Here is a 59,284-nt window from a genome sequence, read left to right on the forward strand (position 1 = left end):
GTGTATCTGGATGAGAACATCATCTGGCTGACGCCCTGATTTCGGCCTTCTGAGACACTGAGCAGAGGACCCCGCCTTGACCTCTGGCCTACAGAACATGTGCAATAATAAACGGGTGTTGTTTTAAGCCACTAAATTTGTGGTAATTTGTTATGAAGCAATAGAAAGCTAATAAAAGCAAAGGCAGATAATACCATAACCATTTCACCAACAAGGAGACTAATTCAGGAAGATGAACGGATTTGCTTAATTTTATTCTTAAAATTAGTGACAGGACTGAGATTAGTACCTCAGATCCACATTTATACCCGAGCATTCTTTCCACTGTACTATAATGCTCCACACTAATGAGTTTTACTGGTAGCTTTTCTTTACCTCTGCCCACTAACAAGGCAGAAATTGAAAGTATAATACATTGTCTTCTTGCATACAGCTCAACACAGAGTAAAGCAATGATTTTTATTAATTCTCACATCAGTTCTGTAGTATAATGAAAACAATCATCAAAATCATGTTAAATGTTAAGTTGATAATATTTTAAAAGAATCTTGAATCAAATGTCAATCTTCATCACTAAACAAACAATATTCTGAATAGTTAAGATCAGGAAATGTTATTGGTAATTCTACCCACTTTTTGTATTGTTTATTAGGTAAATTATTTTTGAAAACGACTACAAAATTCTTTATTTTGAGACAAGGCAAATCTAGGCCTTTGTGCACCATCATCGTTCCCCAAGCCTGGAAAACAAAAGAGAGAGAACAAGAGGAAAAATTAAATGCACATTCATGGACTTCCCTGGTGGCACAGTGGTTAAGAATCCACCTACCAATGCAGGACACACGGGTTCGATCCCTGGTCTCGGAAGATCCCACATGCCCTGTGAGCCAACTACTGAGCCCACGAGCCACAACTACTGAAGCCCGCGCACCTAGAGCCTGTGCTCCGCAACAAGAGAAGCCACCGCAATGAGAAGCCCGCACACTGCAACGAAGAGTAGCCCTCCCCCGTGCACAGCAACGAAGACCCAATGCAGCCAAAGATAAATATATAATTTTTTTTTAAGAAAAGCACATTCAATTAAGAATTCCTTTCGGCCAAAGTAAAATTAAGCCCACAGCAATTTACTTACTTGGCCACATTCTTTGCAGATTATCTCTCCATTTGTTTGATAGTCAGCAAACTTTGTTTGCAGTGCTTTGTTTCCTCTCACAATGTACAGTTTCCTAAAATTATCAAGGAATCAGAATCACCCCTGAGAATTCACACAGGACCAGTATGCCGCACATGGTACGCATTGCTGGGCTTGCCACTTGTCCACATGCGTGCACCAGCCAGCACCTCATCCCTTCTTCCAGATCAGCAGGTACCTCTCAAGGGGTATGTGGCCTTTTGTAGCTTCTTTCAAGTCTGCTGATTACTTTAACTAGACTTAAGTTGTTCAAGAAGTTAAGAACAAATATGAGCATTCACAAACTGATGTGCCTTGGATGAAAGTGGCTTTCACTTCTCCTTTCCTGCCCCAGTGCATATATTTGAAAACTGTACATGAAATAGGGTTTATAATTTGGGGGCTGAGAAAGGAAAGTTCTGAAAAATAATGAATCTCATTTATACTATTTTGGAAGAACATTTACAATACAACCTGCTTCATCCCTTATAAAGAAATTTAAAATTAAGTCTTCCTGGACTTACTTGAACTCTGGTGTCATATTGACATGGTGCATCTTTTCAATTACGTGGATAGCTTCTCCAGAGCAGGCTAGCACATTACAGTTTTTACAGAGAAAACTTATTAATGATGGGTTGTCCTTGAATTGCTTTGCAATACTTCTCCTGATTTTCATTTTCTTTTCCAATATACTTTGCATCTGTAATTCCAAAATCTGCATCAAGAAAAGAATATTCAATGTGGTCTTTTTCATCGTTTCACTGAAGTAAGTCTCCTGGAATTCAGAGATCTTAGACAGTTATGAAAATGTACACTTGACTCATGAAATTCTATACTTGGTCTAGAAATAGAAGTAATGAGGTGATGGCCCCCAAAGAACTTAGTATAGAATCTTCTCCTGTAATCACAGAAATATGGAATCCTCAGGTGTTCAGAACACAGCCCATTCCATTTTAGAAAAGTTCTGTTGTGAGAAAGTCTTTGGCAATATTAAAAAAAAAAAATCCCTCTAAGCCCCAGCTCCGTTAGTTTTAATTCTGTCTCATAAAATAAGTCTAATTTTTCTTCCACATGGAGTCTCTTTAAAGAACTAAACACTGTTACTTCATCACCCTTAGTCGTTTCTTATCCATGATAAGCCCCCGGTTTCTTTCATTTTTCTTCATATGTTGTAATTTCCAGACTCTTAGCTATCTTTATCTCCTCTATACATTTGTGACAGAAAATACTAGTTTCCCACTCAGCAGCCATTCTTCATAGGAACAGAACTATGATTTTATTCTGAGTGGAAATATGCCAGCTAAATGAGGACATTTCCAAGCCAGTGGCCTTTGAGACATAAGAAGATGTTGAGTGAAATTTCCAGGAAAGTTCCTTAAGTATCAGATAGTTGGCATGGGCACTGTTGCCTTTTCCATCCTCCTCTTCCTTCCTTCTTAGAGTGAACATGCAGCAGCTGAAATTCTAAAAGCTTTGACCTTGAGAATGGAAGCCAAATAATAAAAGGGCAGAGAAGAGAGAGAGAGGAGTTTTGGCTTCCTCATGACGTCATGGAGCGATTGTATGGGTCTAGATTGCCCACTGCCCACATTCTTTATATGAGAGAATAAGTCCTTAAATTTTTCTATCCCCCATTCTGTGGCTAGTAGAGAAACTTATCAATATTTCATAACAGAGAAAATATAGGTTGTGAGAGATATAAAACCTGAGGTAGGGACTGGCCATTTCTCATACCTATACAATTTCACAATAGAAAACCTAGTTCTTAAATAATCTACCTCCAAACTAAACCTCTCAGAGATGACAAATTTATATTAAGTTGTGGAGGAAGCCATTGTTTTCCTTAAGATCGAAGGAAAGTTTTCAGTAAAAGTAAACTACCAGTGCTGAGGAGCAAAGCTGAATGGCCCATCTCTTTGGCTCTCGCCTCTGTGTTTTAGACCTTGATTTGAGGCAGCCATATTTAGCACAGAAAAGAGAACAAAACCTTGCAAGTGAGCCTGCAGGCTATGACATAGTTTAATCAGACAAGTATGAAGACTAATTTCCCATGTAAATTATAACAATGTAATGAATTGAAGTATTCTGTTCTTTAAAAGTTTAATTAGGTTGTTCTTGCAAGCTATTTACAGGTCAGGGAGCTGGTGCAAAGATGATTTGGCATACAGGAACAGATACATGTGGGCAATTAAGAAACAACTATGAGCTTGACAGAAAAAAAGGCAGCAAAACCGAGGTCAGTGTTTGGAAATGTAATCAGGACACCGGAAACCAAAAGAGTAGCTCTAAACTAGTAAAGAATATGAAACAATTAGAGGGGCAAAAAGAGAAAATAAATCATAACAAATATATGGGAGGCACAGCTATGATCAAAGCCCAAATAAAATGTAAAAATGTGGCAAATGTTGTTGGGTGAAGGCCAGGGAACATGGTTAACACCTTCAACTTGCTCCCAGAAGTCTGATTTGATTGAAGAAGCTTTTGGTTATGTATAAACTCAGTATAGGACATGGAAAATAAACCTCCCCTTATGTGTCAACTCTCACCATTGATTAGTGGTTGCCTGAAAGTTGTGTTGAGGAAGTTCTTAAATCAGAAGAAAGGAGTGCTTTGACCTGGTGGCAATGGGTGCTGGGGGCTTTGTACAGAGTAGTGGTGGCATATACCCCACGCCATTGCCATCCCTTCTCTGGGGTTGTCTACCTGGAGTAGTTTTAGGAGAGTAGGTCTCTTAGCCAAAGGAGACCTAAAAATATAGTCCATTCCAGGGCCCCCAAAGGGACTGGGTCTTTTTCTAGAGATTATCTGGAAAAATGTGACTCATAAACTCCAGAGATGGTTCTAGAGTTTATACAGAACAACGGGTCTTGAAATATCAACCTTTGAAAACATCCCACTTGACTGATTTATTTAGGACTTTAAATGTAAAACAATAACTTTCCAGGGGTATTATATGGCCACAAATGTTTGATCTGACGCCACAAAATGTTTGGTTTGCCTTATATTTAAAGGGGTTTTAAAATATAAATTCATGTAGAAACCTGGCCAGGAAACCTTGGAGTTGGTTATAGCAATGCACACCAATTTGAAAGCATCCCTTTTGTGAAACTCTATTTAGGGTAGAGCCAATTCCAATGTTAAGAAACTAACATTCACACCCATATGCAAGGGTGTGAATTTTCTTCTAAATGGATTGTTTGCTATTATAGTAGTTACAGTCTTTAATTCAGTGGTATGGGGGATTTCCTGAAATATTGTAGAACTACATTCTTCCTTCACTGCATTCCTCTCACAACTCAAATGACTCCATGTTAGTAAACTGAGATGCAGATAGATGATATATGATGTATTTTCTTACCATTCAGGGCTAGCCTCAATGTCTCTCCCTCTAAGAAGCCTTTCCCAAACACCAAACCTAAAGTGCTCATCTAGAAGCTTGTTTCACATTGTCCTGTTCTAATTCTCCAGCTCTTCTTTCCATTCGATGTATAAGTTGCCTTATTTCTGTTTATTGTTTCCCCTCCGCAAATCTCACCATGTACGTACTCGAATATAAGTTTCATGCAGCAGGGGTCTATCTGCGTTGCTTGCCGCTATGTTCTGTTTCTACAATGTTGCCTGACACACAGTAGGCAGTTCACAGATATTTCTGGAATGAAAAAATTGTGCCTGTACCGATTAGACCCGACCAAAATGACCAGGTGTGGTTGAACGAGTGAGTTGCACTAGTCTTTCTGGATTAGTGACAACCTAATTTTATATTATCAAAGTTTATAGAACGGCTCCCTGACAATTTCTGCCCACCATGGATCTTGATTCTTTGTATGTGAATCTGGACTCAGCACAGCTCATCAAACTGGAATTTATAATTCAGCACAGTTTCTGTCTGGAGACTTAGCCACAGAGATATCAATGGTAACCACAGGCAGCCATTTTCAAGGGAAAACCAAAATTCAGAGCTGGCCCAAAACAATACCTTACGAGCATACTCCTCTGGTTTCATATTTTGAACACGGTCTATAGCTTTATACATCATTTTCTCTCGGAAATCATTAACTGTCTCACGTTCAATAACTCCTGAGCCTCTTTGGGCAACCAGGACGTAGGTGCTCTCGTCAGCTCTGGCTCGACCACGACTCTGAGAACAGAAAGAAAGCAAGTCAATGAAGGACTATGCCTTGCTGTGAATGCTCCCATTTTTGTCCTGGAATGATATTCACTGCTCAGTCTCCCAGTCCTCCAATGATCCCTCTATTCTCTGTAAAGTTAATTATTTTTCAGTCTTTATTAGTCGGCTATTTCAAACTCAAAATGCACCTTAATGCAGAAAAAATGTTCTAGAATGAGGGTGGTTAAGTCCCCACACCAGCCCTCAAAAGCCTCAATAACACAAGACTGTCCTGTCCCGCCTTTCTGTTCCCCGGGGCACCCCTCTCAAACCCTGTGAACCATCATCAGTGGTTTGGGCTGGGGAAGTCCCACTGCCCCCCACCTCGTAGGAGGGATGAATGGGGAGAAGGGCATCTCTGACCTTGCCACCAGAGCTGTGGAGAATGCTGCTCTGTTCCTGGCATCCTACCTTCAACGTTGAGCACGTATTTCCATGAAAACATGCTCAACATGGTGATACATTTCTATAGTCTTCTGTATAAAGTGATAATATTTAGGTACATTTTCAGTAAAAGAAAATGTTATGGCCTTGCCCAGGAACCTCATTATCAACTCTAATATCACCCTCATGAAAAATGCATTCTGAGTAGTGAGGCACTGAATAACACATGGACCCCTGAAATCCAAGTATTTCTTAATTTGGTGGCTGTCTGGTTATCTGGTTGATTTCTATTTTCGTAGGAAAACATATATTTTTAAAACTATGTGTGCTGTTTTACTAAAAGAAAACAAAACAAGAACACAAAATCAAAAATTAACATAATTGAGGTATTTGAATGTACCTGGACCATGGCTATTTCGTTAGTGACGAGACCATAACGGATAACGATATTACATTCTTTAATATCCAGACCTTCTTCTGCCACTGTGGTAGCGATAAGCAGATTTATTTTTCCCGTGCGAAATTTACTAATGACTTCTTTTTGTTCATTCTGAAGAAACATTTTAGTAAATTAAATGTTGTAACACTAAACACATTAAAATCTCCTAATTAGGAAAAGAAATATTAAATTGCAACTGGTCAGTGTAAATTAAAGGATTAAATCATACACGGATTTGCTGCCATCTGTTTTTGGCATTGAACAAAGACATGATGGTGAGACAACATTTGATTTCCAATCTGGGATTACTATACAATGACAAAAATATTTCCATCCTCCAGTCTGGAGGTGGGAAGGCCATCATTTATGCCAAGGAAATAAATTGATGGGTGACTTGGAAGGAAGAAAGGAGATGCTTTCAGTTGAGAAGAGGATACAGCAATAAGAAACTAAAATAGGCTTTGCTTTTTACTATTGATACATTAATTTCAGACTCTTTAACAGAGGATAAGATGCAGTGACAATTTTAAACATATAGTTGGATTTTGAGTCACAGAGAAAATACACACGGTATACTGCATTTGGTCATTTTAAGAGACATTCAAGCAAAAAAAAAAAAAAGAAAGAAACATTCCTGGAAGAAACTGAAAACATTGGCTGCCTCCAGTGAGGGGAGCTGGGAGACTGGAGGACAGTGGTACATCCTGTACCTTATTAATTTTGAAAGAGGTAAATATTGTACCTTATTAATTTTGAAAGAGGTAAATATATTTCTGTTCAAAAGGATATAAATAAAAATGAAAGATGTTATTAAAACCATAATTAAAACAGCTATATTTGTGGGAAAATCTGAATTTTGAAAGTTAATGTAGGTAAAGTAATCAAATATGCACTCTGGCCCTTGCATAGGAGGAATGATTGAGCATAATTCTAGCTCGACGTGGCCAGTAGAGTTTTATTTTCATAACCATTCTTATCAAAGCTGTTGGTCCAGTGGCCTTTGGTGCACATTCACCCTATCTTTTGCCCCCAAACATTAAACAAAAATACACCTGTCAGACAAACGTATGTTCTCCTATTCCCATCCCTTTCTTTTCAGAGGCAGCATGTCAGGTGTCTTTATTTGACACCTAACTGCTGGAGAATCCTGCAGAAAGATCGCTCTCCAGTCTTCTCTGATAATTTCTCCTTCTTGCACTCATATCCACTGATAAAAACTTACATGTTTTTGGATTTTAGCAGATGTTTTTGCCTTCATTCACAGGAGTAACTTTAAAAAGGAAAATTTCAGACACAGTGTCAGACCCTCAAATCATATCACATAGATGCTTAACTCCTCTTCCAATAAGTCCAGCTCAGTTCACAGGTTAGGATGTGGGGAGTGAGGAAGGGGGCATGTTCTAAATTTTGGCATGCAGCCACCAAGTCTGAAATGGATAAGGAGCAAAAACTAGCTTTGAATGCATACCTTCCATTTGTACCCCATCTCTTTTCAAAGAGGAGCTGAGGCCACATAAAATCAAAGTCTTAACACTAAAGCTAATAGAATAAAAACTTAAAAACAGGACCAAAAATGAAAGAGTATAGGTATATTACTTGCAAGGATTAACACATAGGCTGAGAAAATGAACTTCAATTTTGCCTGTGAGTTTCCTGGAAGCTAGGGCAAAAAGGGAAACATATTAAGTAAACCAGCTCTCATCATAAAAAAGGATGTAAACTCCTTACCCAACAAGGAGTTTGTTTTTTGAAAGAAAACAGTGCATTCTCTGGCATAAACTTTAGAAGCAACTTTAACATGAGTACATGTAGAGAGTATACTGAGAGTTATGGTGAACAATTTCAAGAATGACTATTTTTCAGCAAACATTAAAACAGATTTAATTTGCTCCAGTGGACCAAATGATGATGAGCATAACAGAACTGAAGTGTCCCCTTGTCCAGCAAGACTGAGGACCAATATGACTTCAGAACATTTTACTCTAACAAGCTATCCTGGTTTCACCCATGCTTATAATCTCTATGACTGTCTTTTTTCTCTCCCAAGTGTTTTTTTAATACTGTGCACAAAAGTAGTATAATGAATTGAAAACAAAACAAAACAAATCTTAAAAAGGAAAAGAAAATCTCTCATAGTCCCAAATCTCTAACACATCAAATGTCTTAATTTTTCCAAATTCCCTTAAAGATCTCATTCTATGCAAACATATTTTACATAATTCTAATTATAATGCACACATTTTTGTGGGAATTTGATTTTTCCACTTGATATTATATTGCAATTGTTTTCCCATTTTGTTACTAAGTTTAAATGTCAATCATTTTTTGCAAAGGAAACTCAATCTAGAAAGTTCCTCCAAGACTGTGGAAAAAATGATTCTTAGAACAATGGTTAGCCTATCAAATACCACAGATTGATTGCTATTAAACAATCTTCTTTCAAGAACAAGTGTTTCATTCCATTAAAGTATTGGTGGGTTGGTGGGAAGATTGATGAACAAAAGACTACAACTAAACTGGGAAGGGAAATAACGGCATAAGGAAAAAAAATCCAAAAGGATGTTTTCACCTGTGTCATGGGCTTGAACTCACTGCTGTGTCCAGCTCCAATCAGATGGTGGGCTTTGACTCCTACTTCTGCAAATTTTTCATTTTCAGTAATCCACTGGGAAAGGGCGTATGCACTTTGTCGTGTTTTTGTGAAAATTATTCCTCGTGCTGATTCCTCGGCCCTTGTATATTGTTCCATTATGGTGTTTCTCAATTTGGTAAGCTTTTCATTTTCATGTTCTGGGTTTACAGCCAGCTTTTTCAACATTTTCTTATTTTCTTTAAGAAATAATTAGTTTATTTATTTTCTTTTTTATTGACGTATACTTGATTTACAATGTTGTGTTAGTTTCGGGTGTACGGTAAAGTGATTCAGTTATATATACATAAGTATTACATATATTCTTTTTCAGATTCTTTTCCATTATGGTTTATTACAAGATATTGAATATGATATTACAAGATATTGAATATAGTTCCCTGTGCTACACTGTAGGACCTTGTCACTCATCTATTTTATAAATAGTAGTTTGTATCTGCTCATCCCAAACTCCCAATTTATCCCTCTCCCACTACCTTTCCCCTTTGGTAACCATAAGTTTGTTTTCTATGTCTGTGAGTCTGTTTCTGTTTTATAAATAAGTTCCTTTGTATCATATTTGAGATTCCACATATAAGTGGTATCACATAATTATTTGTCTTTCTGTCTGACTTACTTCACTTAGTATGATAATCTCTAGGTCCATCCATGTTGCTGCAAATGACATTTTTTCATTCTTTTTTATGGCTGAGTAGTATTCCATTATCTATATATATCTATATCTATCTATCTATCTATCTATACCACATCTTTTGTATCCATTCATCTATTGGTGGACTTTTAGGTTTCTTCCATGTCTTGGCTATTATAAATAGTGCTGCTATGATTGCAGTGTTTGCGTCTTTCACAATTAGAGTTTTCTCTGGATATATGCCCAGGAGTGGGATTGCTGGATCATATAGTAACTCTATTTTTAGATTTTTGAGGAGCTTCCATATTGTTCTCCATAGTGGCTGCACCAATTTACATTTCCACCAGCAGTGTAGGAGGACTCTCTTTTCTCCACACCCTCTCCAGCATTTACTATTTGTAGACTTTTTAATGATGGCCATTCTGACTGCGTGAGGTGATACCTCATTACAGTTTTGATTTGCAAGAAATAATTAGTTTAAATTAGTAAAATATGTGAATAACTGGAAGATTTTATATAATGAAGTACTAAGATGTTCAACTACAGTTAGTCTTGTGCCATATCTAATAATTAGGCTAGTCTTTACTATAAATTTATTGCAGTCATCTTGACAATAAAACCAGATGACCAAATGATTAATTATGATGATACAGCTCATGGCTACTTAATCCCATCAATCAGAAACAGCCCCAATATGAGGGGGATTTCTTCTTTCACAATGAAAGATTATTTTAAGAGGGACTTTTGGAGAGCTCTTGAGAAGCAGTGGGTTCATGCTAAAGAGGTAAATGCATAAGACCATGCAAAAATGTTACACTGATTCTTACCCCAAAATAAAGTCATGAGAAATCCATCTGTCTCATCCAGCTTCAAAGGTTTCTTTTCATCACCTGCATCTTCATCATCATCACCATCATCATCACTCTCATCACTGTCATCTCCTAGGACTGCAAACTTCTTTTCTTTCTCATCATTGTAGAAAGTTTCAAGGTGATTATATGCATCAATCATTCGGATTGTATCATTAATTTGTAGGGCCTCATTGTACTTCCTCAGATGTTCTGCACAAACACGATCTTTGCGATTTCCTTCTCTTGCAGCTATGAAAAATATGTTATGTGGAGTGAAATAATGATAGAACACCCCCTCAACTGTGCTGTGGACTTGAATATGTTTATGATACTGCCTCGAAAATAGGCTTCACCATGTTTTTGAAATGAGCAAATTAAGGCTCAAAACGTGCCATGAGCACTAAAAGGGGGCAAGTTTTTTGACTCCTAGACTTGCTACTTGTATTCTGCATCAGCAAGAAAACATACTTGACTCATGCTGACTCAGAGGAATGGCATGAAAAACATATTGTTTGCGTTTGCATTTGGAAACAGAGATACTAATATTTATCTTAATATTTTAAATATACAATAAGTGAAAGACTCTGGAGATAAAGAGAAAATGAATTGGTGCCTCTTTCCTTAGATAAGGAATTAGAACGTGTTTATCCCTGTCCTACTCAGAACACAGAAATTCCATTGCCTATTACACTTACTTTCGGTTTGCTTGGGAATATGTGATCTGGAATCATGGCATAAGCATGGGATAAATTGTGTTATGTCAAAACCCAAATTACCTTGTTTTTCCATTTGAATGAGCCATTGTTCATAGGGTTGAGTTCCAAAATCTGACATTGGACTAATTTGGCAAAAACTTTGAATCTTTGTCATTATTTCTAGAAGTTTATCTTTAAATGGATCCTAAAAACAAATTGTACACTTATTCTTACATGTTTATATTGCTGAATGAATAACATTATCTTTGTTAAAATAATCTCCATGTTATAACAAATTTGATTCAGAATCTTTGTCTAGACAAAGTAACAAGTCACTCTGATCACCTCTTTGTACACTGATTTTTTTATCAGCTTCTCTTCTACTTCCAGCCTCGAGCCACACCACACCAATACCAGGTATCCCTGCTGGAATTTCCAATTTAAAAGTTTACAAAAATAAAATTAATGAATGATATACACTTTGAATGCTAATAGTAATTTTTAAAATATATATTAAAGTAATGCACCAATTATTTAGAAAGCTTGTAATTTAATTTAGAAAGCATTCCTTTTTGAAGAACTGGTTTCAGTATTATTTCTACCAAAATAAAAAGTTAAAAGGTAGAGTTTTGAAAAAAGCCAGACACAGAAGAGTACATACTATAGGATTTCATTTATATAAAGTGCAAAAGCAGTCAAAAGCCATCTTTGGTGTTAGAAGTCAGAATAGTAGTTATCCCACGGCGGGTGGGTGACTGGAGGGGAGAATGCGAAGTTTTGAGCGTTGTGGCAGTGTTCTGTCTCTTGATCTGGATTTTTCTTTTTTTGGCCGCACTGCGCAGCATGTGGGATCTTAGTTCTCCAGGAATCGAACCGGAGCCCCCCCTGTATTGGAAGGGCAGAGTCTTAACTACTGGACCACCAGGGAAGTCCCTTGATCTGGATTTTGGTTATACAGGTGTGTTCAGTTTATGAAAATACAGCAATATGTACACTTACGAGTTTGAACTTTTCTATACGTGTGTTATGCTTCAATAAAAAGTATAACCAAAGTTAATTAAGTTAAAAGGTAAGATGGCAAATTCTTTTAAAATATACCCTGAGGGGACTTCCCTGGTGGTTCAGTAGGTAAGACTCTGCACTCCCAATGCAGGGGCCCCAGGTCTGATCCCTGATCGGGGAACTAGATCCCACATGCATCCCTCATGCATGCCGCAACTAAGAGTCCGCATGCTGCAACTAGGAAGTCCGCATGCCGCAAACAAGAAGTCTGCGTGCCACCACTGGGAGCTGGCACAGCCAAAATAAATAAATAAATTAATTAATTAAAAAATAAATAAATAAAATAAAATATACTCGGAGGATGTTGTGGATTTCTTTTTTAGACTGAAGGTCAAATATATTCATTATCACATACATATAAATGAGATAAACATACCAATTAAAAGGTAAAATGCTGTGAGATTTAAAACTCAGATATGTCCTACATACAAGAATCAAACATTTATAACATTCTCAAAATGAAAAAATTATATACAAGAGATAAATTATATAGAAGAGATTAATAACTATTACTTTGCTCTTTTATTGAGATATAATTGACATATGACGCTATATTAGGTTTTTTTTTACATCACTTTTTTTTTCCACACACGCACACTGTATTTTATTTTTACAAGAGATAAATAAACTGACACCAAGCGTTGTAAATGGATGACCACAGATGTTGTGGATTTTTTTTAATGATTATGATTAGAAACATGCATTTAAACTTATCACATAAAACTGAATAAGTAACAAAAAGTGAAAAAAAATAAAGTACATTCAAATGTGTTACTTCAGCTGGAATAGATAGTGCTGTTTTTCAGAATTTCCAAAAAAGAATGACCTATGGCAATTGGTTGCTAACGTTAGTTCAGTTCCTACATTTCAAACACAATGTTATCTGTTATGCATAATTCAACATCCTTATGAGGTAGATTTGCAAAGATTACACTTATTATCAAGTACACACAGCTAAAATTTATGATGCTTTTTATATTTTACAAAAGAAAGTACTGACATAATGTACTGGTTATAATGTTCAAACTGACTCTCAGTTGGTTTTTATAATCAGTGAAGGTGTTCATCACAAAAATACCATTAAATTAAATATTTCACTGCTTTACTGTAAGTATTTTCATAAGAAAGTAAATGTGTCAGGTAGGTAGGATTCCCATTATCATTGCCAACTGTAATCTGTTACCTCTCTTCAATGTCAGGAAATCAATTCTGGAATTCATCAAGAAAGTAAAAAGAATAAAAGAAACTATGGTGATCCCTCTAGTTTAGCCTTACAACCCTCCTCATCCCCTCCGCCACCCCTACCCCATAGTGGCTCATATGAAGTCAACCAACCACTGAGCTACTCTTCATATAAACTAGAAAGCTGAACGAAGAATTGAAGAGAGACTTCACAGCAGTGCTTTGTTGCCCAATATCAATAAAAAAGGAATAACACTGTAACTTTTTTGCTAAAAATTTAAAATAACATTCTTCACAGGGTCAGTATAAATAATCTTTGCATCGTTCAGTTGTGAACCATCAAATGAATATAAAAATTTAAGCACATACTTCTTTGGTGTCATCTGCGATTACGAACTTTTTACATGGCTCCTTTATTTGGTCTTTAAGTTGATCCGTATTTTCTTTCACGGTTTTAATGGTAAATGCATCAAGATTGGCACATATCTGAAAAAGAGACATTTTTCAATATTCAAATACTTTTCCCTTTCAATTGATTCAATGTAGAATTCTTTCTCATGTAAGAAGTAAGTAGCATGATTTGCTAAACATAGCATTTTAGTATTGCTTTACTGTGGATCTGACTAACCAAAAACATTTATTCTGATAGATTAAAAAAAGAACTTCTAAATCAAGTTGGTGAAAAATTCCAGAAAAAAGAAGTATTTATCTTCATTCCTTACATTCCATTTTCCAGCTGGAAAAATTGACATGAAGAGAGTACAGAAAATTGCAGAGATGGGAAGAGAATGATTATGAGCTAACCATATTACATGAGGCATTTTAAGGGTCATCTTGACATCCATGGATCATATTACCACTTTCTTCTACATATAAAAGCGGGCAGTGCAAAGAGAGGAGCAGCCAGAGCCCATGTGCCTGGATGTGGATTGGAGTTAGTCCTTAATGCTAGTAATAAATTATATGTTGGAACCAATAATTGTGCTCTTGTCTACTCTACGATTTTTACTGACCTCAACTTAAAGGGACTTAACATACAAATGCAATGCCTTGGTGCCAACATACTTTGTGAGTTACTCTGAATTCATTCAATGCTTGAGATCAACAATAGTACTTTATGTGTTGTTACCATTTGGGGGCAGCTGACAAGAAATACACCTTTAATTAAAGGTTCTCATATCTCCATTTTCCTATTTAATTTGAATTGCCCAGAATCTGAGTATCACACAGAACAAAAAAAGGCACAGAAGAAAATATACAATTTAGAAACTCAGGGAATGTGTATAAAAATTAGAAACTTTCATAGTTTATGCATATTTCTATATCAAGTAGATCATTAAGTTTAACAATGGGGTAGATATTTAAAAGAAGGTATTTCATTTGTCCCAATTTTTCACTAATTACGTTTGCTTTCCACAATTTTTGTGATATTGTTCTGTGTCAAAATTGTTTATTAAGGTACTTACTGTTTTGTAGAAGATTGAGTGTATTTACTTTGAAGTGTATAGATTTCACTTAAGTGATGATCATGGAATACCATCTTTCATGCACGCCATGGCACTTGGACTTAATCTTACCCAAGAAGCACTGTCATTTCCTTTAACTTTGGTTTTCTTGGTTACGCATAAAGTTAATGATTTACTTACTTTTAAAATGTGTTCTTCAGCTTTGGCTTGCTTTCTGGCCCCTCCAACACCTGGCGATGCTGTCAGTCCCAGTATCTGAGGTAAGGGAATCACTGGTTTGTCTTCTTTCTCAAGTCTGTTGTTTTTCAACTTCTGGTTCAAATAACGCCTCATGATGTTATTATAGACTTCTTCTTTGTTGGTGTGATGGCATTCATCAATAATGATGAGAGAAAAGTCTTAAAAGAAAATTCAAATGGTTCATTTGTCCATCTTGGCAAGGTACAGTGTAAAAGTACCTTTAAGCTAGGAAACTGAGCAGCCAAGCACCTTTCACCTTTCAAGGGGAAATGTAACTATCCTAGCCACCTGTATATACAGATGTTTGTGTATATTAATCATGAAACTATCCCTGTTAGACACTATCCCCACTTAATAGATGAGTTTTGGAAAATTTATAGATCTAAAAAGTGTTACGGGATGGACTTCAAACCCTGGCTTATTCCTCAAAACTCTCAGGATTACATTTTTGTTCTTTAAAAAATATTTAATTTTAAGTTGGTGAATTTTATTTTCATTCTATCAAATGAAAAACATGATTTAAAAAGGAGTAATTTTACCTTGTTTTAACATTGCATTTAATTATTATGATTATATATACTTCTTTCCTTACCTCTCTCCTACCTTTTCTTCCCATCCCCTACAAAATAGAAAGGATTGTATTTATTCTATGGAGAAGAAGGCATATCTTACAGGATCCACTAATATGTAAAAAGAACTTGTCGGTAATTAAAAATACGGAGTGAATGAAAAGTCCAGTAAGTGTTTGATTTAATAATTATATTCTTATGCAGAATAAAGTGATCTAATTAAAAACTTACCCAACTTTTTGTTTGCTTCCCTAAGGAAGAAGGGTTTGAATGAAAACTTAAGCAATGGAAGACAATCTAAATCAAAATTATCGAGTGGGAGGTTAGGGTTAGCAGATGTAAGCTTTTATACCTAGAATGGATAAACAACAAGATCCTACTGTACAGCACAGAGAACTATATTCAATAACCTACGATAAAAGATAATGGAAAAGAATATAAAAATGAATGTATTATATGTAGAAATGAATCATTTTGTTGTACAGCAGAAATTAATACATTGTAAATCAAGTATACATCAATTAAAAATTGACAAAAAATAATAAATCAAAATTAATCAACATTTTAAAAACTATGTAACTAATACAGCTTCTGTTACTACCTTTAGTATTACTAATTCTTTTTACAAAAATAAACATTTCAACCAACCTGACAACTGTACACCATCATCTTCGCCTTCTTCTAAGTTTAAAAGGGAGTTTTCAAGGATTTGAGCTGTACTGATAATAACATCATGAGACTTGACAACTTCTGGAAATGTTATTTTCAATTGGGTATCACCACTTAATCTAGTAACATGATACCATTTCTTCAAAAATGGTTCGAACTCTTTGCGGAAGAGCTGTTCAACTAATGGTACCTTTAAAAATGCCAAAGTTAAAAAGAGAGAAAGAGCATTGTCAAACAAAAGGAGTATTGCTCAAAGGCCTACTATGTGTCGAGCATTAACAGAGGTGTTTGCGTTATCAGTTAATTAGGTGTAACAACCTATCCATCATTCCATTCATTCACGTGTCAATAAGTATTTATTGAATGTCTATTAGGTGTAGACATTGTGTCTGGGACACAAAGATGTTTAAATTATGGTTCACAACTGTCAGGAACTCATTCTAGCTGAGCACATGGACCAAGAATCAACAAAACAAAACAAATTATCACAACACAATGTGATCATTCTCCCATGGAAACACATAGAAAGTGACAGCAAAATGGAAGAAGCAACTGACCCCTCAAAAGAGGGGTTTAGGAGGAATTTTAATCTTGTAAACCATGGGTCAGTGAAGAGATAAACTGAAACTAAGGCTGAATAAGAAATAAATTTTGAGATTGTAAAACAGGGTCAAGCTATAAAGGGCTATGAACACCAAGCAGAGTACTTGAAATTTTGTATAACAGTTCATAGGACCCTTATGAATTGTTCTGTAGAGTTATTTTTTGGGAATCAGGCCAGAGGCAACCTGCCTAAGGAATTGGAGGAAGCAGAAAACCAAAGGTGAAGAGGCAAGACGTTGCCTAAGGGAAAGGATGGCGGTGAAAGGATGGACTGCTGGACTAGCTTTGGTGGCTGAGAAAGAACAAAATAGCAGGTTCCTTAAAAAATAAAAATTCAGTAACCATATGATTCAGCAATCCCACTCCTGGGTGTATATCTGGAAAAGATGAAAACCCTAATTTGAAAAGACACATGCACCCCAGTGTTCATAGCAGCATTATTTACAATAGCCAAGACATGGAAGCAACCTAAATGTCAATCAGCAGATGAATGGATAAAAAAGATTTGGTATATATACACAATGGAATATTACTCAGCCATAAAAGAGAATTAAATAATGCCACTTGCGGCAACATGGATGGACCTGGAGATTATCCTACTAAGTGAAGTAAGTCAGACAGAGAAAGACAAATAATGATATGATATCACTTATATGAGGAATCTTTAAAAATGATACAAATGAACTTATTTACAAAATAGAAATAGACTCACAGACATAGAAAACAAACTTATGGGAGTTCCCTAGTGACCTAGTGGTTAGGATTCTGGCCTTTCACTGCCATGGCCCAGGTTCAATCCCTGGTTGGGGAACTGAGATCCCACAAGCTGCGTGGTGCAGTCAAAAAGAAAAAAAAAAGAGAAGAAAAGAAAAACAAACTTATGATTACCAAAGGGGAAAGGCGGGGGAGGCATAAATTGGGAATTTGGGATTAACAGATACACACTACTATATACAAAATAGATAAATAATAAGGACCTACTGTATAGAACAGGGAACTATGTTCAATATCTTGTAATAACCTATAGTGGAAAAGAATCTGAAAAAGAGTATATATAATATATATATATATATATATAAAAAAAAACTGAAGCACTGTGTTGTACACCTGAAACACTGTAAATCAATTATACTTCAATTAAAAAACAAAACAAAAACAAAAACACCAAATCAGTGAAAACTCTTTCAGAGAGGCTGTCCAGTGAGTGCGTTGGCACTGAGGTGACTCCCCCTGATTGTTGACTCACAGTATTTTCACATTTGCTAACAGGTCAAAGTGCAAATCTCCGTGAAGACCCTGACCTGCAGGACCATCACCCTGGAGGAGGAACCCAGCGATTTCATGGAGGATATAAGTGAAAGCTAAAATCCAGAATAAAGAAGTCATCCCCACTGGCCAGCAGAGCTCCTCTCTACAGGCAAGCAGATGGAAGATAGCCCCACTCTATCTGACTACAACTTCCAGAAAACATTGCCCTTGCACCTGCTCCTCTGTTGGAGGGGGGGCTGTCAATTCTTCAGTCTTTCATTCACAAGGCCCAAATGATGGCACTACTCTTTGTTCTACCCCAATTTACACTTAGAAATTACCAGCTTCGGTAATAGCTGGACCTGTTCAAAGTGTTAATAAAGGTTTTGTTGCATGTAGAGAAAGAAAGAGCTGACTCTCTGTATGTTGTAGTGCCTGCTGCAGGTGGCTGAGTTGACGCGGCAAGGCTACACATCACTAGTCATTCAGAATAGCTCCTATACTGGGGAAAGGAATAACCAGGCCATCTTGAAGGTCATATCCTAGGAGAATTTGTACAATGGAAGCCCAGGAGTGTACAGTGTGGCAAATAGAGTTGGCAGGAAGAGTTTCAAGGCCAAAAATCAAAGAATGTACATTATACTCCTCATAATTTAATTACCTGATAATGTGATCAGTGGTTATCTTTCCGCAAGGTATGCATTATTCTTTTTTTTTTTTTTTTTTTAACCTGAGATGAACTCCACTTATGTGAAAAATAAGGGCTGGCTGATCCTCCTGGCTGGAGAGAACCGTGTAGGAAGAACACATCTTTGTATTATTATTTAGTAGAAATGTTGAGGGCTTCTAAGAGTGAATGTGGAGGGGAGGAGGGGTTAAATGGAATCCATGAATTCCAAGGAAACAAAGTGAATCAATAACCAAGTTTGGTAAGTGAAAGAGCATAACACAGGGTAGAAAGAGAAATTTTCAGTTAGTGGTTCCCACCTACCCACCCACCTCCAACCCCAAAGTGAAGTCTCTTGTCTACTTGCCACAAAATCAATTCAGAGATTTGGAAAATACAGACTCCTGAGCCCCACCTAAGAACTACTTAATCTAGGGACCGACCATCTCTGGGGACTGAGTCTTAAAGCTTGTGCTTCTTTTTTTTTTTTTTAATTTATTTATTTATTTATTTATTTTTGGCTGCATTAGGTCTTTGTTGCTGCGCGTGGGCTTTCTCTAGTTGCCGCGAGCAGGGGCTGCTCTTCGTTGCGGTGCGCAGGCTTCTCATTGCGGTGGCTTCTCTTGTTGCAGAGCACAGTCTCTAGGCGCGCGGGCTTCAGCAGTTGTGGCTTGCGGGCTCTAGAGCACAGGCTCAGTAGTTGTGGAGCATGGCTTAGTTGCTCCGTGGCATGTGGGCTTTTCCCGGACCAGGACTCGAACCCGTGTCCCCTGTATTGGCAGGTGGATTCTTAACCACTGAGCCACCAGGGAAGCGGAAGTTTGCCCTTTTATGAAGCTTCCAATATGACATTTAGTTCTTTTTAAAATTTGAGAACCACAGCTTTTATCTTTCTTCCACAAAGTCATTTCCAATTCACTTTTCTAGAACTATTCTTTTCCTTCTACTTATACAAGAAAGAGGAAATAATCTAAGAAGGAAGTCAGCAAAAAAGATTCTGGGGAAGAGAAGGAAAATTAAATTTAGTGCAGATAGCATGCTCCAGAGGAGAGAAAGTGAGCTCTGAAAACAACTGCTCCAGCTACTTGCTTATTGTGTGACCTTGGACAAGGCTCTTAATCATCTCGATTTCCGCATTAATAAAGTCAGGAAAATATTAACCTGTGGTGGAATTGTTATGAAAATTAAATGAAATAGAGGCTGACATATTGCCAGTACTCAGAAAACTTCGCTGGTATTTCACCATCCTTTTATTCTAGCAGTGGAGAATGACAGAAGGGAGGACCAGTTCACTTCAGAAGAAAAGCATTCAAGTCTCAGCCTTGCTGCTAATTGGCTGGATGACCCCTGACAGGCCAATCAAAGCCTCAAAGCCTCTGTTTCCTGATTGGTAAAATGGAGATAATTATGGTTACTTCAAAGAATAGCTGTGTGGTTTTAATGAGATAATATAAAGTGTAATACAATATTTATTATTATATTAATACATATCTCTCATTTCCTAGACTGTAGACTCCTTGAGGGCAGGATCTGCATTTGATTTGTCTTTAAATACTCTCATGTTGTTGAATGATTTAAGAATCTCTATACTATGGAGTGGCATAAAAACCTGAGGTTCTGCCCACAAAGGGTGGGCCGAGATCTTCCAAAGAAGCCGCATCTTCTGGTCTACAGAACAAAAAGACAGTGTCACAGGTGGTAGCAGGTGTTGGAAATCCTGAGACTCACTTTGGGTGGTGTTGACTCCCTACTGAAGGACACAGAGAGAGCCAGATGCAAGCCTGACATGGCTAACTGGGAGGCATGTGAGCCTCTGGGAGCCTTTTCCTGAGGTGTGACAGAGTGCCTGCCAAGACCAATCAAACCCAACTGCTACCCACTTCTGCTGAATCATATCGGGCTGCATTATAGCATCTGAAGGAACCTGGGACTTCTCTCTCATGATGTTGAAGCCCTAGATAGGAAATAGAAAGTCTGGGAACACAGGTGGTGTTTTCATCTTTCCCTGCCTGTAAAGGTGATAGCTTTGGAAAGGATGGAGGGTGATAAAAGTAAATGGTGTTAGGAACAGGATTTCTCCTTCCTAGATCAAGGGTTATAATACCTTGCCATTGGGCCAAATACAGAATGCAGGTTATATTGACTTATTGGGTCTGAGATTACCTGACTCAATCAAAAAGAATTAAAGCTGAAATTAGTTTAAAATTCAAAGAAATGGGATAATAGAGTAAACGATTATGACATAGATGGAAGATCTAGTGGAGGGATTTCTAATAATTCTTAGGGAAAAACAACAGGGAAACAGATCAGGAATTAGACCCATGTCCTTAAATGTCTACACAACAATGCAATGAATATGAGTAACTAATGAGGATAATTTAACATTTAAACATGGCTGCAAATGTGCATTTGTAAGTATCACCTTGATCCAATGGGACGAAAGATTCGCAACCAGAATACAGCACTGAGAGGATAAGGAGTTATACAAAAAGGAAGGTGCGTGAGATGCATACAAAAACATGAGACCTGAAAAGATCAATCAAGATGAATAATATGAAAAAAATAAATGTAAGTATTTGCATTTAGGCTCAAAATTAACTACACAAAAATAACAAGAGAGGCCTAGTTTCACAGATTTTCAAATGAAAAGGAGCTGAGGATTCTTAGGTTATAGAAAACTCCAGATGAGTCTGTGGTGCCAGAACTGGCGATAAAGACAAACCCAGTCACGGATCAAATGTCACATCTCATCTCTCCTATACTCTACACTGAGACTATATCTATAGTATTTTGTCCAGCCCTAGACACTGTGTTTTAACAGGGTTTTAGATAATGTCTGGAAAAGTATGAGCTCTCAGGATGATGAAAAGTCTGGAAACCATGTTATATGAAGAACGTATAAAGCAACTGGAAGTATTTATCCCAGGAAACTAAGAGAAAAATCACTTTAGGGTCACATGATGCAAGCCTTCCTTCTCTATGTGAAGGGCTGTCATAAGGCAGAGGAATTAAGGCTCAGCTTACTCTGTATAATCACAGAGGAACGAACACTAACAAATCAGAGTGTATTCCAGAGAAACAGATTTTGATGAATGCAGGTAGGGCTTTCCAGCAGTGACAGTTGTTCAAAGAATGGATTGAGCTGTCTTGTTAGAAGGAGGACCTCCTTGATATGAGAAGTTACTCAGCAGAGGTGAGAGAACCACTCAGCAATGGATAAAAACAGGATCTCGAAGGAGTCTTTCAACTCTAATAGTCGATGATGCGGTGACCCGATAAGGGAAGAAAAGGAAGGTGATGAATCAAAAATAATTCATAGGTTTTGAGGCTATGTGCTTCGGAGGAGGTAATATAACGAACAGAGAGACAGGCAAGTAGGGAAGGAGAGCTCTTTGGGAGAGTAGATGAAGGGAATGAGCTTGAGGAAATGGCAGAATGTTCAAATGGTATCAAGAGCATCAGCTTAAGTGGTTTCAAATCCAATTAACTTTGTTCTCTTCTCTGGACCTGGCACTTAAGGCCCTGCTCACTGGTTAAGGAATTCCACTTTATTAGTTATAAAGGAAGAAGGGATGGAAGAAAGAACTAATATTTACTGAGTCACTCTTAGGCTTTAGATAGATTATCTAATTTAAACTTCCAACCCTGTATAGGGTAGTATTCTTTTATTCACTTTACAGATGAGGAAACTAAAGTAAGAGAAGTTAGTGATTTGCCCGAAATCAAATTACTGGTAGGTAGAAATTGTATTAACACCTGGATTTCTTTTATTCCAAAAGATAATATCCTTAATAAAGGAAATACATGAAAAGCTATGGAAAAAAATTCTAACGTATCACCATTACCACACACACACACACATACACAAAAACTGTTCTAATAGTGGGCATGTAAGAATAAAGGAGCAATCTTTAGGCTTAGCATGTACATACAAAGTACATTTGGAGCTACATGACATAAATCATTAAGATAGTGGATTCTGAGTATGTTTCTTTGGTACTGAAAAGCAGGTTGCAACTAAAACTTTCAGCATAATAGAAATCCAAAAAATAGAGGAAAGTTACATATATAGTCTATTACTATAATTTCTGTAAAGGAGTAAATGAGAATCTAGTTACCATAAGTAATGGGAAAAAAGACTGTTTCTGGTCATGGAAAAGTGTACTCAATTTTACTCCATAAAATGGCAAAGATTAATATCCCCAATTTGCAAATTTATAAATTAATAAACTCTGATGTATCTGAATAAAGCTCAGGTAACTAGATTTTGTTTAAAATGAAGGAGACCTATACCTGTTTATGAAGATACGCTTCAAAAATCCTAAGATATAAACACTAAAGAAAATCTCAGTTGCATTGAATGATATATGTATATATTTACGTATACAAAATATCTGAAAATTATTTATCGATTTAATTTGATATAAATCAGCCAAATAGTCACTTAATTTTCTCTTCATCTTCAAACCAAATTGCATATATTCTGAATAAAGAGACTTGCCACTTTTGACTAAGCGTCAGTGGTTAAAGAGACTCTAGAACACAATGTTTAACCCTAGATTCCAGGGATATTTTGAGGTCATTTATGTTCATATGCAGTGATAAATTAGTACCAGTTCACCTTAAAGAAAATCTGGGTAAAATACTCTTTATACCTCAGTTACAGCCATTTAACTTAATGTTCTGGCTTAAGAGAAAAAAAATCGACTTTAACAGCTAATAACTGAGATATTACATATAGCTGGAAAAGCAAAGATTTAAAATAAATTACTTATTTTGACATTTTTCCTAATTAAATTAAATGTGTGATCCATTGTTACAAATGTCACTATACAAATGCTTCAGAAAAATAAAATGAAAATAAACCATGTTCTATTTATGTGCTGTTTGAATACCTTATTGACAAGGACTATAACTTTTCCAAGTTCAGATGCTTTTTTCTTCTTGTCCAAGTGATCCTTGGCAATGTAAACGGCCACTCTGGTTTTCCCACTCCCTGTAGGGAGGCATATAATGATATTCTTCCCCTCCAAGGCTGGCTGGGCCACTTCCAGTTGGTAAGGCCTGAGATGCATTTCTGGCTCAGGGGATGCTCTTGGTACCGCATTCTCTTCATCTGAAGGAGGTGAAAAGGAAGAAAAATAAGGAAATAGGCAACACAATAACTAAGGCTAGGAGGCCTGAAACTGAACACAAATATTGTGGCTTAAATTCCCTTTCACGTGTGGTCCAAACCAAATTTCTATTTCCTGTACCAAATGCGTGTCAGCTCTCTGCAACTGCAGGATACAACCCAAGCGCTATGGAAGTGGCCTGGGGAGATGGGGGTACAGAGGGAATGAATTAACAGGATGGAGGCCTAGGAGGGGGCAACACAGAAGAGTCTTTTCACAGAGTGGGCAAAGCCAAGTGGAAATGACTGTGGTGCAGACTTGGCAGTTTATGGTTCTTAATGCATCAGACTTGCCATTTCTCTGTGGAACCATTCTGCCCCACTTTTTTCTCTTAGCCTTTCCACCAACAGATCAAGAGGAACTGGGAAAGTAGGGCTCATTAGTCCTCCTTGTTCTGTATTTCCCTTCACTTTTTATTGCAGAGAAGTATTAGAGCTGATGCTACTTTCCATTTGAAAAACTTTACCTGACAAACCAAATACCAAAGAGCACTTCTGTCTATCTATCTATCTATCTATCATCTATCTCAAGTATCTAAAAATGGTTTCCCCCAAATCCCATTTTTGCCATTTAAGACAAACAGATTAAACAGAAGCAATATTTAGGGAAAAAGAAAACCTCCCGTGCTAGCCTTTAATTTTTATGTTTTCACTGAAAGATGAAAAACGATTTTGTTGGTTTTAACTGAATTGTAACTAATTTTGCCATTTGGTTTTGAATGTGATTTTTATCACTTCTTTATAAGTATGTCTCCACGTATTCATATTTTCCTGAAACTCAAAGCACAATATATTAAAAATATTTCCAATTAACATAGATTTCTAAATTTAAAATACTGACAAAATAAGTACTAACATACATTAATTTTATAAACATTAGAATCAAATCATTATAATATATCTTGGTTTAAATATATTTTGTTTAGAAGTGACCCTATTTATCTAATCAGTCAGGGGAAAAGATCTAAAAATGTATAACTTACCATGTGGAATGCAGTAAAATAAATATTACATCAATTTAAAAGCCCATCTTATGCTTTACGTAATTACAGAAAAAATGAAATGACAGCACTTATCAATATTTCATTACACGTGAAGTAAGCGTTCTTTCTCTTATCAATGATTGCAATAAAACTAAACTAACATAATCCCATTAACTTCAAAAAAGTTGCTGATTGTTCCGTTTCAGGAACTGGATGATTCTATTTAACTGGGTTTTAACTTGTTGTTATAGCACTATCTGAACAGGTAGGAAAATTCACACCAAACACCACTTAGTAAGGGTCATCTACTAACCTGGCAGGACATTTGTCTTCTGTATGGATGAGTAAACACATGCAATACATTTACGTTATCATTGGCTCATCTGCTGATTCATTTCCTATGACTGTCAGGAAAAACTCATTCAAGATCACCAGCTTTTAAAAACATACATTGACAAGTTTTCTTTCCATGCTTGTTTTGAACTCTATAGCAATTATAATTCATCTTTATTATATTTATGTAAGATTCAAGTTGATTTAAGAATATCATTATTTCTCTAAGTGGCTTTTATAGATTATCAAAATTCTAATATTCCACCTATATTTTGAGCATTTGCCACCTAACTTTTACCAAAGAGCCAGAATGTTTGCAAAGGAAGATGTACTTTAAATTGTGTTTTAACACCAAGATCCAGGAATTTACTTTTGCTAAATTGCCATTTGAGGCAGGAAATTTATTAAAAGATATAAGCAAATTCTATTTAATTTCACTCTAGGTACATTTTTTCATAGATTTAAGAAAATAATAAAATTCAGCTTCCCTCAAAATAGTTGCATGTACTTTTTAAATAATCATTTTCCCCTTTTCTTTTTCATGCTTACTACTATATCCTTGGGTAACAAAAATTAAAAAGAGAAACTGAGACCAATTTTCTAAGTCTCTTTTCCAGGAATCTAAAATGATGTCAAATGAGTAAGACATCAATATCCCTCATATATATTAGATATTTGTTGTACTAATACGCTTAAGAAGAGTTAAGAGCTATCGTGCTCAAAATTTAATTCTTGAACCAAATGCATGACGTTTACTGTTACTTATCTAGTCATGTACCACTAATTCATTCCGAAGTAAACATTTACTGGGTGCCTACTAAATGCCAGGCACTCCCAAGAACACAGTCCTTGTTTTCAAGGACTTCAGAGGCTAGGGCACTCCACTACTGCCATTGAAAATATCTGGCTAGTGGACAGCTCAATATCTTTCATATTTTTTTGAGTCAAGTCCAGGAAACTTGATGGGTGCCCCCAAGTTTAAAAGAGAGGCACAGAGTGAATATGGAAAAATTAGAGCTGGATTCATTGTGAGGATAGCATCCAAAGAAAAAGAGCTGGGTGAGTGCTAAATATTCAGCCTGATTCTTGCCTTATCACATCCTCTGACATAGGGATGGAAGAATGTATCCACATAAGCAACGAAAAGAGAATTTTCTCTTCTCTGCCACCAGAAGGAGAGAATTGGGCTGGTATCAAGAAGCCAGGAGCCAATTTCCTTTATAAAAAAAAAAAAATGTTTGGGTTTTGTTTGTTTGTTGTTTTTGGCTCTCTTTGAAAAGCAAAATCAATTAAATGCAACAACGAAAATGGTATTTAAAATATGCACAGTCTTTGAATAACACTGTGCCCATCCTCTACGACAAATATTAATCAAAGATCTTAAAGTTACACTATACCATACAAATGGTCAAAAAATGAAATCAAATAGGGCTTAAATAATAACATTCTATTGGAACTACACCATGTGGCAAATTTCATTCTCACATTGATTTTGACAGCTGAGTTATTCTTGGAGAGAAAAGGTCTGTCACTGCATGTGTTTGAAATCGACAAAGTATTCCTTTACCTATAGTATGTAACCTCAGAAAAATACACCATTCCAGCTGGAGAAATATTAACAGATATTACCTCGAAATAGTAAGGAAACACTTTTTATATATCAGGCCAATGTGCACTGCCAAAAATATTGCCACTTTGAGAGAAGCAGTATATCTCTCTGAGAATGAGAAACAGAAAAACAAAAAAGCCTCCCATAGTATAATTAGAATATTTAAACTTTAAAAGTGCCACTAATTATGCTTTACTTGGGCATAATAATATTTCTAAGAAGGAACTTAATGTCACATCCATGATCCTTATGGCCCATCATGTAACCTCTGAAGATGGACAAAGGGCATGTGGAATAGGGTCCGTTTGATGTCAACCTCAGAAGTTAAAACATAATCCCAAACACTGCAATGCTTTCAGTGATTCAATATGTGTTTAATAATTCACAGTTTACATAAACCTGTTTTTGAATTGATTTCCACTTCAGCCTATATCATGCACCTGAGGGAAAGGAATTTCAGAATTTTATAATTTCAGAATTTTGCTACCCACTATGCAATTTTATACCCACTAGTCTTTGTTCCTAAACACTGACCATCCAGAGCTTCAATGAGTGCCCTTTAAAAATGTGTTTGTCTTCAAATGTATTTGCCTTTGAAAATGTATTTGCTTTTTAAATGTAGGCTGCATTCAGATTTATCATGTCTTTCATGCCACATTGAAGACTGAAAATCAGTAAATAGTTACATTTGCTAACAGCTCTAAACTGACAAAATTCCCAGCACATAGAGAATATCCATTAAATATTTATTAAATGAATGAATATTGTTGAAAAGCCCTTACTTAGACAAACAAAAATTAGGATGAGGTTCAGAAGCTTAAAGCAACCATAAAGATGTTAAATATTAGCTAGAGTATATTTTGAGTTCTAGCATCAATAGCATTTAATAAAAATGTTAAATATTAAATTTAACAGTTGTATAACAAGCATAGAAAAAACAAATACAATCTACAGATATATGCACATGGCAAGAACTTAATAAACACTGACTAAATTGAACAGAAAATTAATTAACCCTTTTTAATTAACATTAAAGTTATGACTGACATTTGGTGAATTGTGTTTCCTCAAACCAACTTGTTCTAAGAGATTCAGTGGTGTTACTAAGAGAAAAGGGCATTTAAATAAAAGAGGTGATACATTCCAATTGGGAAAGCTTTTAGGGCAGATGGCCATCTTTATGTAAACTGTTTTGCCCCTTTAGGCCTATTGTAGATGTAAATTTCTAGAATCCTTCTGACAATGCAGGATAATCTAAAGTACACAATATTTTCTCCGTGTTTTCTACAACTCAATCACAGAATGAATGAAGAATGAAGTAATTTGTTCTTAATTTGCCATTTTGCTGCTGCCTCTTAGCTGGCCACATTGCAAAACATTGTTTTTTGTTTGTGCTAATTTGTTAAGTTTAATTATAAAATATTTCAAACATATAGCCAAATATTAGAAAGTAGTGTAACAGACATCCAAGGACCCATCATCCATTCTTAAAAGATGTTAACATTTTACCTCAGTAATAATAATGGAAGTGCACATTCAAAGAACAGAAAGAAGAGATTTGAAATCGATCAGACGGACAAAAGTTGGGGAGTCTGATAACAGGAAGTCTTGCTAAAGTGTGGGGATTGGGAAGAGGCACTCTTATTTATTGCTGGCGGGATATTCAACTGATATGAGGAACAATTTGGGAAATACCTAGTAAATTTCTCATTTAGTGATGAAAATATTTTGCAAACTCAATTAAAGAGGTGTTCATACAAATTGAAATTATTTTAACTATATGTGTAAATTCTAGCTCTTATTTTAAGAAGGACTCATTATATGCCATTAACTACAGTCATACTCATCTTATTGATAGTATTTTTTATTTATAATGTATTTTAATTTTTAAAAATTAGGGGTTGGAAATAAATGTACAAAATTGAGTACATAATTTGTACAAAATTGAGTACATAATTTGAAAGCAGTCAGATTAATTGAAACAGATCACATAAATAACATAGATTACATGATTCTATGGAACGTGGCATATGCCAGACCAATAAGCTATGTGCTGGATCAAAATTAGAGAGCTTGATTCTAAGACTTTTGTAAGTTGTACTTTTAAAGAAAGTGAATGGCAAAGTTCCAAAACTACTTCAACTGTAGAAAAGAATTGCTTTAATTGCATAAATACATTAGGGAGGGTATGAACAGCCCCCATGCTTTCCACTATATGGTGTCTTATTTCACACTTTTTAAGGTTTACACAACAGTTAGGCAGTACCTGAATCATTTCCCATGGTGCCTGAATCACTGCCCATGTTGCTGTTATGTCCAAGACTTTCATCTAAGCAGCTGACACTTCCTTCTGCCAAACTTGTGTCTGATTCTGCAAAGGAAAACATTTTAAAATATTTTTAAAATATTTCTGAGAATAAACGTATTTTAACTGCACACCTCTACAGCACACAGTACATACGGTTCAATGCAAGTGGAGAAGGCACACCCAGACGACTATGAATAAAAGGTAAGAGTTTCTGGCAAGCGACGTTAAAAAACTCCACCATGGATGAGCAGCTGTCGGGGACTGAATCAAATACATATATCTACCTACTTAAAGTACCATTCATCCAATATGAGAGGTCATGCAAATTTGTAAGCGTTTATGACTTTTGTCGTCCCCCTATGTGTACATTTTGTCCAAAAAGAGAAGATCTAGGCCTGATAATGTCATTTAAACAAAAGTACGATATAGAAACCATTGAGTCATTTTCACGTAAAATGGTAGAGAATTAATAAATTATAGAAAAAAATAATGAATTAATGAAGTACATGGTTCTACTGATAGGTTATGAAAACAGCAGTTCAGTGATACACATAAAATCTCACAAAGAATTTACTCAGGAAGAATATCATGAAAGCCTGGCATTGCAGTGGCACTAGGAGCTTACGTGAAGTTGGAAATAATTTTTTTTCTTTACTGTACATAAACTAAGCTTCCATCAAAGAATTACAATTAATATGAGGGTCAAGGGTACATCTTTCACTTATTAATCCTGATTTTTTCTTTTCAGCACTCAGTATCAATTCCTTTTGAAAACCTTCCTTCCGTCAAGGGAAAACTTCCCTCCTTACAGTTTATTTCCAAGGATTTATGCAATCCCACCCGCAAGGATCAGAACTATTGCTAAACTGGTAAAAATAAATGAAGGATGGTTACAGATGTTGGTTTTGGAATTAGAAAGACTTGTGAAATTTTCTGTTGGCAATGCTGTGAGCCTAACTTCCTTCCCCTTATTTAAAATGGGGCCAGTAGAGGCACAGGCTATTATAAAATAGCTTATTACAAAATAAGCTACAGGATGTATTGTACAACACAGGGAATACAGCCAATAGTTTACAATAACTATAAACAGTATAACCTTTAAAAATTGTGTAGTCCTGTAACCTATATAAATATTGTGCATCAACTATACTTCAATAAAATAACTATAAATGAATAAAAGAAAAACTAAAATGGAGCTAGCACAATTTATCTCACAGGATTTGACAGCCATGAGTAATATTAGGTACAACAAGCTCTTTGCACTTTAATTACTGGTGATTGGAAAATGAAATTAAATTCAAGTAGTTGGTGGATTACTAGGGCAAGATGTCATTTAAAAATCTCTTGGGAATTCCCTGGCTGTCCAGTGGTTAGGACTCCGTGCTTTCACTGCTGGGGCCTGGGTTCAATCCCTGGTTGGGGTACTAAGATCCTGCAAGCCATGCGGTGCAGCTTAAATAAATAAATAAATATATATATAAAATATCTTTACAATTAATAATATTTCATAATATTTATATGTGTTAGATAATTATTATTTTATGCTAAATCTTCAAAATGCACTAAATAAATTATATTAAAGAAGGCTTAAGCTCTGTAAAACTAGTCTGAGTGTCACATATTTAAACTGGAAATAGAAACGGGTGAAAAACAGACAGATAGTATGTTATCAATAAAATGTCTCTGGAAAGGGACAACATACAACTCCTTAAAACTACAAGTATCTTCTTTTTCTTTAACTGGTTCTTTCATTTTTTAAGTCAGGTATGTTGAGGTATAATTTCCATACTGTAAAATAATCACTCTTTTTAGGTGGATAGTTTGATGAGTTGACAAATGTATAGTTTTGTAACCACCATCACCATCAAGATTTTTCCGTCACCTCAAAATCCCCTCAAGTCCCTTTGTTGTCCCTGCCCTCCTGCGGTCGCCTGGCAATCACTGACTTGGTTTCTGTTCCTAGAGTTTTGCCTTTTCCAGAATATCATATTAATGAATTCAGGCAATATGTAGCCTTTCTGTTTGGCTTTGTTAACTTAGCATAAGACATTCAAGATGCATCCACATTGCTGTTTATATCAGTAATTTGTTCCTTTTCATTGCCGACTACTATTCCATTGAGCATCTGTGACGTGTGTCTGTGACATCTCCCTTCCAACTTGGATAAGCCCATTTAGCTTGGGAAATATAATGGAATTACAGCCAATGCCAATTAAATATGTAAGATAGCTTTCTTAAAAGTTAAAAGAAAGCTTATAAGAAATTTGTAAAAAAAAAAAATTGTCAATGGACTTACATACTGTTTAAATATATTAGCACAACACAAATATACTCATGTGAAAATACTGTGCTTACCAGTTGTCGTAGATTAGCTTTGAAACTCAGATTTGAGGAATCCCTTATGATCACACGGGAAAGCCTGTATATCTCACTGAGAGATTTTAAATATGGCACGTTGCAATTCCCAGAGGTATGCCTTGTTAGGAACTCAGAGGCGAGTGTGGGATAGAACTGTCAAGTAGGAGAGCGTTTTGGGCAGATGTACTGATGAAAAGAGAATATGAGTTGTAAGGAAAAGGCAAGGTGTAAAATGAGATGGGGAAAATGTCACTGCAAGGATAATTCTAGATCTAGAAAGAGAGACCAAGATTTTTAAGGCAAAAAAAGTGAATTTTGACATGCTTTTCACTTGTTTTAAATGTGGTATTGAGAACTGAAGACAATGCCAAAAACACTGAAAAACACTAACAAATATTATCTAAAACTGAACACTGTATCTTTAAGTTTTCCACTAAGTATAATCCACATGGAAATTATACTTGATTTTCATTTCATTTTCTAATCACTAGCAGTTAAACCACTATCTTAGAACTCCTCCGTGTATATGTAAAGTCAGGATTTTCCCCAAACTTTGTTCCAACATACATAAGGTTTGGGAGAGCTGCTTAATGCAATGTGCATGAATAATTTATGAATATTAAAGAAAGTTACTACCAAAATAGGGTATTATTAATTAAGTCTATTATCTGGATTATTCTGATTTAGCAGACAAATCTGCAATGTGTCAGAGGACACTGAGCTCAGTGCTTCCACAGATGTAATGCAAGTGATATTTTAAGCTCTCAACATCCTATGTGGTAGATACCTATTATCACCTCAGTTTCATAGGTGAGAAACCAAGTCTCAGAGAGGTTAAATGATTTATCCAGATCACACAGCTAGAATGGAGCAGAGCTGGGAGTCTCATTTTCTGAATCCAAGTCTACCATTCCACTGTTTTTTTTTTTCTAAGCAACTTAATAAAGCTTATTTTCAAAGTAACAAATGAAAACTTTTCATGGTTAAGATAAACAACTCCAGTTTTTCTCTTCCTGTGACTTCTGAGGTTTGTTTTTTTAAATAGATGTTTATTGGAGTATAATTGCTTCACAATACTGTGTTAGTTTATGTTGCACAATAAAGCGAATCAGCAGTATGCATACACGTGTCCCCATATCCCCTCCCTCCTGAGCCTCCCTCCCATCCTCCTTATCCCACCCCTCTAGGTCATCGCAAAGCACAGAGCTGATCTCCCTGTGCTATGCTGCTGCTTCCCACCAGCCAACTATTTTACATTCGGTAGTGTATATATGTCGATGCTACTCTCACTTTGCCCCAGCTTCACCCTCCCACCCCACGTCATCAAGTCCATTCTCTATGCCTACCACTTTATTCCTGCCCTGCGACTAGAGGCCAAGAGGCACATGAAAAGATGCTCAACATCACTAATCATTAGAGAAATGCAAATCAAAACTACAATGAGGTATCACCTCATGCCAGTTAGAATGGCCATTATCAAAAAATCTGGAAACAATAAATGCTGGAAACGATGTGGTGAAAAGGGAACCCTCCTGCACTGTTGGTGGGAATGTAAGTTGATACAACCACTATGGAAAACAGTATGGAGTTTCCTTAAAAAACTAAAAATAGAACTACCATACGACCCAGCAATCCCACTACTGGGCATATACCCTGAGAAAACCATAATTCAAAAAGAGTCACGTACCACAATGTTCATTGCAGCACTATTTACAATAGCCAGGACATGGAAGCAACCTAAGTGTCCATCAACAGATGAATGGATAAAGAAGATGTGGCACATATATACGATGGAATATTACTTGGCCATAAAAAGAAATGAAATTCCAGTGCTTTTTGCCCAATGCATAGCATGGCTGATGATCATTGTAAAGCTTTGTAAACAAGAAAACAGTACTGTATCCATAGTGTTAAGTGAAATGAAAGGTTTTTTTTTTTTAAGTTTTCATTGTAATGTCAAGTTTTCTATCAATCTTGAAGTAGCTTATCTTTCCAGGAAAAAAGTTAGAGATTATTTTATTTTGCTAACTAACATCTCTGATTTCACCCACAAACTTTCATTTACTTTACTTTTAAACATCCACACTGTTTTTTTATAATTTTTATTTTATATTGGAGTATAGTTGATTAAACATCTGCACTAAGTTTTAAACATTTTCTGCACACAAATAAAAGAAGAGCATTTCTATCCTTCTTAAAAATTAAAATTAATTAAAATTAATTGCAATAATTCGGCTAGAGATCATTATGAAAATGAAAGTGAACATATAGAGGTCTATTTCTTTGTCATTTTAAGGGTATATAAATCTCCAGTTTCTCAACACAAAAATAATTTTGTTTCCTTGGCAGCAAATTCTTATTCATTTGATATTTTTTTGATTTCATAGAAATAGAAGTACTAAAGGAAATAACTCTAATAATTAAAGAAAATATATTCTCTCCCATAACATTGAGAATACCTTTCCCAGAGATTTTCTTCCTGCATTCACCTAAAGAAATCATGTTACACACACACACACACACACACACACACACACACACACACACGCACACACACCAAAAAGCCAGATCAAAGATGTGTTATGTGGGGCTTCCCTGGTGGCGCAGTGGTTGAGGGTCCACCTGCCGATGCGCGGGGCGCGGGTTCGTGCCCCGGTCCGGGAGGATCCCACGTGCCGCGGAGCGGCTGGGCCTGCATGTCCGGAGCCTGTGCTCCGCAGCGAGAGAGGCCGCAACAGTGAGAGGCCCGCGTACCGCAAAAAAAAAAAAAAAAAAATGTGTTATGTGATGACAAAATTAAGCCAACCTATTGAGTTTATAAGCCAAGAATTCCTACAATTGATTATATAGGATTATCATGTTTCATTCTTTGTATCAATATTTTTCACAGTATCAATCTGGACTTATGTCCTAATGAATAGTCATGTGTCTATGATTTTAAAATAGATCAGATAGTCAATTGGAGACTGGGTGTTCCCATGAAAAGAACATGTACTGTGGAGTCAAACAGATCAGTCTCCAGATCTGAGCTCAGCCACCGCTGACAAGTGACTTAATCTTTAAAATTTTTAAAAATATCGATAGCAGTTTCTACTTTCTCCTTTATCTTGAGAATGATTCTGTTAGATCAAGGAAATAAATCTTTAAGAGAAACAAATCTTAAATTCTCATGAAGTTGCTATTTAAATGAGCTTTGAATATTAGAGTTAGATTATATAATAAGTTTAGTTAACTTTTAGATAGGTGTCATTTCCTCTAGGAAAAATATCAAAGCTAGCTATGAAACAGATTAGAAAACACTGGTGATTCCTGTTAAAGAAAAGCAGTTATTCCTATCAAAATCTATTGGAATGAAGAAAAACAATTCTCATCCAGTTAAAAGATAGGATTTCTAGAATAATTTTGTAAACAACACAATACAGAACAGCTTTGCTTACAATAATAGTGTCTAAGACCAGTCCATAAGCCATGGAAAAAAACTGCCTCATTTTATAATCACATCTTGAATAGCTTACTAATATGGAAGAAATATTAACTTGAATCTGAGAAATGTTATATTTAACATCTTCTGGAACTTTAAATACTTTAAAATATTTTTAAACCATTTAGAAGCCAAAGAAAATTGAAATTAAAAAATTTCAATTGAAAAAAACCTCTTCCTTGAAAGCCTTTTTAGATCTATTCCAATGTAAAGTATGCCCTCTGCTGGAGAAATGCTATTATAACAATTAGTTGATAAGTATACTGTTTACTCAGCCCAAGAACTGAGTGAGTTTCACTAGATAAGATACAGATTGGTTCTTCTACCCCTACCAGGTAGTGTCCCTCCTATTTTCAGCCTAAGATGCATGTCTAACTCCACAAAAGATTTCTCCTCTTACCCCTCGCCTCAGGCTCTCAGTCTCTTTGCTGGAAAATCGTTTTGCATTACATTAGGAAGGGGGCCAAGCCTCTGTGCTACTGAGAAAGAGGAAGGGCACCAACAGATCCATTCTCCTGAGAGGTAGTGCTTACAGGGTCTGCAAATAGTCTACTTTCACCTGCTAGATAATGGTATATTTATTCTAGCTCTGACCTCGTGACGCACATCAGCTTCACTTCTTCAATTATCCCCACCTTCCCTCCAGTTGCATAATCTCCACAGTCTGGAACAGCAAAGACCACCCCTAAAGCTTCAAACACATGTGCACGTATGGGCACAGACTCATGAGCTTCTTAAGTGTGCTTACTGTCGTACTAATAATACCTAATTCCTTTCCTTTTGAAATAATCTTTTTTGAGAGGAGATAGAGGACTTTTATTTTCAGCTCTATGTATATGGATTTGTGTGTGTGTGCGCACACACACACACACACACACACACACACGCTAACATTTTGGTCTGTCAGACTCTGCTCTCTGTGCTGGGGAACATGTGTTCCCACAGAATGGAGAGAAGCCACCTCCACCCACCTTGCATATTCTCTCCTGGATCCAAGCTTCTAGGAAATGAGTTCCCCAAAGAGAAAAAAAAAAAATCTCCTAGAGCCACAGGCCCACGTCGCTATCCATGGAGCTCCTGTGCTCCTGTTTATAGAATTCACACTGCTGAAATGTTTCAGCCAGAATTAAATTGGAATTGTGTATATTGATGTTGGCTGAAATTGTATCATCCATGCCCTTTAGCCTTTGGACTTGGGTCTCAAAGGGAAAGATGATGATTCAAGTACAGGGTTGTGGGGATAACCATACCCACTAGAGTGGGTTCATTCATTGCTAGTCAGCAGCAGAGGCAAAAAGTCCAAGAGCAGAGTCAGTTAAGAGTGATAAGCCTGATGACCACATGGGAAGTAAGTCTTGGCAATCCAAGGTGGCAAGATAGAAGATCATGAACTGGAAACCTCTTTGGCTGGCAGGCACCCTTAAGGAAGAGCTATTCAAGTTAAGTAGACCTGAGGAAAGTATGGGGAGAGATTTGTTTAAAGGTATCGTGGTAAATATTCAATAGCAGCTCTTGGGGAGAAAAAAGCAACAATTTTAAAGTGTTTGCCAATATTGCTGGTATTCATATTCCCACCATGGCTGATTTCAAGCTACCAGCATGACGTCACCAAGTGGAACTGGGAAGACACTTGCACACTGGGCTCCTGCAAGCTGGAAGGAGCCCATTCCAGCACCCTGATGGATACGTCCCTCTAACTAAGGACTTTCCCACAAACGCCATCTGAAATAATCACACGTGCTTTGGGCTAATATTCCATAATTGTCCAAACAACGAATGATAAACATTTAAGTATTGTTTTGCCTTAGGACAAGGCTTTGTAAAAATCATAGTAAGAGAAACCCACTAATTCTCATTGATCCTAGAAGCCTTATCTCCAGCCACCCTCCTCCATAAATGTTCCCCTCTAATCCAACTGTTTCCCTACCCACACTTTTTATAAAACTTTGCTATGTTTATTACAGCTGGATTTTGATGTGTTTATTATAGCTGGATGAATTTTTTATAGATTTTCTTTCCTAGAATTTTAGTTTTGCAGCAAAATTGAGTGGAAGGTAGAGAGATTACCCATATCCCCCCACTCCCACATAGGGATAGCCTCCTCCATTATCAATAGCCCCTCAACACACACACACACACACACACACACACACAACACATTTTGAACTTCCCTATACCTGCACTTTTGCTCATGGTGTCCGTGTAACGGGAAGTGTTGGCTACCACTTCTGTTTACAGGTTCAACACAGGACCTTCAAGGTGCAGATGAACTGCCTCACATTCCTTCTCTCTGGTAAGCTTTCTCTAAGTCTTCCTTCTTTCACCAGGCTTCTCCCCTCATCCTTTAATACCTTCTCTTTTGCTAGAGATAGATTACTGTCTCTCTCTGAGGACATGAAACTTGTTTTCTTGAACGGGATTATAAACTCTCTGAGGGTGAGGACAATACCCCAGTGCTTGGTTTTCTCAATAATATGACCTGACCAACTCATTCTTAGCTTCTAGTTCTCATTCATATGCCAAAATAGAGAAGGTAAGGTCTAATGATCAAATTAAAACCACTGCTTTTGTTAAAACTCTGCTAAAAAAGCTTTAGGCTTGTAGTCATAAAAAGATGTCATGAAAATAAATCCAACATGTATTAGCTGTGCAGTAAAGAGGTTTCTCTCCATCAAAATACTTACATTCTCACTCCTGAGATATGAACAGTCACCCTCCTAGAACTATTATGCAATTGGAGGTCATATAACTAACCTAGACGGCTCTTGGTGGGTTTCATATAAAATACAAACCTATATTATCCTTTAACAAACACGAATATCAGCATCTGTAACAGCATCTCTTCCCCCCCTCCCTCTCTCTCTCTCTCTCTCTCTCTCTCTCTCTCTTTCTCAGCTCATAATAATATTTGCCTTTTGGATTGCTGTAGTAGTATTTCTAATTCCCAATAATTAATGTAACTAAATTTAGAAAAAAAATAGATGTAAAGGAGAGCTATCTTAATTCAGAGCAATCCTGTAACAGTATGGGTGATCTCCCACAGTATTATTGCAGACTGCTACATCAATTATCTTTCCCACTAAGCTCTCAAGGTCTATGTGGTATGTATTTCTAGAGATTCTAAAAATCTCTAAATTTCTAGAGGTTAGTATTATAGAACATTATTCTGGTCCTCAAGTGCAAGGATAAATTTTGTGGCATTTTTACAGAGATTACTATAGACCAAATCTAAGATTGGACTTCGGTCTATAAAAAGGGAAAACAAAACAACAACAAAAAAAGTGCACTAACAGATTGGGCCAGAAAGAAGGAGGCTGTTTTATAAAGGTCAATTTTTAAACCCCTCCTACAGAAGATGATCTATGCAAAATATATCCACAATATATTCCAAAGCATAATGTCACCGGATAAACCTAAGGAGTGGAACATATGGGGGAATATGAAAAAGAAGGTACTAAAGTCTGAAAACAAGCAGGTTGGTAAGCTCATTAGCTTGGGTGGAATTTTAAAATCTTCACGTGAACGAATATATAAATCAAAATATACACATGCACTCACAGTCATGCGCACTGTGTATTCACACATGGCACACTCACCCTGTACGTTATAATCGTCCACCCTGGAACAGTGACATTCCGTTCTCTTTATAAATGTCAAAGCGCCCTCTGCTGGCCAACCTGCGGTACTTGCATTTTCTAGTTTCATGACAGGGAGATCAACAAAGGATGATAAAAGAAATTTGGGGGATTTTCTGTGGAACTCTGCATAAAAGTAAGTTCATTCCAAATACAGTAAATTTTATTATTTCGTTTTGAACCTCATTTGCTTTATTTTTAATTTTATATATGTCATTAATTCCTAAAATAGTATATTAAAAAAGTCAATGTAAAATAACCACTCACTTATTTTAACAAAGCAACAGTAGCAGACAATTAAAAATGATTGCATAACCAATTTTACTGTAAGCCTATAGGATTAACATAAACCAGATAACTGTGTATTTTCTATAATTAAAATATTTTTAATAGAAGAAAATGAATGTGGGCATTGTGCCCCTCTGATGTTTTCTAGGGAAGTGTGGTCTAGAGAAACACCAAAGTTTTCCAATAATTTCTTGTTAGAAAATGACCAGTGACCTCAGAAAGCAGAATTATTACATCCAGCAGTAAAATTCTACGAATAGTCTGAGAACTATTCAAATATCCTTTATAAATGGTTGTATTCGTGTGGAAAAAGCAAATTTTAAAAAATGGGCTATATCTTAATTATTAACCACTTTTTAATGGGAAGAAGTTGAAAGGAGAAAGGAAGAAGAAATGCCAGCCTCCGATGTGGAGGCATGACAAAATCCCTGTCCAGCTGTCCACTAGGGAATTCTCATCTATCACCCCAGGCTGAAGGAGAGATTAAATTTGGTGATTAAATCACTGATTTAATCACTGAAGGAGTGATTAAAATTGGTTTCAGGGTGGGCCACTATTACTAATACTAGTGTGTCTTACCTGTCAGGTGTATTAAGGAGTAAAAAAGGCTAAAAACAATATATAAAGAATCTTGGCATTAAAACTATAAATAATTAACATTTGTATCCACAAAGACTATTATGCACTGAAAAACAATATTTTAGAAACTGATGTGGAAATAAAAATTAGAGAAGTCTTAATTTAAAATCAGAAATAATTCAAGTCACATTTTTTTGCCTATGAAAATTCATATTTATAGAATGTGTGTAGCTTAAGTAATAAGTTTCTTTCAATGCTACCTTGGTAACTGTATTTGAAATCTAAACCCAATGTACTGAAATTCAAAATAAAGATTATATATTGTAAATATCATTAAGATACCCACAAAAAATTATGCAAATAAATATTACAGATTATTGAATATTATCTTATTTATTTTGATGGTTAATCCTGTAAAAGAATGCCAACGTAGGCAAAATCCTTCTACAGTTAATTTTGCAACAAAAACTTCAGTCCAAAGAACTACAATAACTTCTTTGGGTTAATGATACTTTACAAGTCATTTACATCAGTAATTCTTAGTTCTGAAGAGCAGCAAGAAAAGAAATGAATACCTGGAATGATCCTCAACATCTATCAAAAAAAGAGGCAAAAGCCTAAGGCAGAAGCACTCCATTTTCATAAATCAGATACCCTTTCTTACTGCTCTGGAAAGGACCAGAATGCATTGGACGAACCTGTTCCCAAATCCACATGAGAAGTCCAGACGCCACAAGAACCTTACAGACTAGAAGACTGTTAAAGTCTGTGAATTGGATGGAGTCCTCAGATTACTGTACAGCTTGTTGTACTCTCACATGCTCTCAGACGAGTACACATTTTAATAGTCTGTACTTTTCTTTCACAGCACTTACTGTGCAGCTATATAGTGACTACCGTTTGACATGCCCATCATTTGAAAGCTCCATGGGAGCAGAAGCCACATCTGGTTTACTCCACCACAATATTTACAGTGCTAAACACTGAACAGTGCATGCCTGGCACATGATAGGAGTTTAATAAGATTCGTTAAATGAAAGAAGTGAAAGGAAGGGAGGGAGGGGACCCGAAGAGGGAAAAACAAACCCCTTTCTGTCCCTTAAGGCCATTATTAAGATCCAGATTTTTTTTCACTTGATGCAGCTTTAAGTTTTATATTAAATAGTAAGAAAACAGATTTTTTTAAAAAGGTTTTGTCTTTAATTTTGTCCTTGTTGAGACTCAGAATGCTCCACAGATAAATAAACTACAGGCTGACAAGATGCATTAGGTTGGCAACCTTGGATGAAAAACCTTCATTTGAGATGCAGGATCAATTCCCAGCCTCAGTTCTGGCTTCAATTCTTTCCAGTGCGAATTTAGGAAATAGCCAGTAACCCACAGAGATGTCAGGTAGCCTACCAAGGAAGTTTATTAAAACGTGAAAAACCCACATTAAGGTAGTGGTTTTGGCATTCCTACGCAATCATGATTTCTGAAAGAAAGCGCAGCTGCTCACATGAAGAAAAAAAAAAAAAAAGGTCCTCTAGAATTCAGGGTTAAAAGCTTTGCTATTCTGCACAGTAAACCTTGCTACTTAAAGTGTAGTCCAAGACCAACAGTAGCAGCATCACCTGGGAGTAAGTGAGAAAGGCAGAATCTCAGGCTTCATACAGAACCTACCGAATCAAAATCTGCATATCAGTAAGACCTCCACTTCCAGGGGACACGTAAGCACACTAAAGCTTCAGAAGTATTCCACTAAAAGAACACCTTAAACAAGGCTAAACAGCAGTCAAACTATAAAAGATCTCGATACTATTTTATGACAAAAGATTGCTATCCTGTATATTTAGCTAATTCACATAAACCAGCAAGAAGAATATAAAATACCCTAATAGAAAAATAGGCAATTAGCAACAACAAAAAGAATGAACTTGTAAAAACATTTTTCGTTAGAAAATAATTCAAATTCAAGTAGTAGAATACCAAATTGGCAAATTTTAAAAATAATATTACCCACTCTTATAGAATAGACTTCAGGGCAGTAAGTACTCTCCTGTACTGTTACAGCACATGTAATTTGGTACAAGTTCCTGGAGTGAAATATAACATTAAGTATCAAATGTCTTAAAACTGTAGAAATCATTGATCCAGAAATTTCAATTATGTAATATGTTTTTAAGAATTAAACTGGGTGGGGTAGGAATGGATTGGGAGTTTGGGGTTAGCAGATGCAAACTATTAATATAGAGGATGGATAAACAACAAGGTCCTACTGTGTAGCACAAAGAACTATAGTCAATATCCTGTTATAAACCATAATGTGAAAAAGCATGTATATATATAACTGAATTACTTTGCTGTACAGCAGAAATTAACACAACATTGTAAACCAACTATACTTCAATAAAATAAATTTTAAAAATAAATTTAAAAAGAATTAAACTGAGACATAAATATGAAGGCAGTTATGCAGCATTATTCATGATGTAGAAATTTGGAAACATCCTACATGTTCAACAGTTGGTTAATTAATCATAAAGCATCCAATGGATAGAATTATTATTCAATTGTTAAAAACCATGCTGTAGAAGAACATCTAATGAATTCAGGAGAAATGCCATTATATATAAACATCCAGGTATGTAAACAAAACGGGATACCCAAATGTGAAGAGTAATATATCTTACTGTAAAAGTGTGCGCGACTTTTTCTTTGTAGGTTTCTATGTTTTCCAAATCTCCTGCAATGCAGCTATATTACTTTTCTGAGTCGAAAATAGTATACTTTGTAATAGTGTGATGGAGTCAGCTCATACAGCACAAGAACAATTGTTAAATTTTCTAGAATTTCATGAGCCAGTTGTTAATGTTAAGCGCAGGCAATTTTAAAAATTAAATTATACGGACTTACTAAAAAAATTATATTAAAACAAAGGTAAGGAATACTTAAAACTCATCAATTTCTAATCATTTTACTAGATTTTACAATCATCAATGATGTTGAGGCTATTTAAGCCTATTGTTTCCGTATAATGGAAATGGCAAATAGTGGTGCGCTACTGCACATCTCTTCCTGACTTAGTGTTCGGTGACATTATGTGGGCACTTGAAAGTAGCCTTAGTGGGAGTATTTACACCATGAAGATTGGCATATGCTACAAATCAGGGCTTTTTTTTTTTCCTCCGAGAGCCACTTGGTAAACATTTACCAGCACACCAGACTTCAACCTGACTATTTCTAGTGAAAAATGAATGTGGCCATTTGGGGGACAGAGGGAAGGAGAGAAGCATTCTCCTATTATGAGCAAATTAGGGAGGGGAAATAATTAAATTAGTTTGATTCTTCCAGGGCTGTTTCATATCTAAAAGGTGGACATGGCGGATCTAGTACCCACGCCAATTAGTTACTGAAATTCAAACCAACTCCTGTTTAGCACTCATTCATCTTCTTTTCTAAAGCCTTGGTTTTGATCTCTATAACCCAGTTGAACCTCTCTGTGACACGCCAGTCTGTAAAAAGAGGAAAACGTAATGGCCTCATTTAATTCTCAGAAATTTGGATGAGTCAAACTAATTCATGGGGACTTCCCTGGTGGTCCAGTGAGTAAGACTCCATGCTCTCAATGCAGGGGCCTGGGTTCGATCTCTGGTCGGGGAACTAGATCCCGCATGCTGCAACTAAGAGTTCACATGTTGCAACTAAGAAGCCCACATGCCACAACTAAGAAGCCGCATGCCACAACTAAAAGATCCCACGTGCTGTAACGAAGATCCTGCATGCCACAGCTAAGACCCGGTACAGCCAAAATAGATAAATAAATAAATAAATCTTTTTCTAAAAAAACCCACTAATTCATGTATTTGAAAGTACTTCGAAAATCATGAAATTCAGGACTTGCTTATGATATTTACCACATGACAAGGACCATGGCTATCTTATAAAATAAAATTAGAACCCAGTGTGCTCAAGTTCATCACATATTAATATTGCATTAGTTTTAAAACATTTTTAGACACAAAGAGCAATTATTTTCATTTAATCTCCTCCAGAAATATTATTTTAACATAAATACTCACAAAACCCCAAAGCCCCAAATTTCTCCCTCTGTTTAATAAATCCTAATGTCATCAATGCAGCAACTGATTTTTCCAGAAGTAGTTAATTAGTGCATGTAAAAGTATGTGTGTGTCCCAAGTACCTGAAGCTACAGAAGAATCTGCAAAAGACGGTTCCAATGAATTATTCTCTATGTCCCAGGCCTCCAGACTGGGCTGAGCTGTGGCTAAAAGGAGGGGCTCTTTGACCTCAGGACCATCTTCTGGTGATAGATTCTCAGACTCTGTGAATAAAAGTATTAGAATATAAACGATAGTGCCATGCAAGTTTTTATACAGTATACATAACTGTCATTGTTATTTTGAAAACAGAATAGGGGTTCCTAATAGAGATTAACCTGAATATACTTAAATACTTTGAAATTCTAAGCAGAATGTAAATTGTATTGCAATGTAAGTTTTTATACAATATAAAGAGCTGTTATTTTTATTTTGAAAACCAAGTGGGGTCCCTAGTAGAGATCTGCCTAAACATACTACAATACTTTGACATTTTGTAAGGCTTGGAACATGTTTTCATGTTGTGACAAAGTATTTTTATTTTTTTATATGAACACAGTGAGTAATTCTTTTGTGATGACTAAATTTTATCTAAAAAGCCAATATAATAAGTATTATGCGAATCATAAGTGTGACGATTTCCTATCTGACCATCAACTTTAGGAAGTAAGCCCCCTGTTCAGTGATACAAAGTCACATGTAAGGCTGCATTAATGAAAATGCAAACTTGGCGGTAGTTTTTCTTCAGCTTGTCCTCTAGCCTTTTTGTTCTCCCACTGCGTGTTCTACACGAGATGTACACATGCTTTAATGTCAGCCTACATTCATGTATTCTGAATTTCTGGAGATTTTTTTTAGAAATTTAATGAAATATTCTGAATCCTTCCTTTCTCCTTCCCACCATTTCTTCCACCTGACCTTTTTTTTCTTCAGCCAACATGTATTGAGTGTTTTCTTAAGACTTTTGAAAGAAAGTTACAAAGAAAGGCAAGAGTTTCTGCCCTTCTGAAGTACAATGTGTCAGAGACTGATGCCATAAAGAAAATTTCTTAAAGTATCATTTTCGATTAACCCATCTTAAAGAATAAGGAGAAAATGTGTGCTGTGTATGGAGAATTTCCTGAAGAAAACTGTTCTGACTTTGGAGTTTGTCTTTAGACAAGATGATTTTATAATATTTGTAGGTACATATTAAGCATGTTTGGGGTTTATAATAATAATAGTCAATTTATTTTGTGCTTTACAAATGTTAAATCTTTTAACCCTCAAAATAATCCTGGGTAATCAGTAATATTATTTCACAGAGGAGTAAACTGAGGCACAGAGAGGGCAAGTACCCGGTGAAAGTCACACATCGAGGGACATGAAGGAGCCAGGACTCATTAAGTGTCAGGATCCAGAGTCCAGGCCCCTGTGTTAGTCAGCATGGGCCAACATGATAAAGTACCATAGATTGAGTGACTTAAGTCACAGAAAAGAATTTTCTCACAGTTCTAGAAATAGGAAGTCCACGGTCAATGTGCCAGCAGGTTGGTGTCTGGTGAGAGCATGTTTCTGAGGTTGCAGAATGTCACCTTCTCACTGTGAACTCACATGGTGGGGAGAGAGAAAGAGACAGAGATCTCTCTTCCTCTTCATATAAGGCCTCAGTCCTATCAGATTTGGACCCAACCTTTGGATCTCATTTAACCTTAATTACCTCCTAAAGACCTAGCTCCAGATACAGTCACATTGGGGGTTAAGGCTTCAATATATGAATTTGGTGGCAGGGGGGCTCGATTCCATCCACAGCAGCTCCTACCACAGCTAACTTTGAATAATGACAGCTAACTTTGTTCTGGGCATCAAGACCTGCTAGAAAAATGGTTAGATTCCCTTAATAATATGTACAGGTTAGCAAACAATATTTAAATTCCTGACTCCCCTGATTGGATTTTCAGTGGAGGACATGAGAAGTAAGCCCTACTCATTTGGAATGAGTTGGTCAGAAGCACCCTGACTGCTGGTAGGGGTAGTGAGAGTGTAAGGGTGCTGAGTCCCAGAAGGGGATTGCATCTTCCATCCAACCTTCAAAAGAAGCTTAGAAATCCCTTTCTACTGGGCTCCCTGTCTTTGTAAGAGCCCACATATCTGGGGTAACAGCCATCATCACCCACTTTGGTTGAAAGAAGGAAAAGCCCCAAATGTAAGAGGATCCTGTCAGGGGACCAGGGAGGGCGAAAAGGATGATGGATAATTGGTGCCACTTTTTTCTTTTCAGGAGGCCTTTATCCCTTTTATAAAGTGTTTGGCCTTGGCCAGCCGACATTATGTGCACAGGCTAGGAGAGTTTGGATAAACTAGTCCCCAAGCCATTCTGAAACAGACATGTAAAGACTTAATCATAATACGAAGTTATGGCATATTATAAGGAAAGTAAAGAGGAAGGCATGTGAATATTAGATGAGGTATATGATGAGGTGTGTTATTATACAGGTATTATGTGTATATATACTTTACCTAGGATTGCTATCGTTCAAAGCATTAGAATTTGAAAAATCGCATTAGCTTCCAACAAGTCACCTTGTAAAGTGGAACTTAAAAATATCTTAGAAAGAAATACGTTGTATGTAACTTATTGCTCCGCTCCCCCCCAACAAAAAAAAGACAGAAATATGGCGAGACGTTGTCTATGTCAGGAGAAGCTAGAAGACACTTAGAGTTGATCTTTTAGACTTTTTCCTAAACTAGTACACAACCGTAAAATGGGTAAGTACCCTCTACTTTGGGGGATGGATATAACAAGGTCTTTTGTGATCTGCAAGGCTGCTCTTTCTAATATCCCTCGATACACTGAGGCCAAAATTTCTCAGGGAACAAAAAAATTGAGACTGCAGTCATTTCCCTTTGAAGTTCACGTCCTAGGGTGTTTGTCATGGATGGAAATGGTCCCACAAGGTCTTGAAAGGGAACTCATCATGAGAGGGTGTGATCTGCACTGGGGTCCAGCTCATCCTTGAGGTATGTAGGAGAAATCTGGCCCCATTATTGTATGTAAGTTTGGCCTGAAGTCCCTTTAGAATTAGCAAACTGGCATTAGAGTTACATTGTGGAAATAATAGCTGGGCCATAATATATAAACGCAAAAGAATCCATAATCTTGATGTTGCAAGCAAGTGGCACCACTGAGCCCATTCCAGAGAACTGAAGCAAAAACAAGGTGCTTCTACTGAGAGGGATTTTTTTAAAAATACAGTTACACTTTGCTGTGGAAATAGAAACAATGACAGTAGAAACTGGGGGACCTGCTAGTGGACAGATCATGGAATTACTGCTTGGCTTTTGAAAGCTGGATTAACCACATTTGGCTGAATAAATCCCCCTCAAATCCCTAGATAATCTCAAAAAGGGGAGCCTCTTGAGCTTTTCACTTTGTGGCCATCACAAACATATGACGCCATACAGCATTTGCTTTGGGCTGAAGCAAGAAGACCTTCCCTAAACATGGACTACACTTCACTCCCCATGATTCATTTACACACAGGTCCATTAATACTATTTTGTAATTCTTCTGGGCTTTTCAATATTTCATAGTAAAAATATTTGTGTGTGTTTATGTTTGTCTCTCTCACTATATATACATATACACAGACATACGTACACACTGTGTGTGTGTGTGTGTATATACACTAGATATATATACACACAGATATATATGTGTATATATAGTGTGTATTTCTAACCACTGAGCAAAATTAAGCTATTTCATAAATAATACAGCATAAAATCATAATATGCTGTTTACTCTAATAATTTAGTAACTATCTGTTTTTCTTTTGCATAAGTAACTTAGAAAAATGTTCGCTGTGTTTTTTATTCCATTAGGAAGTGTGGTTTATGGGAATGGGGACTTTGTATGTCTCATTTAAATCCATATCCCCAGCACCTAGAACAGTGTCTGGTACTCATTACATGTTGATTGAATGACTGACTGAATAAAAGAAGTGAAGTAAGCTTGAAATGATTATAATCATTTAAATTATATATAATTGTGAATAAATTATACCAATTATAAGTTAGTAATCATTCATTACCAATTAAACTTCAATTTGTCTTACATGTGATATTTTTAAAAGCACAGGAAACATACTCTGTAAAGAAAAATAAGATGGCAGATTATATTAGATTTACAAATGGTATATGTGAAAGAGCTCTAAAATGTTATTTTTATTATTATAATTGAATACTTTTAAAAACTCACAGAAAGGAACACTGTGATATGTTAGCAATTACAGATCTTTTATCAAATGTTTAATAAATTCCTTAAAAATTTATATAAATGTCCAGAAGACTATGCAGCAGTTGTAATAATCACTAAAATATTTTCTTCCAATTTATTTGTCTAGGCAATGTTAAAATTATCTTGATAAAAATCTCAGACAATCACTTTGTTTCCAAAATAAGATGGGAAATGGAAAACATGTTGGACAAGGAGTCAGCTGCCAATATTCCAGCCCAGCTTGCTGAGAGCTGTGGTCTTTGGAAGGTTCATCTTTTCCCAAGCAGCAGTTTCCTCATTTGTAAAACGAAGAAAACATACCTCTCAAAATCGCTTGAAATTTTGATTCTAAATACCCTAGTATTTGGCACTGTGTCTACAGGTTTCATTAAACTCTCAGTCACTAGGCGAAACGCAAAAACCCTTCCTTTGCGGAATTAGCAATACCTGCATTGCTTTCATAGCAATCGGTGCCTGTTAACTCCTGGGCAAGCGCATCGTTTCCTGTTTCCCTCAGCACAGTCACAAACGTAGAAAACCAGTTTTCTTTCTGCACGATCCTTTTCAGTAGCTCTCTTACCCCTGCTTCATTTCCATTATTTTCTGCAGCAGAAACCTGTTTTAAGAGAAAAGTAGAATTAAAGAAGTCCAACTATCTTATGAATAAATTTAAACAGGAACTAGCCTTTAGAAAAATTGCACAATTAAGCATATGTATAAAGGCTCATATTCAAATACTAAAGAAAACAGCAATACCGCTTACAGAAATTTTGGATTCTAGGGGGAAAAAAATCCCTGGGCCAATCCCCCTTTTAAATATACACTATTTTTTTAAGCTATTGAGATATTCAAAGCTGACACTTAGGAAACATGTTTTACCTCCGCCATTCTGAATAAGGGGTGCAAAAGAAGGCGTCTTTAATTTCTAGCCATGTTATGTCTATTTGCATCAATTTCTTTCTGTATATCTAGGGCTTGCTATATCTTTTCAACTCATGGAGTCTATAAACAGGAAATCAAACATTTCTTATCCGACCTTTCTTTCTTCACTATTACCACTATGGAATAAGTAATTACTATCAGACATTTATATTCTTTAATATTTGTATTATTTATTACTGCTATATTTTTTTTAATTTGTATTTACTTAACATCATAAGAGATTTATTTCTATATTCCTTTTTTTAAGTATTGGGCAGAAGCATTTCTATATCCATTCATTACTATTTTTAACCTTCATTTAATTTCTCCTTTAGATTAATCTAGTAAATCTTTTTAAATGTGAATCATTTGTGTAATCCTTATTACAGTGCATCTCCCCAGTTCTTAATACAGCACCAAACATTTGGAGAAAAGATCACATTTAGACCAGAAAGAAATTAGGCAGGACACCATCAACTTGCTGGGCCATTAGTCAAGCCACTTTCTCTCCAGACCTCAGTTTCTACATGTGTAAAATGAAGCAACTGAAATAAAATTACAGCATTTGTCCATCCTAGCTGCATGTTAGAATCACCTGAGGAGCTTTAGAAAATACTGATTTCTGAAATCTACCCCCAGAGATTCTGATTTGTCCATGGGGGGAAACCAGAAATTTTTTTCAAAAGCACCTCTTGATTCTAATCAGCAGCTTAGGTAAGAAGTACTAACTTACATACTCTCAAAGGTCTTTCTCAACATTTGCCCATCTTCTACATGTATAATATGGACTATTCAGCTAGATTAATTGTTTCCTACGAATTTGTGTATTTTCTAGTCCTATAAATATATCCAATAACCATTTAATTTCAGGAATTCACATTTTTGGAACAATGTCTGGTACAAATTCAGTGTTTATTATTATGATGACTGGGAAAAGCATCTATCTTTACAAACATTTCACCAGCAGACACTACTTAGTACAAGATTATACCACATGATTTCTACCCAAAGAATATGTTCGTTTCATCAGCTAATAGATAATTATGTTATTATACATGTTTTGCATATATCAACCCAACAGCTCTGAAGAAGATACCGATATTAACCCATTTTACAGATCAGAAATCCAAGGCTCAGAGAAGTCCAGTTACCTCCCTAAGGCCACAAAGCTAGTAAATGGCAGAGGTAGAATTCGATCCCAGGCATTGGCTTCAGAGGCTGAATACTGCCTTACTGAGCTGTAATTATAGCTGGTAATTGTCTCCAATTTTAAGTTCATTTTCTGACAAGAAGTGGTTAAAATGACTACTTGACTTAATAAAATTTAGGCGATTTCAGTCCATCTCCCCCACAGCATTTCTAAGCAGATTCTTGCTCATTTCCTACTTTTCTTTAATTTTGTTAATTTTCTAATGGAAATTCTTTGTCTTCTCTGATGTTTGTAACATCTCTATTTATTACCTGCTAATTTAAGCAGTAGTCTCTAAAGATGCTAAATGAGACTGGTTTGAGCACCTTATTTTAACTCAACCACTTCCATTTTTAATTACCTCAGCCTTTTATCAGCTTTAAACTCATTCCACAGAAGTAGTAATCAGAAAGCATTTCTCTAAAATGAACAAGTGAAGCACTGTAATTTATACTTAAAAACCTAAGCATATTATATCCACTAAATTTTCTTTGACTATTAACCAGTTAGTCGATCTTTACTGTAGAATTGTATTTGTCAAGCTTGCTTTGTCCTTACTGAGTTCAGGCATTTGAGAATCATTATGCCATTATTTCCTGCAAGTATTTTTATTATTTGAATGGGGAACTACATATATAATACCCATGCAATTTTAGCAGAGTCATCAAGATTCTGAATTTTTAAGAAATCTTCCTAGTTTGGGTGCTAGAAAGTACATCAATTCCCTTTAAAGCAATCACACAATGTTTTTTACTTAATCTGTTCTCCTATATATAAGATCCCAATAGGGTTTCCCTGGTGGCGCAGTGGTTGAGAGTCTGCCTGCCCATGCAGGGGACGTGGGTTCATGCCCGGTCCGGGAAGATCCCACATGCCACGCAGCGGCTGGGCCCGTGAGCCATGGCCGCTGAGCCTGCGCGTCCGGAGCCTGTGCTCCGCAACGGGAGAGGCCACAACAGTGAGAGGCCCGCGTACCTCAAAAAAAAAAAAAAAAAATCCCAATATATACACTTGATTACTGAAATTCTTGGGAAATGAATATTTAGACTTGAGCCTGAAACAGGACATATAATGATTCCCACTCATGTTCCTTCCCCACTGAATGTATTCTCTGAATATGAAGTTAAAAATGTCTATGGATACATTGTTAACTAATTTATAGAGTGTAAAATAAATATGAGTTTGTGGGTAATACAGTTCAATGCTTTCATATCCTGAATTCTTTTTTTTTTTTTTTTTTTTTTTTTTGCGGTACGCGGACCTCTCACTGCTGTGGCCTCTCCTGTTGCGGAGCACAGGCTCCGGACGCGCAGGCTCAGCGGCCATGGCTCACGGGCTCAGCCGCTCCGCGGCTTGTAGGATCTTCTTGGACCGGGGCACGAACCCATGTCCCCTGCATCGGCAGGCGGACTCTCAACCACTGCACCACCAGGGAAGCTCCCTGAATTCTTTGATCTATGTTTTTTCTAACAGAAATCTGTAGAGAAACCAAAGATATTTCGTTTAAGCCCTGGCTTGCCAACACAATTGTAAAGTTAGATAAAAATGCTTTCTTCCCCCTCAGAACAACCGTAGATAGCTATTTAAATATAATGGTGACCTTTTAATATAGCAGAGCTCAACCCTCAGTACCAGTAAATCAGGAAGCAAAACTCTTACGTTAAAAACAAAGAATTTTTAAAGAACAAGTTCCCTCCAAAAGTTAATGTCTTTCTGAATGACTATGTATTGTCACAATGACATAACTAATTTCTTATTTGTACTTTTTGTTGCTAATAAAATTCTTACCCATCCTAATTTACCTGACATTACAATGAGCTAGAAGGAGATTAACTCTAATACTCAACTTCATGTAGATGGAACTGGAGGGTTTCTAGTTGGACTAGTGATATTATCTGAGGTTCTACTGTGTAAATGAAAGGTACAGAGTGTCTTCTAGGACTATAGATGTTCGATGCTTTGAACTGGGCAGGGCTGAAACATGCAGCTTACTTAATCTGTTCAAATTGTGAGGGGCTTCCCTGGTGGTGCAGTGGTTAAGAATCCGCCTGCCAATGCAAGGGACACGGGTTCGAGCCCTTCCCACGTGGCGCGGAGCAACTAAGCCCATGTGCCACAACTACTGAGCCTGGGCTCTAGAGCCCGTGAGCCACAACTACTGAGCTTGTGTGCCACAACTACTGAAGCCAGCGTACCTAGAGCCCTTGCTCTACAACAAAAAGAGAAGCCACTGCAGTGAGATGCCCGCGCACCACAACGAAGAGTAGGCCCCGCCTGAGGCAACTAGAGAATGCCTGCACAGCAACGAAGACCCAACACAACCAAAAATAAATAAATGAATAAACAAATTAATTAATTTTTAAAAAAACACTATAGAAATGTTTACATGATCCACAGTTCATGGCTGTCTAAGTCATGGATGTGCTACGATGTCACTTAGCATCCTAAATAGAAGCAGGCCAGTACAGGGACACCCCCTTGCTGTTAGGGAGCGTTCTATTATAATGATCTATAAAGTGATTCTTGTATTTATTGCTGAGTCCTCAGTGTTTGCAATAGTGCCTCACATATACTAGACATTCTTTAATTATTTGTTAGAAGAATGAACACTGATCAACACTGCATCGTAAACTCCATGAAAGCACAGACAGGATTTGTGTTATTCTCCAATCATTTCAACACTAGCATGGTGTCTGATGCAAGGTGCTGCTCCATAAATTTAAAACGAATGAATGAATAATCAGTCGATTAAATAAATTTCTTTGGGTACCGGCTGGTCACAAAACTAAATCTAGGATCATGTTTTTAGAAGTGCTTACGTAAGAGGGGCAGGGATTGGGAGGTGGAGGTGAGAATCCAAGACCAAGTAGAAAATGTCAACCGGAAAACAGGAAAAGCATTAAAATAAAATGTTTTTTAGAAGTTCTGATTTCTTAGTTAAATGCTATTTTAAGGTGTCAAAAAAGCAGATTTGGAGATCTTATATTCATCATCCACCCATCCATTCCCCAATGCCTGGCAAGGCAATTCATTACTCCAAGTGTTTTCATTTCTTATTCCAGACAATTCCTTGGAAATAAATCCAATCCACACTTATTAAGCACCAATATTATACTTAGTCCTAACTGGGTTCTGGTTTCATCCTTAGATGAAAAACATTGTTTCTCCCTCAAATCACAGTTTAATCCAGGGACTTCAGGAGGCAGATCTCAATTTCAACATGGGGTATTTACCTAAATCCCTGAAACTTTAAATTCACAAGGAAATGTGACCAAATAAATAATAGAAGTCACATCATAACCAAACAGCTCTTTCTTATTTATAAAGCCTTTTCATAAACACTATTTCTCACTCATGTTCAATAAAATACTGTGAATGAGACAGGAAATTATTATTATGTCCATTTTCATGGGTACACTTAGGATCAGGAAACAAATAATGTAGTCCAAAGTAACACAGATGGTAAGAAACAGAGACAGATCTCAAATCCAGGTCTTGCCATTCCAAATTCCCATGCTTTCCCCACTACACTTTGCTGTTATACGATAAACATTCCTCAAGGACCCCATATCAACATGCTGGGGATTCTTCTAAACCTAGTGGTGCCTTTCCATCAGCCGCCATTGATTCCTTTTGAGACTGATGGTACCTGGAAAATGACGTGTACAAAAACTATTCCAAAGTTTCACGCAGACACTATTGCTCCTTTGAAAGCCTCAGATACATAGCTCCTCTAGCTTTCAGGCCCTCCTTTGAAATACGACTCTGAGGGAGAATTTGGGTTGCTTTGGCCTTAACTGCTACCACTACACAAATGTCCCTTTACTCTATATCTTCTTTGTGTCAAATCCCTTGCATTCCTGCTAGCTGCCTCCAAGCTTGCCAGAATCAAGAACTTGGATAAAAACTAGCTGGCAGAAATTCAATCCAGGCAAGACAAAAGTGATGCTGATAGGCAGACATATTTAGAGTAAATAAGGAGAAGTGCTGTTTCGCTGGCAATCGGGACATCGTACCCACTAAACATAAACAGCTTTGTGGTGTTACTGGACTCTGTTGCTTCTGGACTTCCTAACAGCTACTGTGGCTGGAAATGCCATCTTCCATCTCCAGCTGGCTTGAAGGCTGCATACTGTCTTCCAAATTAAGTTTCTGCCACAGTGATGTACACATTTGTCATATCCAGCTGGACTACTATAATGCGTTCTAGCTGGTTCTCAATACACAAAACTACATAAACGTTACCGACAACAGTGTAATGTAATTTACTAGTTGGGAAAACCAGTCCTCAGAATTAGATGCATGCTTGGGTCTTTGGACAGGCCCTATGGCTGTCAAGTGGACGAAGGAGTATTAACTTTAGTCACTAAAGACCAAGTCACATCATAGGCTGATATGAGTCCCGTGCCCAGAACTTTGTAACAAGGATACAAACAGTTGATGAATTAAAAAGAAAGAGAGAAAGAAAGTGTCAAAAATCATAGCATGTTAGACTTTGACCCTCAAAATGGGTTTATTTGCCTACATGCCTTTCAAAATAAGACTTTTGACGCACACCCTGAGTAAGTCAGATTTAAATAGGTAAGCATTTCTATACTCCACAGGACATCCTCGCTCATTGAAAAACAATGAACAATAAAACATTAAGTGTAAAGTCACCTGTAAAATCCATCCTGTCAAAATGCCACGTAAAAAGTCCACTATTCTTTTATTAATATGAAAAACTGCAACTAGCAACATATTTTTTCAGTTAATTATCTCCAATTTTTGATTCCCAGAGAGTTGAAACTTTGAGTAAAGAAAAAAAAAAGTGTGTGTGTCTGTGTGTGTGTACTATGTAGTTTCCCCATTTGGACCAAAATTAAATGGTATAGTGCATAATATAGGCCAGAGATTGGCAAATGTTTTGTTTAAAGCCCAGATAATAAATATTTTAGGCTTTGTGGGCTATACGTCTCCGTACAAATGCTCTTAAAGCGCAAGAGCAATCATAGCATGTAAATGAATGAGCACTGGCTGTGTTCCAAGAAAACTTTCTTTATGAACTGAAAATTTAAAAATTTAAACACCATTCTTAGCTTTCGGGCTGGATTTAGCCCATGGATCATGGTTTGCTGATCCCTGTTCTATGGAACTTTATAAAATAAGACATAAAATTTCACACCATCAGGAACTAAATCCCTAGCTCTGCTAATGTCTTCCTGGGAGAACTTCGGCAAGTTATTTAAACTGCCTCAGTCTTCTCACCTGTAAAACGGCACAGTTAATAACATAAAAAAACCTCAATAGATTATTGCGAGCATGAACTCTGATAATACATTTTGCAAATGATACTAATTGCACACAGTAAGTGTTTAATAAATGTTGTCTATTAGCATACATTATTATTCTAAAGTTAACTCCTCTTTAGTTTATTTCAGTGAAAGAATTAGAAAAGTAGCCGTTTTCAAAATTATGTTTTTAAAAGCCTAGATATTCTCTTCTCAAGGAGGGATCCAAATTTACCAAAAGATATCAAAGAACATTTGGAATGGGGCAAATGGAGGAACAACCCCGAGTTGCAATACCTGTATCTGCCTACAAGTCCAGCTCCATTTGAACTGACACCTACCCGATTTCTGTCTTCAACTGTCAACAGCTCTTCCATCACACATCTATCCAAGACATCTGTAACCAGAAGCTTGTCCACCAGTGTGGGCTGAAGGAGGTTCAGCAATTGGAGACACTCATCGTGAGCATTCTCAAAGGATGGAGAGGGCAAGTCGGTGAGCTCAGGGTTCACGTAGCGGGCGGCTAAGGGGTTGCCTGCTAGCCGGAGGGCGTCCACAAACAGCCTAGTCCAGCCGAGGGGCCAGACCCCCTTCTCCAAGGTGTTCAGAAGCAGATCAGCTGCCTGCATGTTCCCGGCGGTGGCGGCCGTCCTCTGAATCTGCTCTTTCACCTCTGCAGGTAGAAAGGTCAGGTAGTCCAGTACTGGCTCCACCTGGATGTACATTTTCACTCGGGCCCTGAAACACGAAATGAGATAGCAGAAATTCTTGTCTGCGGAATACCCATCCGACGACATCTTTCCTTCTCAGAGGTCGGAGAAGATTCTCCCCAATAGACGGACAAGTTGCTGTTCTCAGCTCAGCGGATGAGATGTGTGGCCCGCTGCTTTGGAGCGGCAGGGTCTGCAGCGATGCTCCTGGCAACGACGGGGTTGCCTGCACGACGCCCAGGTGGGCGCGCGAGGGCGCGGTCGCACCTGGGCAGGTAGGCAGGACGCGGCGGCGGCGGCGGCGGCGGCGGGCGCTCGCAGGGGCTGGGGACCGGTGCGCCTCGTCTGCGCACTGGGGTGGAAGCTTCTGGGCCAGCTTTCCGCCAGGCAGTTTTATAGTTTGCCTGATTACGGTTTCTGTTTCGATTCTCTTCTTCAGGACTTTCCACACGTAATCCGCCGGGCGGGGAGTGTCTGGTCTGGGAGGAGCCACCCTTTGGTCGGTTCCGGTATGCACAGTCCTTCGGTCAAGGGCCCTGTGGGAAAAAGAAAAAGAAAGGGAATTCTCTCTTCCAGCGAGTAAGAAAGCAGCGCTCCAGCAATGCCAGCGGGTATTTCGTCTACCTTGCAGGGTTCGGCCTTAAAATTCAGACTTCTTTCCCAGGGCCGTCTCACATCACCCCTCGTCAGCTGAGATGTGGAGGGGGTGCCAGCGCGTGACTGGGGGCTTCCCAGCCCAGAGGAGAAGAGAAACTGCCACAGACCCTGATGTCAGCAGTGAGGTGTTAGCCTTGGCTGGTGAATGCAGGCAGCCCCTGGCCGCGCCTGAGTGGTAAGATTACAGGGGACAAGCAGAGAGATGAAGCTAAGAAGACATCTTTTCAGAGATGTGTTAAGCCCAGAACCCCAGGATGAAGTGACCTCTGTACCCTTTCCAGAACAAACCTGCCCTTCTGTGGGTCCCCAAGAAGTAACTCTTTGGGAATTTGTGGGTGGGTATGCAAAAGAGCAAGTAATGATAAGCAATTAACTGTATCGCCTCATGCATAGATAGTAGTATTTATTTGGCTTTGACCAAGGCCTGGTGACAGATGCTGAAGGACTTGAACCACCAACTCAGCTTAGGAGGAAGCCAAGACTGAGAGATTCCCATCACCCAGTATGTAAGTTCCCCATATTCTTTAATATACAACTTTCCTTTAATAAAACAAAACAAAATCCCCAACAACTTATTTTTGATGTAGCTGCCATTCTTTTCTTGGATTCAATACAGCAAGTTTTGGCTGAAGCAGCTAGGAACTTAATTAGCAACTAATGTACCAACTTGTAGTAAACATCAACATTTGTCTATGTCATGAGGGAAGAGACACCCACACTGAGAAGTGGCAGCTTTGGTTCAGTACAGAAGCCACATAAATGTGAGTCCTTCACGTGGCTACTCATTCAGGTGTTCTGCAACCCTGGATGACTGTGGGTGGTAGTTTATCTGCTTCAAAATGAGAACCTCATGGTCCAGAATTATATGGAGGAAGGGGTCATTTAGGCTGTCAAAAAGATATATTTAGGAAAAGGAATCTGCTAGCAATGCACATTCAATGAAGTTTGGATAGGCCAGGGAAGCTTGGTGGAGTTTTGGACTGAATAAGTGAAACACAGAATCTTTGTATTTACCGGAGGCATAGAAAATACCCAATTGAGTACTTTATAGCTGTCGTCTTATATTATTTGCTAATTATATTATGTAGCTAAGCCTTTTTTCTTCCCCAAGGATTGTAAGCTGCTTGAAGAAAGGACATATTTACACAGGACCAGTACAATACTCTACAAATAGTAGGCCCTTGCTGATTTTCCCCCTGAATGGGAATTTTATTTGCCTTGACCCGGCAGCTGGCTTAATGTCAAACACACAGTGAAAGTTGTTGAAGTGAAATAGAACCTTGGCCTTGCAGGTGAGCCTGATTTATGCTATTCTTTGCTGTTTCTTCATAAAATATTACCATATCTTTATTTACTTTGGAGAGTTTATCTTGTAGGTAGAAGATAACCACATTAGACATTTCTACAGAAGTATTCAAATTATCAATTTTAGTTATGTGTCTACAAAGATATCTGTTAGGGCTAGTAAAGTCCCCCTCACCCCCTCAGGTGCTGGCAGGTTTTATTCAGTATGTTAAAGCAAGAACAAACAAACCAAAAAACATTCTGTCCCCTGTTACTCATCCATCCGTCCTTTAGTTTCAAACATTGGGGAATAAAAAGGGGTTGCTTATTAAATATGGGGAAATAATGACATCTTCTTAACACCACAGAATTGCTGTCCGGTGAAAGAGGGTCAAAAGTGGAAGTTTAAATGTTTGGTATTTAGATTATATCATTCATTCAATCACTTAAAAAATTGTTATTAAGAACCTACTGTGTGGGGCTTCCCTGGTGGCACTTAAGAATCCGCCTGCCAATGCAGGAGACATGGGTTCGAGCCCTGGTCCGGGAAGATCCCACATGCCGCGGAGCAACTAAGCCTAAGCCCATGTGCCACAACTACTGAGCCTGTGTGCCACAACTACTGAAGCCTGCGCACCTAAAGCCCGTGCTCCACAGCAAGAGAAGCCACCGCAATAGAAGCCCTCGCCCTGCCAACGAAGAGTAGTCCCCGCTCACTGCAACTAGAGAAAGCCCGCGCACAGCAACGAAGACCCAAAGCAGCCAAAAAATAAATTAACTAAGTAAATCTTTTTTTTAAAAAAAAAAAGAACCTACTATGTGACCAGTGTTGCTCTAGGAGCAGTTTATAAAACTAAACAAAGTTCCTACTTTTATGAGTCTGACATTCTAATGGGAGTGGGAAGACAGAAAATAAATAATAACTAGAAAATATACAGTGTGCCAGGTGAGGATAAGTGCTATGAGGACTCTGGTAAGATCTAGCTAATAATGCACATTGCAATTTCACTGGTTGATTTTTCATATAGATGTCCTCTCCTGACCCTCACCGTTAGCATCACATAATACCCATCAATAAAAATTATCAATACATGTTTACTTTCAGGTAAGAGTCACTTTGCTGCATGAAGATTGAGTGATGAGGACTGATCCTGAGGGAAAATATAAACCTCTTTATTTTTAGGAATCTACCATAGTCTTTTTTTTTTTTTTTTTTTTTGCAGTACGCGGGCCTCTCACTGTTGTGGCCTCTCACTGTTGTGGCCTCTCCCGTTGAGGAGCACAGGCACCGGACACGTAGGCTCGGCGGCCATGGCTCACGGGCCCAGCCGCTCTGCGGCATGTGGGATCTTCCCGGACCGGGGCACGAACCCGCGTCCCCTGCATCAACAGGCGGACTCTCAACCACTGCGCCACCAGGGAAGCCCTACCGTAGTCTTGATAGAGCCACTGC

The 59,284-nt window shown here is 37.2% G+C and overlaps 1 protein-coding gene across 1 annotated transcript; it reads right to left on the reverse strand.

Annotated features, from left to right (window-relative positions):
• Positions 1-251: 251 nt before the first annotated feature.
• Positions 252-56,302, reverse strand: IFIH1 (interferon induced with helicase C domain 1). Its single transcript, XM_082840640.1, has 16 exons — positions 55,522-56,302; positions 48,248-48,416; positions 43,626-43,766; positions 29,060-29,164; positions 23,591-23,811; positions 16,157-16,367; positions 14,880-15,097; positions 13,603-13,719; positions 11,071-11,194; positions 10,271-10,543; positions 8,732-8,991; positions 6,124-6,273; positions 5,148-5,309; positions 1,696-1,886; positions 1,133-1,226; positions 252-740 (listed from the first exon to the last, which is right to left on the reverse strand). Exons 1-16 carry the CDS (start codon positions 55,975-55,977, stop codon positions 561-563), a joined length of 3,072 nt encoding a protein of 1,023 aa, XP_082696766.1. The 5' UTR covers positions 55,978-56,302; the 3' UTR covers positions 252-560.
• Between the last annotated feature and the right edge of the window lie 2,982 nt (positions 56,303-59,284).

This window comes from Leucopleurus acutus (genome assembly GCF_964270905.1).
Source record: "Leucopleurus acutus genome assembly, chromosome: 6".
NCBI classification, from domain to species: domain Eukaryota; kingdom Metazoa; phylum Chordata; class Mammalia; order Artiodactyla; family Delphinidae; genus Leucopleurus; species Leucopleurus acutus.

Bases quoted from the DNA above. Each gene is read 5' to 3' on its own strand.
- IFIH1 (XM_082840640.1), bottom strand. From the start codon at position 55,977: ATGTCGTCGGATGGGTATTCCGCAGACAAGAATTTCTGCTATCTCATT. The intron at 29,165-43,625 runs GTACTTGGGACA...TTTCCTTTGCAG, and splicing joins AGATTCTTCTGTAGCTTCAG to AATCAGACACAAGTTTGGCA. The intron at 8,992-10,270 runs GTAAGAATCAGT...TATTTCTTAAAG, and splicing joins TCTCATGACTTTATTTTGGG to AAAATAAGAAAATGTTGAAA.